Source organism: Agelaius tricolor, unplaced genomic scaffold, assembly GCF_023055355.1.
Source record: "Agelaius tricolor isolate 1412-34295 unplaced genomic scaffold, bAgeTri1.0.p SCAF_19, whole genome shotgun sequence".
Classification (NCBI taxonomy): domain Eukaryota; kingdom Metazoa; phylum Chordata; class Aves; order Passeriformes; family Icteridae; genus Agelaius; species Agelaius tricolor.
Window position 1 is genome coordinate 10,991,109 of NW_027269279.1, and position 72,089 is coordinate 11,063,197.

Sequence of the window (72,089 nt, forward strand, 5' to 3'; positions counted from 1 at the left end):
CAGGAACAACAGCTCCCTCCACAGAGAGCCCTGCTGGATGTGGCCCCTGACAAAGGTAAAGGGCTGCTATTGAATATCCCAGAGCTCACTGGAAGCAGTGTTCCACAGAGCTCTCTCACCTACTCACAGATTCCCTCTCCTCTGGACACAATCTGCACCCAAACACCAAGCCAACATGGCTTGGGACTTCATTACTCTTTCATGGGAGAAGAGAGGAGAAACACAAAACAAAAGTTTGAAAGAGTTAAATGGAGTGGTTAAATAGGTTAAATCTTCAAAGATTTTCAGAAAATTGATTGCAGCTGTACCTGGAACTGGACATTCTGTAGTTATGCTTTCACAAATATATCATATACCCATATTTACAGCTAAAATCCTCATATAGCCAAAAGAAACACTGCACTGCAGTGTAGGAGCACCAGCCCCCAGTGTGCCACATTTCACTGCAGGCTCTGAGACAAATCATGGCAAGCAGCAAAGGCTGTGCAGTGGGACAAAGCTCACACCATGGAACCAGAGCTTCCCAGCAATGCTGGGAGAGAGAGCTGCTCAGAAAAGCAATAATTGATTCCTTCTAGAAAGCTGCATATTGATACCATTTCCTTTGGATTCAGCAGAAACAGCACAAGAAAAATAGATACATATTAAAATACACCAGAGGTTTGCTGAGGAGAGGTGGTGAGGCCCTGCCCTGGGGTGCTGATGGCACCCACACAGATCCAGAGGAAGTGTTGCCATCTTACTGCAAAGCCCCCATACCTTCTTGGTGATTTCTCATGGGCATCTCCTCACAGCTCTGACTCCTTCTTCACAGCACAGCCAACAAACGCCAACTCCCTCCTCACCCAGTCACCCCACCCTTTTATAGCACTCACCCTCATTGGGCACAGCTGTGGCTGTTTAGGGCAGGCCTGTTCCTAATCTTTGGTGATCAGTACAGCTGCAGCTGAACCAGGCCACAGGGTAAAGACAGGCAGCCCAAAGTGAGCCCTGCTTCTGGCCACTTATTGCTCAGTCACACACACAGGAACACTCTGTGACCTGCCCAGCCCTGAAAGCAGAACCTTGGCAAAATCATCCTCCAGCAGAGACCCAGCAGGATCCCACAAACACACAATGCCAAGATTCACAGTTTTAAAAGGACAGCAGGGATCCCATCCCAGACCCACACCACCTCCCCAGGGAATCAGACACTTTGCACCACCCAGGAAAACCTGCAGAACTACACTGCTGACACACTTTGCTGCATTGAAAGAGAATTGCAAATGTTGTTATTTGCTCCACCACAATATGAAAGAGGAAACACAGCCAGAGCTCCAGTGAGAAACAGATCCATACCTTGGCAGTTGTCCAGCAGGGGTGCAGCTTGGATTCATTCACAGGGAGGCAACGATGGAAAAGTTCAAGCACAAATTCTTTTTCCAATATTCATAAACCATTAAAGTGATATTCAGGGAAAAAAAAAAAAAAACCAAGAAGTTTTCAGTTTTCTTCTGCAAACAGTTCTTCTGCCCCAGCATGGCTGGCACCACATAACTCATAAAGGATGAATATTGAGTCTGCCTCCTCTGCCAAGCCCACACAGCAGCTCCCAGAAGCACGAAGAGAGTAATTAGCAGCAAACGATGACAACATGAAGGCAACAGGTCAGAAAGAAACGCTCCAGAGCAGATCTAGGGGCTGGATTGCTTCCCCCAGCCAGCCTGGGGGAGTGCTCCCACCTGAGCACATGGTAATGAGCCAAGCTTCCATCCACCAGCCTTCCTTAAATACACTACAGAGCCTTCACCAGCAACAGCTTCTCCCACCTGTTAGGGAGAACTCACATTTCTGAGTCCCCTAAACAGCAGAGTGCCCTGATTCCCTCCCTTAGGAGCCCCACATGAGCTCAGTCCTGCTCCTGTCAGGGAGAACTGACATTTCTGAGTCCACTACACAGCAGAGTGCCCTGATTGCTCCCTAAGGAGCTCCACATGAGCTCAGTCCTGCTCCTGTGGCCCCTCCCCATCCTTCCCTCCTCACCTGGGACACATCACCACAGCCAGCTTGAGACATTCATGGCTCTAGAGGGTGATTTTGACCTCCTTGATCATAAAGTGATGCCACCTGAGCTGATGATCAAACCTGAAGTGCTTTTAGTGAAGTGAAAGAAATATTTGTGTATTGCTGGTCTAGTTTAGGGGCTGGCAATAATGATATAAGGTAACAAAAAAAAAAAAAAAATCTACAGACAGCTACAAATGGTGGTGGGCTCAATGAACTCCTAAAAATCTGGGGGATGGATTTGTCCCTAGTGGGAGTAGAAGGAGGAAATAACCTGTCCTATCCAGCATCCTTGATGTCTATACTAATGCAAGAGTCAATAACCACAATTCTGATTCATTACACCAGGCAAATGGAGGGGGCTGATTCCAATGGAAAGGTGAAGTGCTCACAGGTGTGTGTGAGCCCTGCTGACAGACAGGCTGAACAAACATCAGGAGCATCAGTGATTTCTTTGGAGGAGGATGACCCGGATGGCCTCTCCCCTGCCCTGTCTGTGAACTGGGTGGGTTTATGTGGGGCCTGGACTTGTTGGTGATCAGCCATCTGAAAAAGAAATAGTATTAAACCCACACAGCTTTGGGGCATTTTGGTCTTTATGGCATTTGCACACACAGAGGTTTATCTCATTCCTTTCCATTTGGGAACATTTGCTCTCCAGACTTGCAGATGTTCAGTGCCACCTTTGTCACTTCTCTCTTGTCTTGCAAATCATGGAATAGTGTCAAATCTTGTAAAATTCCCCTTCCCTTTTATGAGTTTGAACTTGTCATTTTAATAACAAATATCTGTCCACCCTTGTATAAAACCACAATTACAGATTTCTGAGATGTTTAGATAAAGCAGTCATTATTTTTATCATGACCCCTCCTTTCCCAAACAAGCATGGCTAATCTTTTCAAAGCAAGCATGCCTAATCTTTCCAGGCTCTCTTCAAGGCACTGCATTATCATGACCCAATTATTCCTGGAAAAGATAGCTGGGAAATTTCTATCAGGATGATTTGCTCACAGAAAATGCAGTTACCACAAATACAGGGATGCCTTCATATCAGTTAGAATGGTTTTCTGTGGAGAAAATTCAGATCAAATCTTTCCTGGCCTATCAGCTTGATGAGATCTTGTTTGTTGCCCCATTCTTTCCTAATTGGATAAGCACAGAGCTGCATTAACCCAAGGTGTGCTGGTGATGGCTGGGAATTGCAGGTCATGTATTTCATTTCAACAGGGCAGAACACTGTTTCAGTTTTCATTTTCTGACTTTCACTTTGAATTCCCAAAATAAACAAAAGTAAATTTTATTTAATTTCTTAATTTCTTGAAGTCAACTGAAGAGAAAAAGTGTAAGTGATCTGTGGCACTCATTTCTGCACTTCTGCACCATTGTGAATGCTCTCAGCAGAGGCTGGGATCCCCTCTCACTGGTCTGTCCCAGGAAAACAAGGTCTCACCCACTGACAGGACAGGATTTACAAGAGCTCAACAGGGCTTTGAGAAATTCCAGCTGCTTGGAGGTGTCTGAAAGGTTTTCAAAGTGCAGTGAGTATATTTGGGACTATTTCTGTTTCTCAGTGTTCTGACTTTAAACCAGGCATATTACAAACAAATAGACACTCTCCATTAGTCGTGTCACCCCTATCAGATTGCTGTGGCATTAATGAAACTGCCTTCTGGAGAGACTAGGAAGTTTGACATGAACCTGTCCAACCTCAAAGCAACACCAGGGTATGTTGAAGGTAATTTTTCCCATTTTCAAGGCAGCAGCACAGCCTTCTGCCAGAGACTCAGCCCCAGGGACTGCAGTGGTCACTGTCTGTCCCTGAAAAAGGAATGTACATTTTATCCTGAGCACTGAATGGCCATTCACTTTGCTGAAATGTTATTTCTTTTTATAACAGCTTAAAGGAAGGAAAAAAGGAGAAGAAACCCAGTGCTGCCACTTTGGAAAGCTTTTATTGTAATCAACCTTACAACGCTTTTTGCTGTACAATACAAAGAACATTTAATCTCTCCTGGCTGGCACATTCCCTCCAGGGTTTTGCTGCTGATAATGGGAGCTTTCTCTTTGACCGTGGCAAAAATAGTGTCAAACCCACTGCAAGGCATTGCTTTTACTCTGGACACATTTGGGAAATTCTAAAGAATCAATGACTTTGTGACATGAGGGAAAAAATAGGGGCTACAGTTGGAGAGACTTCATATGTTTCCTATAGGTTGTGCTGCCCATGAATATCACCATCCCTAAAATGTGGTTAACTTTGGTGTTGCAAATGCATGTATGGTTTGTTTTAACTGTTTGATTGATTTAAAGAAATAAACCAAACCAAAATAATGAGATAAGATTTCCACAGCACTTGTTCTTCCTAAATTTTCCCAAAATCTCTGAATGTGTGGTCTCAAGGCACTCCAGGTAGAAAGGGAAGAGGCAACAGAGGAGTGGAGTGGAGCCACTGAGCCAGCACTGAACTGTTTGTAGAACTGAAACTCAGCTTTTCCTTCTTTTTTTCATGTTGCTTTAAAGGAAACAGCTTGCACCTAACAAGTTTTTGCCAGGATATTTTCTAAAGCTCAGGCCAAATTCAACCTGTGAGTTTTGGAAAATGTTGTTAGAAAGTTGTAATTCAAGAAATTCCTCTGTACTTCCAAATTTGTGCCAAGCTTTTAGATGGCTGGATGGAAACTCCCCAGAAGGATTTGGTTTTGTTCACAGAGAGCCAAACAAGTGATTTCCATCTGGGTGACTTCTTTGCAGCTGGGAGAAGCTAAGAACAAAGTGCAGGTGTGGATTGAGGCCAGCTGAGAGTGAAGGCACAGGCAGTGAGCAGTGTGCAGGTCCAGCCCCAGGAGCCACAAACACCTTTTCTGTCCAGAGGAGCCTCTTCAAACTCCACAAACTCACTCAGCTGGTAACATCATTTCCTCTGCTCACAGCAGCTGTGTTTTCCACACTAAAGGACATTTCAGATCAGCATCCAGACTGAATCTGCAAACCAGCAAAGCCAAACAAAGCTAAGCTGATATTTCCATTCTCTGCCAGAGTGGCATAAAAAAGGATATTAGAGATAGAAGAGCAAATTTGTTGAGATGTGTGTGAAGCTCCTGGTGAGGCTCATGGAGAGGGTCCCAACAGATCCTAAGGCCCCTCCCCAACGTTGTCCTGCAGGTCAGAGTGACTGTGGCACTTGTCTGCCTTGTGTGGGACAGTCCTGCTCTGAGAGCAGCAAATAATCAGAATGAGCACCGAGTTAGACAGCCCAGGGACTGACTGGTTCTGGCATAAACTGCTCAGGAAACATTTCTGTATGTGGCACACACAGCATGTCAAAACCAGGCATGCAACTTCCTGGCAGCATACAAATAAAAAATAGGTCACAAAACAGGGAAAAAATAAAAAAATCCCTTCTGCTGGCTAGTGTCTCATTCAGTGTTTTGATGAACCTTGATTGGGATCCTTATGGAATAAAGAAGGCAGAATATGCAGACCTGGGAGAAACTGTGTTGGATAAGCTCTCATTGCTCTGAGAGGTGCTAGATAGTAAATAATCCATCTTGGAGAAGCTTTGAGAGGCTGGAGAGTTTTCCCATCTGCTAGAGATGTTTCTTGGTCCTGACTTGGATATAAATGCAGAAGGCAGGTCACACTTAGGCTGCTGCTCTGTAACCTTCTAGATGATAGGTAATTACTCACAAATGTGTCCTACAGATGCTCCAGGGATCCATCTGCACATGCCTGCCTGAGAGCTGATGGTTCTGGTTGAGTTCAGAAGAGACCAGAGCTGTGTGAGGAGTGGCAGATTTAGGGGATGCTCAGTAATTCAATTTTGCAGGCTCTGAATGGAAAATAATAAAGCAATGATAAGGCAGCTGGTAATAAAATTACATTTATTTTTGGAAACCAAAGAATTGTACAACTATGGAAGAGCAGGTAGCTTGCCAAGTGGGCACAGCCAGCCCAGCCTTCAGCTCCAAGACTTATGGCCACCATGGGGCTGAGACTTGCTTGGCCAGCCTATAAAGAATCCCAGCACCCCTTAATGACATATCCCTGGGCTTCAGAGCATTCTTGAGTGGAAAGTGGATTTTTCTGGCCATCCAGGCTCAGTGTGCTCTGGTAGAACAGCAGTGCTTGCCCATCCCCTGGCACTGGTGAGCAGCCTGGTGGCTGCTGTAGCTCTGCTGGTCCCTGCTGAGGGCTGCAGCCCCCTCAGCAGATGGGCTGGGCTGGCACAGCCTGCAGGGACCAGGGTGGGTGAGATGCAGGAGGTGTGTGGAGGTGGGAGCACAGAGCATACAATCATCTATTTCGACTGACTGGAGACAAGCAGAGGAATAAAGGAGCTCCCAAATCACCCAGGAGAAGTTAGGACACTCTACTGCTTTCCCTGAAATTAGTAAGGAGGCTTGCAATTAATTCAACACAAAGAGACTTGTGCACTGACCATCATTTCTCTGCTGCTGGAGAGAACTGCTTGGCAGCTTTCTGGAGAAGGAAAACTCTGTAGCTGAGACAAAGCACACAGGTGGGCAGGCACTTGTGATAAAACCACAGGGAACAGGGAAAATGAGAACCATCTCATGCAGGACTTAGAAATGGAATAAACAGGTTATTTTTACAGGATGGAAATGAATATATAACTCCAGGGATGAGGAAAAATACAGCAAGCACCAGCATTTGCAGTTTAGCATATTCCATTGCTATTAAAAATAAAGGAAGAAAAAGGCAATGAAAGGAGTATTTTGAGAGGCAAACAGGACTGTGGTATGTGTAGTTATGTACTCTGCCTTCTGCATAGCCCACAGTAATGAGAGATGTGACCCTGTAACCTGCTGCAGAATTGCTGGGCATTTTCTACTGCCATTGTGATGCAGAATGGGAGCTGCTCTTGCTCTCACATGGACACTTGGACAATTTTTCTTTCTTTGCAGCTTCAGCCAACCCACACTAACAGTCTATTGGACTGGCATTTTCTTTGCCCCTCGGGATGGAAAAATGGAATTGATTCCTCTGAGAAGGAAGGGAGCAGGTATTCATTATCATAAGGTGAATTTATAAAGTTCTGGTTGGTTCAGCTCTTTCCCTTCATTTTTTCAGCTCACTCCAAGTCATTGAACCTCTTGCATCTTATCCCATTGGATGGACCAGCACATCACTCAACATTAACCACAGCCAAGATGATTCTTAATATTGAAAATTAGCAGCAAAAAGTGAACAATCACCTGAGAAAGCATTTCTCCACTTGAGCTTTATGACCTGCAACAGAAAGTTTTGCAATGCACAACAACTCTTTGTCACTTGGGGTAGTTCTAAAACTGTTGCTGCTGTACTTTTCCACCACAGTGAAATCAGAGGTATTAACCTCAAGGCACCCAGAGAGCTCAGGTCAGAGGACCAGACCTCCTGCCCTGGTAAAGCACAGTAACCACACCCATTTTAACACCCCCAGTGCACTGATCTGTTCTCATAATCAGCTTGTAGGAATAACTTCCCTGCAATGTGTAAGTAGCTACTGCTGGATAGTGAGTGGCCAGAGTGCTGGGGATGGCATTTGGTGCTGGCATGGGGCTCTAAATTAGAAACTTAGAGAACCACCTGGCTTTTCTCATCCCCATTTCTTTTGTTTTTCAGCGTGTGGAAGATCAGATGAGCACACAGCACCCTGAGAAGACCCAAGCTTTCTGCACAGAGCATTCTCTGAGGTCAGAAGCAGAGCAGCAAGCACAGGGCTGGGGCTGCTCTGAGCTCTCAGGGCTCTGAGCCTCTGGAATTCTTCTCTCCTGATAAGCAGAGGCTGCATGGTTGTACCCTATTCCAGCCATGCTCAAGTGTTGGCAATTGAAAATGACCATCCCAAAAATAAGACAAGATGTCATTAAGTCTCCTATGCACTTTCTTTTCAGATTCCTACCATCAATTATTCCACTTGTCTGTAATGGCTTCAGACTCTTTTATCTTCCCCTCAGTGGATTTCTCTGCTGCTTTGCATTTAAATTCACCTTGTCTTCCTAAATGCACAGACAAACTGTAAGCAATAAATGAGCCAGGCAAAAACAAACATGCTATTATTTTCTTGGCTTTCTCTGCCATCCTGAGCAAAGGATGTTTCTATATCCCTTTGAGAAAGCCATCCAATGATGAATAGTTATTTGAAAACAAATGGGTAGGATTGTACCAGCCACCTACTTCTCAGCCTTAGGAAGAGTAGGAAAATCCACCCATCCATAAATATTTTTTAGGATAATAGTTGTGAAAATAAAGTAGGCTGGAACATTCCCTATCAGGCCAGGCTGCAGCATTCAGCTTATATCAATTACTGTCTATTTGACATGCTTCATGCTCCCTTCATTAACAGGATGAAAGGTTTTATGGGATAATAACCCAGTTCCAGTGAGCAAATGTATTTGTGAGACCAAAGGCTGAGTCCTTTGTCCTTGCAGAAGGAGCCTTGAGACTGCAGCAATTGGCAATGGTTTAGGATGATAAATCACAGGAGGAAAACTTCTGTCCCACAGAACACTGTCCCATCCATGAATCACTGGGGACAAAGGATCCTCACTGCAGGAAAGCTGAGGGAGCAGAGATCATCCTGGTGAGGATGCTGCTACAGGAGGGAAATAGAAGTGCCATTGGCTTCAGCTGGATATTGGTGCTGCTGTAATTGGAGTTACTGTCATGTTAAATGGTCCCTCATGGTTTCCTCATCTCAATCAAGGTTTGATTGAAAACCTGTGACCTAAATTTGTGGTCATTACCTTACCAGAACTTATTGGTTTTCTTGCTCTTCAGGCAGTAGGCAGATGGTAATTGTTTCCTAAAACATTTCTCAGCTGAACAGCAGTGACAAACACTCTTCTCACCTCAGAAAATCCCAGAGCACATTACAAACTGCCTGGACAAAGAGGACAGATGTGTTTTCCTTGGATCTGGCAGGAGCCATGCAATAGCCACTCTCATCAGGGAAGAGGAATGCTTGGCTAATGGAAAATAATCATACCTGGCTTTCCACCCCAGCTGTCCCACACTGTTAATCTCATTGTAGCTGCACTCAAATTACCAGTAGGCATCCTCTTCTCCTTCTGCCTCAGCTAATTACACAGAAAATCTCCTGTCCCAACACAACCAGAGCAGACTGTGAGTAAGGATGGAGCAGGGTGTGCACTAAGGGATTGCTAACAAGAGGCAAACACTCTTTAATGTTCTCCAAGTTCTCCATTGCTCCACTGGGGCCAGCTGAGTTAGGACCCAATGTGTGTCCCTTCTTGCAGCCTGATTTTGCTGGGTGCAAAGAGCACAATTTTCCCCCTGGCTGTGGCTTCTGGCTGTGTGGGACAGGACTGCAAGTCAGGTTCCTGCTGCAAGGCTCTATTCCAGTTCACACAATGCATGCACCATAAAAGGAACAAAAATATCCACATAGATCAAATATTATCACACAGTGGCATCAACATATGTACAGTCATTGTACAACTCATTGTACAGTCCTAATCTATGTTCTGTATAAAAATGTAGTATTCAAACCCCCCCCCCCATGTGAGATATAACCTGAGAGAAATTACAGTAAGGACTTAGGAGAGGTCTGTACTCATGGCACATGAAATCAAATTAATAGTACAGAAATTACTTGCTTTAAGCTCAGACCATGGACTGAATTTAGAGCTCTAAATCAGTGTTTACCTTGTTGAACAGTGGGTTCTTGCAGGAGAGCATTTACTACAAAACCAAAGCTTTTTATCCAAATCAGTGAGTGTCAGAGTTTGAATTATGGCTGTAAGAGAAAATCTTTTGTTTCTGTCACCTCCTTAGTCAATGCTAATTTGACCAAGGTGTGAATGAGTTAGTGCTGCTCCCAAAAATCCTGTGACGTGCACAGAGCCACCTTCCCCCAGCACACAGAACCTTTGGAACTCCTTTTAGACATCCCCAGAGGGTCTAGATGAAAAATCTGCCTTCAGATGGTGGAAGACAGGTTAGTAACTTGCAGGATATTTATGTCAAGAAGCAAAATCATGGCTACAACAAAACAACTGAAGGAAGGAGAGATGCACAGTGGACACACACTGAAAGTTTCTACTAATCTGCTCCAAGGTGGGACTGAAGGGCAACAACCATGGCCAGCACAGCCGAGGAACAGCATGCCAGGAGATGGGGACAGAAGATTTGGGAGACACAAGGGCATTCTGTACAGGGGTGGTGTGAATTGCAGAGCCACCTCAGGTGGGGTGAATGTTAGCTCACTGCAGCACTTGGTCCATGCAGCATTATTTACTAAAATACATATTTTTTCAATTGTTCTGGTCTGCGGTTATTTTCTGCAGACCCCACGGTCTCACTGGAAGCTTCTGCTTGAAAGGTCTCCTTTAGCATCTCTCAGAATTGGGGAGATGCTAAACTGGCATGGCAAAAAAAAATAACAATCATTTGGGAGCAATTTATATCCTGCTGTTATAGACTCACAAACACTCATTTCCATACCACCTACAGTTATGTGTGCATCTCTTTGTTCTGATATTGAGAAAAAACCCATTTGTATTCTCTCAATGCAAGCAATCCTTGGCTTGAATTTTTAGTTGGTCAAATAATGCTAAAGAAGGAAATATTGGAATTTCTGCCTGTGCCATGGGACTATTCAGGCAGGCAAACTCTATTACAGCCATGGTCTTATCAAAGGAAAGCTAAATCTCCTCATTAAATCTTGGTTGTTGTTATTTTCAAGAAGAGAGCCTCTCTACTGCAGGCAAAATGATGGAGAATGTGAAAAGCAGAGGTGGCAGCCTGCAGAGGAGCTGTGTGTGGGGCCATGCCAGGGGAAGGGGACAGCCACCACTGCTGCTCAGCTTCCAGATGTGGGCACAGCCACCACTGCTGCTCAGCATCCAGATGTGGGCACAGCCACCACTGCTGCTCAGCATCCAGATGTGGGCACAGCCACCACTGCTGCTCAGCTTCCAGATGTGGGGACAGCCACAGCTGCTGGGCCCCAGCTCCCACCTGCATCCCCTCTGGATTCTTGGGATTAGACACCAAATCCAGTGTTTGGCTCATGGACACAGTCTGGCTCTGTCTCACCTGCACAGAAACCAATCAAGCAAAAAGCCACACATATACTTTTACTCCTGCCTGTGAGTGACCTCTGGACATCACAAATTCAGCCAGGAAAGCTTCATTTGACAAGGACCATGCCAAAGCTCACCTATCCAGAAGGATATCCAAATTCTGAACCAATAGTTAAAAGTAAAGCAATTAAGAGCACACTCCAATGGAAGTGGCATTGAACCCGATTTTGTGTAATGATTTTTAATTATTCTTTGCATCCTTGGGCAAAATACTTTAGCCTGAATGCAGCAGAATATCCAACCACAAGATTTGAGGTGCAATCTAGAACAGAGCCCCAGAGCCCCCACAGAATCTCCACCAGATTTTACTAGTCTGTCATCTGTTAAAATGGATATAAAATTTGCCCTGCTTTCATACTGTCTCACCTGTTTGGGGAGAAGGGGAAAAGCAGGAAATACAGAGAGAGGATGAGGTCCAAATCTTGTGACATAAGGATAATTCTGCTTATTAAAAAAAAAATCTTAGAATATTGTGAGGGATGCAGTTTGAAAGCAGTCTAAGAGGTTTTCAACAATTATGGTTAATGTATCTAGAAATAATCTAAATGGTTAGTAAAATGTTGACTGGAAGATAAACATATTTATATGAAACTAGATATTAAAATTGCTTTATTGCTTTTTTGACACTTCAAATGCAGGAAGCTGTCTAGTCCTTTCACTAACACCCTTCAGAAATGTTAATAAGACTTTTTCCTGCTATATTTTAAATGGAAGAGGTGGTGTAAACAACACTGCAGATGGGTTTCTTTGCTCTGCTGGGGTATCCAGCTATCCTTCAACCCACCAGACAGACTTTTGTTTACACGTTCCACATAAAATTGTTCAAGAACCTTTAACTCATGCCAGGATCCAAAGCTCTGTGCATTCAGGGGACCAAGAGCACATTCCCTGACACCTCCTCCCCCTGCTCTAAGCCAGCTGGGGGACATGAATCCTGTTATAGGGGAGTGAAGGATTTAGGAGTCTAGGAAGTTATACTGAAATATATGTTTTCAACTTTGTTGGCAATACCAGAGGCTCTGTTTCTATGCCAATCCAGCTGGAATGAACCTAACTCTGCTTCCCTTCTCTGGAGGCACCAGCCTCTGCCTGGGGACCTGTGGCACTGCTTGGCCAGGCTGGGAGGGACAAACCTGCTGCTCCACAAACCCTGGGGCAAAGGCCTGGCTTTGGCTTTTGGTACTCTGCTAAGCAAGGGAAACCTGGAATCAGGCAGGCCTTACTGAAAGCTCATGTCAAAGTAAGCTTTTAATTTATCCTGAATGATTTCAAATACCCCTCCCCTCCAAAACAGCTGTAGTGCCCATTGTACCTACACAGGTTCAGTTGCCAGAATAACTACATGTACAACAGAAGACACAACCTTCACTATTCATTTAATTCTGAAAATAAACTACTGAGAAAACATTTAAGTCTTTGCAAAGTGAGTTGGATTGTTTTCCTTTTGCTTGTTGCTCCTGTTTGGTTGCTTTTTTCTGAGAGCAGACTGGATTGACTACAAAAGAGGAAGACAAGGTAAAAGTACAAAATCTATAAAAAACTAGTGTTCCAAGGAGCAAGCACTTGCACCTAAGAAATCTTTGTTGATTGTTGCTAATATCTATGATAATTAAGCTAAAAATACCCACAAAGCAATAGAATTTGCAGAGATAAGTCTATTGTCTTAAGCAAATAATGAAGCCAGGAACAGTTAAATTGATCTCATGACTCTCATTTCAATAATAAAGCAGCAACAACTGTTAATCTATAGCACTCAGTTTAAATTACAAACCCAGCGCTGAATGGGCAATTTCATTAGAGAGAACACAGCTAAGAGAGAAACAGCTGGCAGGGAAAAAGAGTCATCCCCATTGAAATCCAACCTTCCTGAGAATTTCCTGTTGCTCTGTACCAGACCCATCATCAGGGAACAGTTCTCACAAATACCAGGTGCACCTGATGGAAGCTTTTGGTGTCCAAGCAATTCCCTTTTATTTCAGCCCCAAGGATCCAGGGGGCTCCAAGGGTGGCCTGGGCACTGCTCCAGGATGGACACAGGGATACCAGGAAGGGCAGGGAGAGGGAGGGGAGCAATCACCCCACATCTGCCTGGAACCACCCCACAGCACTGTCAGAGAGCTCCAGGACACGAGCTGTGTGTCCCCAAGGATAGGAGCAGCTCAGTGAGCAGATGGGAACTGGCTTTTTCCTCTTTTTATTCTTGTCCCCAAAATTAACACATGGTCTGCAAGCCAATCAAACTCACCCACGGATACCAGCACTGCCTAGAAGAGACAGTTATCTTTTTAAATTAGATCCTTTCAAACACTTACACAGATCCTTGGGTATTGCAGGGGCTGTGGAACTGAAACCAATGAACATCCACAGTAGGTGAGGGGAGGAAAGGCTTCCACCATCTCTCCTGGCAGCTGTACAGAGCTCATGGGAGGAAGAACGTCCTGTTCTCACTGAAGGGAGCAGGCAGGACTATAAATATCCACATGGAACATATTTACTGAAGGATGGAGTGCCATACTAACAACCAGTTTTTCATGGTAGGACCAAATTTCACAGGTATTAGCAGCTTCCTGAAATAAATTCAGAGAATCAGAGGATAACTGAGGTGAGAAGGGACCTATGAAAGCTTCCAGTTCAGCCTTCTGTTTAAAGCTTGGACTACTTCTATGCTAAGGGAGGTTGTTGAGGGCCTTTCCTGTTCTCTTCTGATAAATCTCAGGGATGGAGAGCCCACAGCCTCCCCAATATGGTTCCTGTGCTGCATAACCCTTATTCTGAAGAGTTTTCCCATATACAAACAGAAGGAATTTCCCTTGCTGCAGTGCATGATCACTGCCTTGTCTTTGTGCAGCACACTGTGACAGTCTGAATCCATCCTGTCCCTTTCCATTAATGGTAGACAGTGATTAGATGCCCCCTTATCTCCTCCAGGATACACAAACCCAGCTCTCAGAGCCTCTCCTGAAACACCACGTGCTGCACTCTCCTGAGCACCCATTGACTTTCTGCTGGACTTGCTCCCCTTGGTGACCTCTCTGTGGCCCAGGGACACATCAAACCCATGGTGTCCACCTTTGGTCACCTCTCTGTGGCCCAGGGACACACCAAACCCACTGTGTCCACCTTTGGTCACCTCTCTGTGGCCCAGGGACACACCAAACCCACTGTGTCCACTTTGGTCACCTCTCTGTGGCCCAGGGACACACCAAACCCATGGTGTCCAACTTTGGTCACCTCTCTGTGGCCCAGGGACACACCAAACCCACTGTGTCCACTTTGGTCACCTCTCTGTGGCCCTGGGACACACCAAACCCACTGTGTCCACTTTGGTCACCTCTCTGTGGCCCTGGGACACACCAAACCCATGGTATCCACTTTGGTCACCTCTCTGTGGCCCAGGGACACACCAAACCCATGGTGTCCACTTTGGTCACCTCTCTGTGGCCCAGGGACACACCAAACCCATGGTATCCACTTTGGTCACCTCTCTGTGGCCCTGGGACACACCAAACCCATGGTATCCACTTTGGTCACCTCTCTGTGGCCCAGGGACACACCAAACCCGTGGTATCTACTTTGGTCACCTCTCTGTGGCCCAGGGACACACCAAACCCATGGTGTCCACCTGGAGCTTCAACCTCACAGTGCTGAGTGCAGTGTCTGACCTGTGGCCACACCTGAACAGCCCAAAACAAGTGACAGGCAGGTGTCACCACCTCAAATACACCTGCAGTGCCCCAGGTCCTCTCTGCAGAGCTCCCTGAGCTGTCAGTCCCCAGGGCTGATGTGTCCCCAGGGCAGGACTGGCTGTGTTTTACCTCACTGAATGTCATGAGGTTCTCATTATCCTGCTCCTGAGGATTCCCAAGGTTTTTGCCTGTCACTGGAAATGGACCTAGAAGGTTTGGTGCCATATTTTGTGTGCCTTCACAAAAAAGAGCAAGGGCATATCCTGTGCATTCAGCCTGTCTCCCTCGTGCCATGGTGGTTCACAGCAGCATCACATTCTCAGCCCCCAAATGCCAACTGACATCACCAAGAGTTTTTAGAGACTACAGTGACCTTGAGAATGCTCCTGCACAGCAGCAGGATCAGGATGTCAGCATCACTGCTGGAATGGGGTTGTTTTGAGAGGACTTTGCTGAAAAGGAAGGAAGATTTAGTTGCTGCTGGAGCGGAGGTGGGGGTGGTGTTGGAATCCATAACCACTATCCCTGTTCAGGATTCTGTTAGCTAAATTTATGACACACATTGAAGCCTCATTTTTCCCCTAGTAAGAATATTTCTTTCAGCTATTTATTTTGCATTTCATGAGACCTTCTGCAGATGCAGTGAGCTATATCACTCTATTCTGCTCATAGGGCATCCTGAGATCTAGATGCTTCAAAACTTGGGTGTATTGTAATGACTGTATAGAATATCTCAATGAAATTCTACATCTGCACCCTTGATAATTCCTTTGATTTCAAGGGGAAATATTCATTGCAGCTTTTGCAAATGCTGATATAAGCCATGGAGTGAATGTTCACAAATCTCAACCTCCTGTGCCCAGATTCTTCATAGAGTTCATCCCATACATGGGCTCACCTTTTTCACAGGAATTGTGTAAAACATTGCCTCTCCCTAGTGAAATTTTTATTTTTCCCCTTTCTTGCTGCACTTACAAATGCATTGTACAAATCCACCATGGTTGTGCTTCTTTAATTTTGTTATAACACCCAGGGAATAATTCTGTATCTTCTAACAACAATCATATTCATTCAAAAATTAAATATTTACTTGCCAAAGAGCGATTACAAGTTGTCATGAGTGCTTGTCTTCATTATGTGTGGGAAATTAAATGGACTTTGTACCATAATCTGCTGGTATAATAAAGGATTATGCTCAACAAAGGAAAAGTGACCCCATTTGGTTGGAAAGTAACACTTCCTTCTCATTAAATTTTACTTCATATTGCAACAAGCTCAGGTCTTATCAAATATGACAAGTTCAGACTTTACTGTGCTGAGACAGCCTGTCTGCTCAGGAGGTACAGGACTAACCTAGTTTAGATTTGGAGAAAACCTTGGGTGGTACCAAATATCCACTGTTAGGTGAAACATATGCAGCCAGAAGAATTCTCATTCCTTTCCCATCTGCCAACACAGAACTGATGAAGGGGGAATGCTCAAAAAAAAAAAACAAAAACAAAAAAAAAAACAAAAAAAACCAAAACAAACAAAAAAAAACAACAAAAAAAACAAACAAACAAAAAAAAAAACAAGTTTTTTTTAAAAAGCCCCAGAATCAACATATTGAAAGCTAAAGGTACACAGGTTGCCCAAATGTCTGCACCCAACTGCAGCTGCTTTGCCCTTTCCAGCCTGGTGGGGATAGATCAGAAAGCATCAAAGATCCTGCTTTGAGTCTTAACAGATCATAATTGTGCACAACCCATTGTCTACAGCTGAAAACAGCATTGGGACTGATTTTGTAACAGAGATGCATTAGGTAAATACATTTCCTTAGCATTTACTGGACCCAAAACATAGAAGTCCCCTAATTTCTCTTTCTTGGACACATCAGTTGTAAGTAAAACCCTCTGCCCTGTAGCTGGGGCACAGAATTTCCACTCCCACACAGCACATTCTGTTATCCTCCACATTTGTTTGCTGGCACTGGGGAATCTGATTTTTCCCCATCTCCTTTGGAACAACATAAATGCTGGAGGTTTTGCATTTTGACCCTTGTCTTTGGGCTATTAAACACTTCTTCCAGTTCCTTTAGATTAGATATCCCAACTTCCAACTGGCTTTAGGAGGTTAAAACACACAGAGAAGACCTTTAGCTTTTTACATCAACTAATCTATTGCTAAACCAGCAGCAGTCTCCCTCTCTCTGCGGATATGCTAACCTCCTGCCCCTACATGAAAAGGTTTAACAGTTTCTAGGGCACAGGATACACTCAAGCACAGAATTTTGAACTGCTTTTCACCATGGATTTCATGTACAATTTGAGGCTTGCAATGCATTGCCCAAATGAGACACGACAGTTCTGCTTTTCCAACAGAAGTAGCAACAGCCATAAACACATGGCCTGGTGCCCCCTGCATGGTCAGATAAATCAGGTGTACCCCAGTGCCACAAAGAGCCAGAGCTTTGTGCCCACACCTGGGGCTCTGCATGGGCACCCCTGGACTCAAGGGCACAGGCACAGCTCCCTGTGGGCACAGGCACCACCCAAGAGCTCTGTGTCCCTCCCCACTTCCCTGCACTGCAGCCATGATATTTTATGAAAAATCCTCTTGCCAGGATTTTTTCCTGAGAAGCTGAGAGGCTTCAGGAACAAAATGTAAGCAATGATTATCTGCTGCTGTGGAATGCAACAGGTGGATCTGTGATTGGGCTCATGTGGTTGTTTCTAATTAATGGCCAATCACAGTCCAGCTGTCTTGGACTGTCTGGTCAGTCACAAGATTTTATTATCATTCTATTCCTTTCCTTTCAAGCCTTCTGATGAAATCCTTTCTTCTATTCTTTTAGTATAGTTTTAGTATATAATTTTCTTTTAATATAATATATATATCATAAAATAATAAATCAGCCTTCTGAAACATGGAGTCAAGATTCTCATCTCTTCCCTCGTCCTGGGACCCCTGTAAACACTACCACACTGCACTGCAGGCTCTGCAGCCTCTCCAAACCTCTTCCACACCTTCCAGGGAGGATGCTATGCCAAGCTGCAGAGCTGATCTGGGCCCAGCCAGTGCCCCATGCTCCTGCAGCCCCCCAGCCCTGACTGGTGACTGGGCACAGCCTGGGCCAGGTAACTGCCCAGGGCATTGCCAGTGTGTGAAAAACCTTCCTAGGCCACTTTTAACCACGTTTAGGATAGAGGTTTATGCCCAGGCTTTAGACAAAAAACATGTTGTGTGTTTCTAGGCATGTTCCCAATGCTGAAACAGAGGAAATCTCACCTTGGTGATCCATGGCCAGGTGATGAGTTAAGGTCTGCATGTGGCTGGACACACAGGGAGCTTTTCCAGGAGCAGCAAACAGCCACACTGTCAGATTTTGCTCTTTGGGAAGATATCTGGGAACACTTTTCCAGCACTGCCTCAGTCTTCCAGAGTTGCCTCTTCTTCTCCTTGCCTCCCCCTGCCCAGCTCTGGATTCAGTGAAGTTTAAAAGCAAGCACATGTAAAAGTTCTTTGATCTCACCAGTTACACAGATAGCTAGAAGCTAGGCCCTCCTCAAATGTACTCCAGCAGTGATTTTCTGGAAAAACAGGAGAATTTTGAAAGTGAGACTTGAAACAAACAGCTGAAAAGCAGTAATTTCACCAAAGAACTGCCTGTGCTCAGACAACTCACAAAAACAAACCTGACAGAGTTTGTGCTGATGTCACTTTGGCCCTGAACAGATAGAAACCTGCAAACCCAGGGCAGTGTGGAGCAGTCTTTCTCCTTCTTCCAGAATGAATAGGAAAAACTAGGTTTGCTGATGTGCTGAATACTGAGCAGTAGATACTCTCAAATAGCTTTCCTGGCCAGGACCCTTCAGCAGGGAGTTGAAATCTGCCTCTTGGTCCTGCAGAGGAGATGTCATGAAGGAACAGAGCTGCTCACTCACCTTCTCATATGTCATCTCCAGCAGCTCTCTGACTGTCCAAAACATTTCTATTATCCACCTGTCAGTGCTAAAATGGAGAAAAGGAAAAATATGGTGTGTTCTGTAGACTACATTTTACTGAAAGGGTAAGGAATGGTTTCAATAGTGTTTTGATAAGCATGGTACATTTTCTGTATCAGGATAATTTTTTTTTTATCTCAGGGCCTTCTTTTAGGGAAATAAGCTATCATTGGAAAGTCTTAATTTATTGAATATTTGTAATTAGATATTTGATTATGCTCAGTATACAGTATCTTTTGATGTGCTAGCAGCCAAATGCTGCTACAACCAACACACTGATGATGACTAGTCTGCCTTCCCAACAGCAGTGTCAGCTCAACTTAGAGGCTCTACAGCCACACTTAAATTCCTTCTCAGCAGATGGACACAGGTTTACACATGCTCATCACCTCCATGTGCTGTGTCAGGACTGCAGAATACACTCTGGGGTGGGCTGTGCTCCAAAGGGATGCATTGACACCCCCTGGACAGCACCCACTGGGCTGGTTCATGCAGCCCTACACATGCACATGTGAATTATCTGAGGTCTGTACAGCCCCAGAACTGGTCTGGAAAGATGTTCAAATAAATCAGAATTGTCATTAGCAGGCAGCTTCTTGCAATGCCTTGTAGTGAGCTAGAGCCTGGGCTGCCACCCAGCAGGGGTGACAGCCCCCTCTCAAACAGCCCTACCCCAGAAACACCCTCACATCTCAGGATCTGGCCCTTGGGAACCCATAATAACTGTGGATTTTCCAGCTCTGCAGAGGGATTTAAGCATCTTGCTGGGGAGCAGACTCTCCTGAAATCCTGCATCTCAATGCTGACATCCCCTGGGGGGAGAATAAGTAGGAGTTAAGACTTAACCTTTTGGGATGACAGTATGTGGCATATGCTTGAGATAATCAGTGCAATTGCTGAGTGAAAAGCTGTATTATCTTGAAATAAATATGGTTCACCCAGAAAGGTATTAAAACTCAGCCTCATGCAATATGAACAATTGTTCACATCCTGGAGCATGCAGCCCTGAGCAGTTACTACAACAAAAAGGGATTAAGTGCCTCTAATTATTATTACTGTTATCCAAACATTTTGCTATCAGTGAGCCTGTAATAAATAACCACGACATCTCATGGGTACAGCTATTAAATTTACTGTCACTAGCTGAGCTGTTCTGATTAAGAGCCAGAGTTTTTCCAGTAAACACACAGATCCCTCTCTAAGGACTGAAGAATAAATGAGAACTGAAAATCTAAGGGGGAGAAAGAAAGGGCTCCCACGTGAGCCTCATTCTTTGCTCAGAATGTCATGTTTCTGTAAATATAAAAGACAGTGGTAACAGAGTCCTTGGCTCACTCACAGGGACTCCTCTCTTGTGTTATCCATCAGTTATTGCACAGGCTGGAAGCAGCAGGGTGCTGTGGTGCTCATGGCACATCCCTGCACAGGAGAGAGACAGTGTGTCCTGTCCAAGGGACCTTCAGCAACATGAGCAATCCTCCTGTTCTTTTCCAGGCTGCTTTAAAACACCTGTAAAATAGGTGAGTTACTTAAAGCTACCCTGATGCTTAAACTTACAGCTGAGCTTTCAAAGTGGATTTTATGACCCTTCAGAGACAGACACTTAACACAGTTAGTTTATGTTTACTCAGCTTCCCCCATTTTTATTTTGGTTCACCAGCAGTTTCTGGTCAAGTTTCCAGCCCAAGTCTGTAAAGATTTTATCTTTGGTAGTGAGCAGGACTAGAAGCAATCAAGGGAGAGCCACTCTCTTAGATAAGGTTTTGTAAATTCTAGACATTCAAGATGCAAGTAGGTGAAATAGATCAGTTTTCATCTGATAGTCTTTCTTTTCGTGTTTTGGAGACAATAAATGCTTTTCCAACTTCCTCTGAGGATTTCAGCATTACCTTAACCTCTGTTTTTTCCTGAGAAATATGATGAAACAGAAAAAGTATTCCCATTCTCTTCTGACATGTCCTGCTGGGATATAAACCCCCTGCTGCACCTCAGAGCCTTGAGCCACCTCACTGGGATCCCAGCCATTCATTAGTGCTCTTCCCTATCAATGTTAAATGTTCCATTGCCATGTTCCAGTGCTGCCCTCACTCCTGTTCAAAGTCTCCCTTCTTGCTGCTGAGCTGGCATCTCCCTCCCATCCATTCCCTCCATGGATCCTCTGCACTGGCCAGTGAAGCCTCATGGCAATTTTTACTGATTTCACTGACACTGTGCAGTCTTTGGGAACTTACACTAGAACACAGAATAGCCCTGTCATCCATATCTGGAGCTCTACAAAATTCCCTCAGGTCTGGGAAGGCACAAACTTCAGTGGGAGCTTTCTCTGTGCCTGGGGCACTCCCAAAATCCAGCTGGACCCTCCAGCATCAAGGGAGACCTGGCCCTATGGCATCTTCTCCTCCCCTCAGGCAGCAGAGATTTCCCTGCCCATCTGTGGCTGTGAATCTGACAGGAACCAGGTCTGTAAGCCACCATCCCTCTATCCAACTGCTGAAACTGTCTGACAGTGCCAGAAGCTTTCAGGAGGGATGGACAGACACACAGAGTGTGGAGAAGCAAAGTCCAGATCTGTCCTTTGAACCTGAACTCATCAAAGTGTGCTCTGCCTGAGGTATAGAGAGGGGTCTCAGGGGTTTCAGCAGCCCTGAGGTGGTTTGCAAAGTGGTTGTTTACTGTTTGCTCCTCAGATAAACTTTTCCTTCCTTGCTATACTGTAGTAATTTCCCCTCAGCAGATAAAGTGGCTCCTGCTGATCTCTCCACAGGGCCATTGTTTGTTGCTGTAACAATCAGAGCAGCAGCAGGAGGGGTTTAAAAAGCACACACAGCTCAGAGAAGATGGGAAGAGAAAAGGACAGGGCAGAGGAAGAGGTAAAGCAGAGCACAGAGAAAAAAAGAAGGAGAAAAAGAAGATGAACAGGCTTGCTTCTCCTCAAGGTCCACAGTTTCCCAGGAAGGATAAAAACATTATCCCAGCTGCCCCTGCTAAACACAGCACAGGACAGACACAGGGATGCCAGACCCCTTTCCTGCTCCAGGCAGCTGAGTAGAAGTAGCTATTCCCTGAAGAGCCTTAGGAACTTGTGGGGCTGTTCCCCCTAACAGCTGAAAAGGACTCTCACAGATCAGAAAGTGTTTCCAGTCCCATCTCCCTGATTTTCCAAGAAGTTCTCTGAAGCATCCACCAGCAGTACCCAGAAAATCATTCCTTGGAGCCAGAGCAGAGCAAAGAGAACACAGAGAGGCAGGAGAAAGTCAAGGGGGAGAAAGGCTTGGCAGAAAGTAAAGGAGCTTCTTTTCTTGCTGGAGTTCTCTATCCTGTAATTTACCTACAGCAGAACAGTGCAAATTTGCAATAACAGCTGGGAGACCCATTGTGAGCTACTGAACCTTATGAATTACAAAGTAATTGGAAAAACACAATGAAAACAATGTTTTGCTCCATAAAGCATTCCTAGTTCCTTTACTGGGATGGCTACAGGTCTAGTTATTTAAAAGCACTGCCATACTTAAGAGGGGATGGTTAGCAAAGCAACAAACAAATGCTGAAGTCCTAATAAAGAGAGATTTCACTGTGAGCAAGCAGATCAAAACTATTACAGCAGTAAAATTTAGGTCTAGGAACAAATATCCAGAACCAAATGAGCTGTACTGGATTTTACAAGAGTGCAGGTTGATGAAATGACATTTGGGGCTGTTGTGCAAACCCTCAGTCCTCTCTGTTTCAGGGGAGCCCCTTTGTCCACGTGCAGGTGGCACAAGGCAGAGCTCAAACCCCTGTGTTCTGAGCAAGGAGCCTCCTCCCAGCCTCTCCTCTCCTGCAGCCCTTGGGGCACTCTGGGACAGGCTGGGCCTCTGGGAGCTGGCTGCTGCTGGGGTGCATCGTACAAAGTCATGCAGAGAGGACAAAATCCTCTGCCAGAACACTGGCAGACCTCAAAATTAGTCTGGGAGTGGACAGCAAGAGATAGAGCTCACCCCACGAGCTCTGGCTGGAGCACTGAGGGGCTGCACGGGCCAGGCTGCACCTTCAGGCCCATCCTGAGCCCCTGACAAGCTTCAGAACTGTTGCAAAATGAGGAAAATGTTGCTCTCTGCTTTGTCATTTCTCTCTATTTCCAACTATAATACTGAAACTCATCTTTATGTGCACAGCAATAAATTAGGAACACATACAAGATGATAAAGATGGTTGTTTTCCCTCCCTTTTTTTTTCCTCTGGATTTGCTACAGATGTGCTAGTTAGTGATGAATGAGTTTAATCCTTGCTCTTTTTCTTTGTTGATTATTTACTGTTATTTGATTAAATCTACAAAAGGGAATTTTCCAATATGTAAGGTCTGTGTTAATGGGATTTGGGGCATGTATAAATCATTTGACCCTGATACCCATTGTTGAATAAGTATTTCTGAGGTGGATAACTGCCCACAGCCCCCTTCAAAATCCACCATGGTGCTCTTTAATGCTCTTATTTTGTTGAACCCTCTATGAGGTTCCTCCCTTCTCCCATTAAAAAACCTGTGAATGCTTTTAGAATTTGAAGAAACCAAATCCTTCTAATGGTTTTGCAGATGATTTGCTTAGGGTTGCAGTTCAGCTGCCTGAATTTTAAATCTTGATGTTATTTGCATTTGTTAATCAGAACAACAGGCTGGCCTTACCCCCACAGATGTCTGATTCCCACAAGGGTGGGGGTTTGCTTTGAAATTGTTAAAAATTCCCATAAATCTCTATCATTGAGTATGTGACTACTAAATTTCCCTTTTTTAATAAGATTATAAGCACAAGAGGTTCAGTTTTTGCAGTGTTAGGATACACCTTCCCCAACCTTTTTCAATCAGCATTATCAGTATTTGGCCACAAGCCTGGTCCACATAAATCACATGAGGCAGGCAGTCACCCCCAGTGCTGCCATACAAATCTAGCAGGCTGACCTTTAAAATAACACTGCAGTGATCCCATTTTACATGTCCAGAGATGTGTTTGTCCTAAAGGGATCCCAGTCCAGCACTGACTGCCTCTGGGAAGCCAGGATCTCCAGTGCCCAGCTAACAGGCACACAGCCTGCACAGCTCAGACTGAAGCAAAATTTGGGGCATGGAAACAGCACAACCCAAAGATGCCTGTGAGCCTCTGATTCAGTCTGAGCAGAATCAAATCCTCAAAGTTTCCCTGGGTAGCTCCCAGTAAACTCAGCTCTGTGGAGCACAGAGGGGGTGAAGAAAAAGAGGTGAAAATGTTGGGCACAAGAGGAAAACAGTGGCAGTTCCTTGAGCTGAGGTAGGAAAGGAGGAGGGAATGTAGGTCTTTGAGATAAGTCTTAAGAATGGGTGCAAGGAGAGAAGAGAAATCAGCTTGGCAAGTCGACACAGCTCTCCTACAAGTTACATTGTCCCCTGAGAAACTCTTGTGCACCCAAAAGTTTGCCTATTCTTTCTAAATGTGACAATTAGAGATATTCCCTCTTCCCACACATCTTACTCCAAATAGAAATTAACTGAAATTGAGTGACAAGGGATTTAGTTCTCTTACAAGATCAGGTTTTCTATATGACACATGAAATGGCAATACATCTTGGATAAAAGTTTGGGAAGGACCAGTTTCTGCCAGATGGAGAAAATTCCAGCTCAGGAGTCTGTGATGCTTCTGTAAAAGCCCTTTTAACTTTTAGCAAATTATTAATGTTTAAGCACATTTTGAGCGAGGATGACCTTGGAGATAACAAGATATTTCTTCTGCTATGTTTTGCTGCCTTCTCAGAAAGTCCCCTGGACATGCAGACTCCTGATTTACACAGAGAAGACATTGCCCTTCAGGCAGAGGCACAAAGGATGCTGTGAGGGTAAGGAAACCTCATTGCTAGGCACCCACAGGGAGGTGACTCAAGACACCCACACCGGAAAGCAAATGCAGGGCTCCCATGTTGGTATTGATGGTGCATCTGAGGGAAGGCACAGGGAAAGCTGTGATGGGGACAGGCTACAATAAACACCTCCTCAGGAAGCCCCTGCAGCATGGGCTTGTACAGAGCTCTGACAGAATTAGCCTTCTTTAAAAAAACAAATATCAAACAAACAAACCAACCAGGAGTGGCACCTTCTCCTTCACCACTGACATTTTGATCCATGAGACTGTAAGCACCATCCCATCAAACTCACTCAATATGTGTGTTTTGGGTGCTCCAGGTGTTCCCAAAGTTCCCTCCAAACCTCTTTATGTCCCCTGGTGAACCAGGTTTGGTCCTATCACAGCAGTGCAAAATGCAGCTGACAGCACCATCACGCAGATCAGATTCTTAGAATTTATCCAAGCTGTATAAAATAAATAGCATAAATAGTGCTGCTTGATGTGTGCTGTTTGGGTGGAAAACATATCAGCATCAAGCACAGAAAATTTTGATTTTGTCTGACTGGAAAACAGCATTCATAATAGAAGATTAATTTTAAAAAACCATGGCAAAGCTGGATATATTTTGAAACATCTCCCAGGTGTTAAAAACTGTTTGAGGGTTGTTATTTCCACAGATCTAGACTCTAACATAAAACACAATGTTTTTCTGCCCCAAGAGAACAGGGTGGCTGGATGAGACAGCTGCACCCTTTTCCATAGAATATTACAGGTGGGAATGCACTGGTTTTTCACCAGAGTAACACTGGTAGCACACATCCTTATTACCTAATGAATATAAGGAGAAAATAAACATTATTAAAGGGTTTCAGTCTACACTGCAAACATTACTGGTCTTAAAAGTGTTTTGAATGTTTGTACATGGAGCTTTGTTCATGTAAATAGGCAGCAGAACTGTGGTAGTCAGTACCTGTACATAAACACACATGCAGAAAGCTTTGCAAGGTCTGGGTCTGTTCTGCCCAGCTCTTTTCAATTCATGTTAGTAGAAGGCAAAGGGTATTTTTGACCCAACAGCAAGAAAACAATTCTTAACTCTGACTGAACCAATCACATACACTTTTGGTGAGAAATAAGTTTCACTGGTAACAGAACCACTTGTAATTTTTTCAGTTCTGGTGTCCTCTCATGAAACTTCAGCTAAAACTTCATTTTTTAGGCTGTACTACCAGAGAAGACACAGAAATTACAATAACTCCTGTTTGTTAAGCTCACAACTGCTTTCAAGATGCACAACTGAACAAAATGAAAGCTGCCTGCCTTTACCACCCAAGATGCTGCTGCATTTCAAAGGGGTGATAGCCAAATGCATTCAGATGATAAGAACAAACTGTTCAAGGAATGATTCTCAGCAATGACTAATATTCGATAATAACAGCCATGAAATGAAAGCAGCCCTAAGTTTTATTAAATGATTTTCCACTGCCTCCACACTGAAGCATTAGCCTGTGCAGCAGAGAGCTCAACCAAATTAACAGTTGAGAAAGAAGTGTCAGGAGCTATTACAAAACATATTCCCAGTAATGAAATTCAAAGTCCATTGAGAGCAGTTGTTTTATAGATGTGGAAGGGAGAAAGGCAATCCTTGTCAGTAGCCCATGAGAAGTGGAAGTATCAAACTCCCCCACTTCACCCTCCTCTGCAGAGTCCCTTGACCATGTCTGTGCTGACTGTGCTGGGAATGAGCACAGGACAAGCTGGGGCTGAAAGGCCAGGAGGATCCAGGTTATGTCCCACTGCCATCAAACCAGAGTCCCTCCAGTGCTCATTCCCACAGAGGTGTAAGTGCTGATTGCTTATTCTGCAGGTGTGGCCTCAGCAGGGGCAGACCTTGCAGCTGAAAGGTGCTTCTCCACCCAGACTGTGGCCTAAGTGCAAGTATTTCACAGCCAAATGGACTCACTGCAGATGGGAGGGGACGCCTGGTGTCCCCGTGGTGCAGGGGTGTTGCCAGCCAGCTCCAACCACAGAATGGGCCACCAGCATGTGCTGTGGCCCCTGGTTCTCAGCTCAGCTCACAGAGACCCCAGAGACTCCAGCCCCCCTTTCCAAACAGGAAGGGAAGTGTTCCCAAAGCACCTGCTCTAGGTAAAACACCCAGAGGTTTGGCCTGCCCAGATGTCATCGCCCACAGACAGAGGTTTGGCCATCCTGCCCCATGCCTGGGAGTGTCCCAGGCCAGGCTGGACAGGGCTTGGAGCAGCCTGGGACAGTGGAAGGTGTCCCTGCCCATGGCAGGGCTGGAATGAGTGACCTTTAAGGTCCCTTCCAACCCAAACCATTCCATGATGCTCTGTTCCTGCTGGTACAGCCCTGTAGTGGGGCGAGTGTCTCACCCACAAGAAACCCAGCAGAGCTACGAGGACTGAACTACTGCAAACAGTTTAGAGTTCTCCCAGTTCAGACAAACAAATCACATTAATTACCATGTTGCAAACAGAGTGACCCAACTCCTCCTGTTCCTTGCTGTTGGGCCAGTGCTGGTACCTCTGATGTGCTCCAGCTCCCACTGTTCAGCCATCTCAGAGCTAATTATACATCTACTCCTAAGTTTCTTCTATCCATTATTTTTACAAGGAACTGAAAGAATTCAGTCTAGAAAGATATTCAAAGGAAGATACCTTGTTCATGAGCTATAATTATCAGCCTAGAGAAGGTATTTCTGAGACTAGAAAATTTCAGGGGAAAAATCAGAAAATTGAAACCAAGATGCCATGACTGAAAAATGACACTGGGTAGACCACTCATGGGTATTGTGGAATTATCAGCAATTGAGCATCTAAATTAGAAAGCAAAATTTTCAACCACAGGTTCTCAGACTCCATGTAGGAAACACTGGATGAAACTTGTGGTCTATTAATGAGGAGGTCACACAAACTCCTGATCTTAGTACTTTTAAAATGTTGACAGCATTGCCTACCCAATGCTGCCATCCTTACTGAAACCTCAGCAGCTGATCAGATGAAAAAAACAATCCTTGCATGATAAAAAGTGAATTTACTACCCAAAAAGATCAATTACAAAGGCTGGTAGGTCAGAGACACTACAAAAGATATGCAATTTGAAATACAGACACACTTTACTAAAATTTGAAAAGCTAATTACTTTTTTTTAGCTGTTCAGCTTAGTCATTAATACCTGCTCTGAGATCACTTTATGCCAGAGCAAATAAAGGAAAGATGACAAGGGAGCTCCAGTCATTGTGGCTGTAGGATTTGCATCACCAGCTTTCTTGCCCTTCCTCCTCTGCCTCCAGGGATCTGAACTCCCAAACCTCATTCTGATTAAACTCCATGAGTAAACTCCATCAGAAATATCAGTTTACTTATATTTTCTTAGTGAAAGAAGGGGAAGACAAACCAAGATGTGCCCTAATTCATGTGAGGCTCCTGCTGTGGCAGATGTGATGAGACAGAGAACTCCCAGATGTGAACATTTCTGCCCAGCTCCCATGGCTGGGCACACAGCCCAGGTGACTCCCTGAGCTCCCCACAGAAAGGATGGATCATTCTGCTGCCTCACCCCTCTCTCTTGCATCCTTGCCTCATCTGAGCCATGACTCTGCCTCGTACAGTTATGGGGCAAATTGTCTCTGCAGTGCTGCCCACAGAGCCTGCACAGTCACTGGTGACAGGGAGAGAGCATTAACCAGCCTTGGTCCCAATAAAGAAAGCAGCAGCTGCCCAAGTGTGTTTCTGTAACAGGCCTAGGGATGCCTCCATGGTGTTAAGAACATTTGTAAACCTTCTTCATGACTATTAATTACTTGGAAATACAAAACCTAATCAGCTTTCAGGCCCAGGCTGCCCTGGCCTATTTACACAACACGTTGTTTTGCTGTCAGTTGTGTGCCTGAGCTGTCAGAGCACATTTCCTTCCCCAGCCAAGTCTGGATGTGCAGTGATGGGCATGTTTGTGCTGGAGCATTACTTATGCAGGCCAGAAGGTCTCCATGTCCCCTCCACTTCTTCAAGGGCATCTTCCAGCTATAGCTGTGCTATAAATACTCCAGCCTGGGCTCTCTTTCCAGCCCAGGCTGTCAGGATACAATAAGAGCACACAAAGGTATGGAATGCACTCAGACTAGAACAGACCCCCAGCTCCCAGAATGGCCACAGACCACTTGAGAAATTGTTTCATGGTATTAAAACTTTGCATCTCATTCCCCTCAACTCCAAAGCATCACAGCTTTTTTTCCAGTATTGTACAGCTGGTACCATACTGTTCCAAACACCATCACCACCTGACCTGATCCCAGATAAGTGTGCAGTCCTGCTGGGTGATAACACTGGACTAGACCCCTCCTGATTCCCACTACCTCCATTTAGCTCCAAATCCAAAATATAAACAAGAAATCCAAGCTAAGAGAAGAGTCAAGATCTAAATCTATTAATAAGGACTGGCAATGTTGGTTATGCTTGGCATTAAGAAATCTAGAGCTTGGAGATTTAGGTGTGATCTTGGATTAAACCTGGTCCTGGTTTGATTCTTGAGATACACTAGAGATTAACTGTGAAAGAAGTGACATAAATAAAATGGCTTGGCTTTAGATGGAGGACAACTCCAAGATTTAGATGAACTCTACAGAAATAATGGGACTCTGGGTTTTTCTTTTGTCTGGCAGCTCTCCAGTCCGTTTTTCTTGCACTCTGATTCTGTTGCTATTTTCAGTAGTTCCTTGGAGGGGTACAGAGGTCTCTAACTAAGGTACATGAGGCTTTTTCAAGCACCTAGGTGAGCCAAAACATTGCCAAAATAATGTACTCTGATTTGCCTTTCTGACATCTCCCAAGCAGCTACTTTCCTTCTTTGAGCACATAGGAGGATTGCAGTGCTTAAATTCACTGTTTAAAGTGAAGGCACAAAATTCTTCCTATCCCCCTCCATGCCTGGGAGCAGTGAAGGTTAAGTATGGATCAGGATGTCTCAGCACAACTGCGTTCTTATTTCCACCAAGCCTGGTTTTCCTTTCGAGGAAAGATGCATTGACAAAATTACAACCACACAGAGCCATTCATGAGAATCAACAAGGAGTGGTTTCCTCCCTTTGCCTTGGTGTCCTTGCTCTTTCCAGGGCACTAACACACATGCCCAGACAGACTGCATGGTCCCTTCCCTCACACACCCAGCTCAGCAGCCACCCATTGCCCCCCAGTGCTGGCTTCAGCTTTGCTCTCTCTTCATTTTATGACTCTCCCTCTTTTCTTGCCTTCTTTGTGCCTTATGAAAACAGCATGCAAATTTCTTCAAATCTATGTCCCAGTTCTATCTGAACTCATCAGCAGGCTTTATTCTGTTAGTTTGTTTTTCCCTTTTGGAGAATGGCCTCATCATACCCCTCATTCATGAAACAGATCTCATCTCCAGTCCCAGAATGTCTTGACAAACACATCCTGTCTCCTGCAGAGCTCAAACATCAGGAGCCTTCTCAGGGAGGTTTGGAGTGGAGCTACCCAGCTCACCCCACTCCTGCTGTGTTCTGGGCCCTCACCCTGTTCTGAGCTGGGGCTGGCACATGCTGAGCCTCTCCTGTGTGATGGAGGTGTTTGGTGCCATGTGTGTCAGCTGATTCCCAGGTACCTTTTACAGGCAGAAAACATCACCCCTGAGAAAGGGGGAAATGAAAGGCTGACACAGATAAAGCAGTTCCCAAAGTGCTCTGGAGAATCTGTGAGTTACATAAATGTACTGGCCTGATCATTTGGCTCCTAGACAGCTGTGGACTCAAACTTCTCTGAAATCCAGTAATAGCAGATGTTAGTTCTTATGAGAACCTTGAAACCACTACCTAAAACCAATGTAAATCTTGTGAACTGACAAATTGATGGAATATTTTGAAACATTTCGATATCTTGTGCATCTTCTAACTCTTCCATCCTGTATCTAGCAGAGTGCAGCTGATCCCCCATCTACTCTCAACAGGCAAATGTCTGCAGCAACTTTAAGTTGACTTCTACAAGAGATGGCACTCTGAGTCTGCCTACATCCTTCATCTACTCTGACCAGCTGCATCTTTCCACACTGCACCAACAAGAAAAGTTCCCCAAAAAGTAAATTCAGCACATCTGAGAGATTAAAAGAGCCTCACATCTAAAAGCTGCTGGAGGTTGGTACAACCTGTGGCTGGGAGATGTTCCATGAGTTCAAATATCTGAACTCCACTCCTAGCTTTACTACAGATCCTCATAACCCTGAGTAAGTAATTTTGCTTTTCTTTTTCTGCTCTCCTGGTTTGTTTTTCAGGTAAGAGATCCCTTGGGAATGGCTGTGTCTCACACAGTGTGCTGAGATAGCAGAGCCCTTAGATGTAGGACTGCAGACTTGGCTGGGTAGTACACCTGATTAACAAAGGAAATAGCTGCAAGGAATGGTTCCTATCAGGACTTACTTATCAATTAAAATTCTATTACACATGCTTTTTACATAAGAAATGTCTTTTTCACTTGAAACTAGACATAAGAAAGAGCTGTCCTGAAGCTCAAGAGATTTGGATTGATTTGTCATTAACATCCACAGGGACAAGGTCTGGTTCCTGTGCTGCCTATCATCTTCTGGCTGCTGTCCATTTACAACAGATGGGCTGGATTCCCTTGAGACTCACAGCTACCTATCAGGCCCTGATATAGCTGTGGAAATTGTTCTTGATCCTCTAGCACAGCTCTGCCTCTTGTTTTCTAATGTCTTCTGAGAGAACTCTGTCCCTGCAGTGCCCTTTCTGATCTGACAATTCAGAGCAGCAGTCCATGTCCTCCCTCCTGTTTGCAGAGACTTTGCTCCGAGGTCAATGTTCTGTCTGGCAATTTGCTCCCATCAATGCTTTTTTGTTTACTGCCTAGGAAAAGTGTCTCTGGCAAACCCCTGGTATTTCACAAAAATCCAGGGAGCATTAGACAGAAAAGGGCACAGTCATTAAGCAAAATTATTGGAAGTGTGTTCATCTCTCCCAGATGCACTGTAATATTTTCTTACTGTGACTTACACATTGCAACAGTGGCACACAGAACAGGTTCACACTTACATATTTTAAGGCATATCCTCTTCTAGGTCACTGCAGGTGACTTCTAAAGCTCCTAAGAGAGAAAGAAATTAGATTTCAAGGACACTTTTTGAAGGTACCCTGTGTGATCTAAAAGGCCTCCTGTGGATTCCCATCCTGACACCAGAGACTGCAGGTTCATGGCATCATGCTCTCCATGAACACACATTGGTTGCAGCCTGACCAGAAACAAGCAAAACTCTGCATAGGAACATGCTTTATTGAACATGAAACGAGCAGTTCAATGCATAGGACAATCAACATCTAAGATTGAAACTCTTCTTCAAACAAGATCTTTCCTTTCACAGATAGGGCAAAGTGCTGGTGCTTTAAAGGACTTTCCATTGTATTTCACCTCCAGCTCCCAGTACAGCCCCAGCAGTGACTTTGAAGGTGACTGCTCTTTCTTCCTTTTTCTTTCTATGAGGATCCCAATGACCTTTAGAATTTTAGTATAAAAATCAGGTCTTTTTCCAAGATGTAACCTATAAGAGCTTGTATCTACTCATAAGGAACACTTACACAAAACTAAAATAATTAGCAAGCACATCACTGGGACTTAATAAAACCATCAGCATTAACCACAAACACAAACTCTAGACTTGCCTGCAGAAGCAGGTGTTATCTCACTGAGCAAGTCTCTCAGACATATCCACATACATCCCCAAAGCTTGTACTGCACCAAGGGGACAGCAATAACCAGTTTTGGTTATGTGCTTTGGTTATTTTTATTATTGCATTATCTCTGAGGTGTGTGGAGCATAAACAGCTACATGAAGCAATTACCTGTATGTGGGCCAGTAGAGCAGCAGCTTTGATGAAACCCTGAATTCAAGATGTGGGATCACACCTCTGCAAAAAATTCTTTGATCATACACATGCCAAGGAATAACCACTTCAAGTTCTTTCCTGCAGCTGGTAAATGAGGAAAACCCATGTTTAGATCCTCAGGGACTTTCTTAACTAAAAACAGAAAAGCTGCAACAGCAGCATGGCTGCACAGAGTGTGTAATCTGCTTAAGCACTGCACAGGCGGTGTCTCTGATTCCAAGAAAAAAACTCTTGACATAACCTACAGGTGCTTTTAAGAGCAGTGGCAATGTTCTTGAAAGGATTATAAACCATTGCTGCTACAGCCCAGCATTTACCCCAGCCACATGGGAAATCTTTTTTAACTGTCTGAAGATTAGGAAAGAATTAGGAGCAACTCAGCTGAAACATCCAAAGCTTGTGCAAACTGGAGTCAAGTGAATTCAGGAGAGCAAAGAGAGCCCCCAGCAGGTTCTGAGCACTCACTGCTGTGCTCTCAGTGCACCCACCCTCCTTCAGAGTGACCCAACATCACAACAGTGCAGCTCCTTCTCCTCACCCCTGCCTTTCCTGGGCACATTGCAGAGGCTGCTGAGTCCACTTTAGTTCTGTCTTACCCCACCAGGTACCTCACCTGTCTGGGGCCCATCTCCCTGAGCCATTTTCAGCCATGCCCATGCACACATAGATCCATCAGCTCAGCAAGCAGGCAAACACCCAGGCCTGGCTCACCACAGCCCTCGCTAGGAGACAAAAATGTGCACAAGGGACTAGGAGATCCTTCACCTCCCAAATCCCCTCAGAGCACATCTTCTGCCATCTAACATCACAAGCAGTCATTCTGTGCCCTGCTGATGGCAGCTGAAGGTGTCCTGCAGGAGCTCTTCCCTTTGTCTGACTGGAAGGCTGCATTTTCCCAGCACCTTGGAACAAGTCAAAAACCATTACCTCAGTCCCAGTGCAATTACACCTGCATGGAATGAGAGCTGGAGGAGCTGAGAGTGAAGTGGTTCTGTTCCAGGGGACAGCCTTCAGCAGCTTTTCCATACAGGGATGTTCTGCACAGAAAATTGCCCAGTGGCCACAGAGACTGGAAACTCCATTTCTGCCTTACTGCATAGAAGAGATGAATATCATAAGTCTGGACTATTAAAATAAGCAAAGCCCTAAATTGTTCAATTAACATGAAGTAGTCAAGGTGAGAGTTCTCTGGAAAAAGCACTGAGGCACAGCTGGAGTTCCTAGCAAGGATATGATGGAGTGAAGGTATATGCCCCATTTGGGGGGAAAACAAAACATGGAGTGACTTCCCAGAGTGTGCAAAAGACATTTTGCTCAGGCTCCAGAGCTAAATACAATACATAAGATTGGTTAGTTCAGTCTTTAACAGTAATTCTGGATAGATGAAGCCTTAGTACCTACATTCTTGAGAAAAAAAAGCTTTTACTACAGTCTAGATCTTAAAAAATTATTTTACTTCAGATTCTTAAAATTCCAGTTGAATTTCAGACATTTGGAAAGTTGAGTAAAATTATATTGGTGCACTTTCAGGTTGAGAACAAAGGCTCAGTTACAAAGAGAAATGCTGCAGCAAAATTGACTTGATGTCTTCTCTTGTATACCTGCTTTTAATGTAATAAACAGCAGCATCATGAATGCATTTTACTGAGAACCATAGAGATGAACTGTGCTGGGGTGATACAGAATCCCAAATTTCTGCAAAGGCAAAGCAATAAATATCATCACTTATTCTACAGAAATACACAAGAATTCCAAGTGTGAGAGCAACGAATATCTGTAACCAGCTTCCTTACTCTAGTCTGCTCTTTAAGGTAAAACAATAAGAGAAGGTTCTTTACTTGCAGTATCCCCAAAATGTGCATCCACATTTCTCCAGAGAAGGTGGATGGGGGATGGAAAGAAGACAAGGAGATGCAGATGGCAAAGTGTTCCCACTGTTGTTCTTTATTTGAGCTGCTCGTGCCTGACACAAACAGGTCTGGCAGCTGCCCAAACACTCACCTGAGCCCAGGTACAGCCTCACAAGGTGTTCCAGCAAAGCAAACCCTGAGTTTTACCTGCTCCCAAACCCAATTCCCACTGGCACAGCCAGCAATAACACCTCAGTCTCAGAGAACTCCCTTATACATCTGGCTGCCTCCAGAAGGGAGGGGCAGCTCATTCACCTGCATGCTCAGACTTCAAAAAAGGGATATAAATTTACATTTTAGTCCTAAAGACACAACATTTTCCTTGAACTACTGAATGCTTCAGTGGCTTCACTTGAAATCCTGAGCATTCAGCAGCATTCCTCTTCCCAGGGTCATGCAAAGTTTATCTTTCCAAATCACTCAGTGCATCTGTAATCAAGCTGTATCTTGGCTGTAGTCCTTAGGTTTACATCTTGCTGTCTGTCACTTCCTTCACAGGTTCACAGGAGGTCAGAGCCCCCTGTCCTTCACATCTTCTCTCACTGAAAACACATCCAGTTAAAGCCAAAAGACAACTGATGGAGCTTCTCACGCATGACTGGAAGATTTAAGATCATTTCCATAGTGGAATGTTTTCCATAGTGTGTTTTTTTCAGCTGCCAAGTGGTTACTCATGCAAATTAGCTGTCTCATAAGTGAAAGCACTTCAAGGGATGCTCTCAGTATCCCTCCAGAACATTATATTTAAAGTTGTTTTGATATTTCTGATTTAATTCAGTTCTTACTGTGAAAGATACTAGGTTAATCAAAATATGAGGGAGCCCACCATCTATTTTTAATTAATAAATTACAAGCTATTATGTAATCAGTAAGATTTCATCAAGATTAAAATGAAGTGCTCATCATCCATGAACACAATTTTCAGCTGAGGATCATGCAACAATGCCAGAAGATGAAGAATGGAATTCCAAGAACAAATGTGACTGTCCCTGCAGCACTGAAATAAGGTGGCCTTGAGCTCACCAAAAGCTTTCAAGCAGTAAGGTTGCACTTTTTCCTTAAGTATTTTAAAGTGTGTTTAAAATTCAGCACATCTTTCAGTTCCATTAATAAAAAGAATTAATTTTAAACATATCCATAAATCTAAATACAGACAACAATTTTTCCTGACTAGATGATTTAATTAAACATTCATTTTTCTGAGCAGGGGTCTGAGCACCTCAGGAAAGCAGCGGCACGGGCAGTAGCACCCAGAGACACCCACAGTGCAAACCTGCTCTTTGGCCATGTCCAGGTCCAGCCCAAACCTTTGCCCAATCCTGGAAATGCCTCCTCAGGATCTTGTTTTGTTTACATCAGCCTCCTCACCAGCCTGAAGAGAGCTGCTGCTTTCTGTGAAGTGAATGACAAGCCTGTAGGCTGGAGTCTGATGTTTATATCAAACAGGGACAATTAAACATTCTGGCCTACCATGGCTTCACCTCTTTGAATCCCAGTGTCAGGACAGGGCTCTGCATCAGCCATTCCCTGCAGGCACTCCTCAGGATCCAGGGTGGCTCTGGACAGGTCTGAAGTGACTGGATTTCTTTCAAATAACTCCTAGCTAAGGAAAAGCTTGTGGTTACTCACACTGAAAATGTGAGGCTGTGATCTGCACACAGGGAGCAGGACAACATCAGGATGCTCTGCAGGATGATCAGTTTTGCTGAATAACTGGATCTTGTTGTGACTCCATTTTAGATAACCAAAATACTTGTTCAGTGTGAGAACTGGAGCCCTGACATCCATAATGTGACAAAGCAGCCTCGTGGTGCATCCTCACAGCACTGGCTGGTTGGGCTGTACAGCCCCCTGAGCCCAGCAGAGCAAGTTCTCCACCACAGAATGTGGTACTCCAAGAACCAGCCTTAAAAAGAAACTTGCACAGAACTCCCATTCACTACAAAAGGTGTTCACACATCATAAGTGCATTTATGGAGTGTGCTGAAGAAGAGAAAAAAATCTTATATTTAAAAAAAAAATTGAGTTTGAAAAATTTAAATTGCTTTGAAAAGTAAATCAGGTTCTGAGTCCTGATACTGAAGGATATTTAAAAATTAAAGCCAACAGATAAATATTGCAATTGATTTCAGTCATGGGCTAAAATCTCTCTGATGTCTGGGGGAACTTAAAACTCACCAAGTCTTTTGGAATAAACGCTGATACTTTTCCCCCAGGTTCAAAGCAATTGGAGAATGATTCCAATTCTGTATTCAAATCAGCCCATGAGGATTAGGCAAAGGTAGCTATTATCTCTGCAAAGCATGTGCATAACAATGAACATTTAAAGAGAAAAATCTTCCATTTCAGTAAAATTTTATGAGAACACAAAAAATAGTAAAACCTTTATCTCAGACACCTTATGCAACATCCTCCTCCTAGCAGCACTTTTCTCTCTGATGGCTTTTATAATATTCTTATTCAAGAAACCATTTTTCCCAAAATGCTAAATTTGCAGAGGTACATTCTCATTTCACTGTGTTTTAAAAAACAATAATTCTGTTTGAGAGACACTAATGCTTTTTGATACTCAAAATGTAGATAAGGTAAGATTCAGCATGTTTTATTGACTCAGTTTTAAAAGTCTTGAAAATCAACAATTCTCACTGATTACAGCTTGGTTTGGGAAAATGTGATTTTTATTTAAGGCAATGGGTAATTCTCCAGCTACTTTGCAGTGCAATATTGGGATTTAGCTCTGACAGTGGGTCCTTATTATTAGGAAGTTATTTGGACAATATGGATTATTCTTAAGCTAAATCCAAACAAGTGCCAGGAACAAGTCCAATTAATTTGTAAATATAAACAAACCCATACTGCAACAGCTCCCAGGAGCTTCCAGGACAGTATCATGCATTGCTTCCATGTCTCAGCACTGGGAAAAGTATTCTGTCACCTGTGATTGCAAAGATAACCTTGAAAATACCCCACAGCAGAGCAGTAAGTGGGTTTAAACCCAGAAAACTGCTTTTATTTCTAAATTTGAATTGTTTTCAGTCAGTTACATAATTCCAGTGTCTCACTTAGAACAGGTCAAAGGTTTTAAAGCAAAAGTTTCTCTCCAAACAGTTTAAAAAAGCCCAGATGTGGCACTCAGAGCCATGGTTTAGCTGATGAGGTGGTGTTAGGTCATAGGTTGGATTTGATCACAAAGGTCTTTTCCAACCCAGTTCATTTTGTTACATTGAGAGTTCTTGCACCACACTTGACATTTTTTATATTCCAATTCTGAAAAAACCGTAGCATCAATTCAGAAAAAAAAAAAATTACTGAAATCCAATCAAATTTCCCGCAATTTAAAACAAAGTGGGAATTTTCCAAATCCCAAACTTCCAAAGAGTTTCCCTGTGGCACTGAGTGAGGCTGACACTTCTTAGCCCACCCCCCAGTAACACCAGGCCACAAACACCTCCCCACCAGCCCTGCAGTGAGTGCCCTCGTGCTCACCTGCACTTCCCAGCTGCTCTGATGCTGACAGAAAGGACAGCCCTGCCAACCCTCTGTGAAAAACAGCATCAAATTATGGACACATGAGGAAAGCTTCATTTTTTTTACTGTTAAAACTTAACCTGTTCCTTCTTTTACATTGATTTTTCCATTTTCTCTAGGTAAAGTGATCAATCTTGGCTGCCCAACAGCATGTAGAGCAAATAAAAACCCATTTGATCTACTCTGCTCTGGATCTGCTTGTTAGAGTACCTTTGGAGAATGTTTATTTCTCTGGAAATATAAACATACTTGAGAAGATGTTTTTCTGCAGAATCTTCTGCTGAAAGGTCAAAATCCTGCCATTTCTTCATTTCCTGGATTCTCTATCCCATACCCCAGGAGTGCAGATTACCATTGGTACACCCTGGTGTTGGCAATTAGAGGCATGGGATGGGTCTGAGTGGGTTTGATTGCTTTAAAACAGATTTCCCTCTCAGCTATTGAATTCAGGATTCAAATTTTTAATCCTCTCCTGAAAATTGCCTTTTTTGGGTTCTGCTTTCCAAAAGCAATAGAGAATATTCCTAAACTGTCCTTCCCTTCCCTACAGCAGGGATTGCTCCTTTTTTGAGGAATTTGGTCTGAAGTTCAAAGGAAAATTGTCATGGGGATGGTACCTGCAGGAGTTTGCTCTGAGCTGGACCCTGCCAGCTCCAAAGATTCCCCACAGGATTTCCTGAAGGATGATAAATGTTTGCTCTCTCCAGACAGGATGCAGAAGTTCTGCAAGGAAACTGTGGAAATTGATTTCCCCTTTACAAAAAAGGCTAATTACAGAGCCTTGGGAACATGTTTGTTATTTACTACAAGCAATAAAGAGACCACCTTTGACTTGGGTAGCAGTTTAGCCCAGACATTAAGCTTCCTACTATTCCAATTTTGCAGCTGAATAAACTTAGATGTGGAGAGGGGACAGGGCCATCCCACCTGCCCCCAGTGACCTGCGTGAGGAAGGTGGTGTTCCCAACACCCATCCTGTCTGTCACAGATATGTTTTATGAAAAATCCTTTCTTTAGGATTTTTTCTCTTGAGAAGCTGAGAGGCTTCAAGAACAAAATGTAAATAATTATCTACTGCTGTGGAATGCAACAGGTGGATCTGTGATTAGTTTCATGTAGTTGTTGTTAATTAATGGTCAATCACAATCCAGCTGTCTCAGACTCTCTGAGAGACACAAGCTTTTGTTATCATTCCATTCTCTGCTTTCTTTGCTTGCCTTCTGATGAAATCTTTTCTTCTATTCTTTTAGTATAGTTTTAATATAATATATATAATAAAATAATAAATTAACCTTCTGAAACTTAGAGTCAGACCCTCATCTCTTCCCTCATCCTGGGACCCCTGTGAACATCACCACACCATCCTGCCCACCATTCCTGATAATGCACACAAGGGGATGCAGCCAGCCCAAGGCATGAAGCCAGCTGAGGGCACAGCCCACCTGGAAATCAGCAGCAACAAGCACAGCTTGTCCCTGGAGGAGCCACTTGGGCACAAAGGACCATTCCTGGTGCCAAACACAGCCTTGGCTTTTGCCAGAGCGTGTAGGGCTGGCTTGGTGGCACTGCAGCATCCCCAAAGGCAGCCAGGGCCCTTTGGCATGCACCCTGCAGAGTTCAGGACCAGGCTTTGGGCCAGCTGAGCAGCAGGAGGCACTTGAACCCTCCAGCCAACATGTTTGACCAAACACCACCCTTCTCTTTCTCCCTGCTCTGTGCTCGCATTGCTTCCCAGTGTGGCTGAGTTTCATGGGGAGAAGATTTGATTTGTTTGGCTTTGTTTTTTTTCACAACAATCTTTAGGAGCTGTTGAATACAACACTTCCCTTTGTGGCTGTGCTGACACCCATGGACAGGAACCCTGAGGGCAGATGGGCTGCAGGGACCTCCACAGCCTGAGTGTGGGTTGTTCATGCTCTGGGGAGGGAAGGGTGAGAAGTCCTGCCTCCACTCCTGCAGCTGCTGTTTCCATCCTTGGAAAGGTCAAAACCTCCTAACAGGAGTGTTAGGAAGTGGGCAGCACTCTGCAGAGCCCAGCTCTGTGCCCTCACAGCCCTGCTGCCCTGGGGAACCTCTGCACAGCTTTGGGCCTCCTTGCCCTGCCACTGCAAGGATGAAACCCCACACCCACAAAATCAATCCATTCCTTTGATGAGGGCAATAACCAGAAGAGAAAATGGGAAAAAACAAACCTGACCTCATGGCATTTGTGACATTCTGACAAGAACACAAAATGGCAAGAGGTCCTATTTTTAAAGGCCATCATCCTGCTGCTGTTGGACAGAAAGCTGCCTCCACAACATGCCCTCAGAAATAAAAGCTGGGCTACCACCAAAAATTGCTGCAGCATGCCTCTGTTTTAAGGTCTCTCTCAGGGAAACTGAAGTCTGTGGGGAAAAGAAAACTATCCAGTATTTATTTTATAGCTGTGTGCTTAAATTTAGCCATGACTGATCCTGCAGAGAGACTCTGGATCTGTCCAGGAGAGAAACAGAAGGCAGAACCAAGATGGCAATAAACAGACAAGGTGTAAATAGGACTAACACACTCACAGAAACGTGGAAAGAGTAAAAACAATTTTTCTATGAGTAGCTTCATGGTCTTACATTGCAAGTGAACAATTATAAGAAAACTAGTGGGTTTTTAGGCTCTCCAGGTAAAGGATATATTTTTAAGACTTCAGATTAATGAGACCTAGTGCACTCACTTAGAGCAGGAAAAATTCTTTAATTATTCAAAAGAAAAACCCAATCATTAATATCTACCAGAAATTATAAATCAGCCAGGGTAATCTCATTTTCACTATGTTTATTAGCTCAAGAGGTTGGTCAAATCAAACCCAATTTCATTTTGCAGAAATAAATACACTATTATTTTTAGCTCATTTCCCAAGACCGTGCAGTCATTGTCCTTGGGCTGCCTGCCTGTCTGTCCACTCTGATAAGTCTGGAGCCTGCTGGCCAAGTTCAACTTGAATTAATGACAACATAGCAGTCTCAGAGATGTTCTTGTCAGGCCTGTTTTGTGACCAATCTCTGGCCAGGAAGGACTCAAACAAATGCCCCTGCTCTGGCAGGCAGAGGCAACATGGTGTGAAACCTCCTTACCTGATTGCACAGGAAAGGGTGGGCACAGGGAGAGAGAGGGAATGCAGAACCACACATGAAGATACAGACAGGTCATAGAGACACTGCAAGGAAAGCCCACACAGTCACCAATAGCCACTAAATCTATCTGTGATTTCAAACAGAATCCCTTATCACACCATATTTATTTATCCTCAAAAAAAATCAGATTTTAATACTAAAATATTCCATTACCTTTACAGCAAAAAATATGGTAGAAAATTTCCTGACATTGACCCCAAATTCCCACAAACTGGGGGGGATAATCCTTAGCAAGCTGATGAGCAGGCTGTGTTCTATGAAGGAAGTTCCTAACCTGTTGCTTATAACCTATTTCATGTTATTACTAAAATATTTACTGAACAGATATGATGCAATATCTCCTTCTCTTTGCAAAATTTTCCTAAGGCCAAAAATAGGTAATGACTTAAAAATAACATACACCACATTGGAAATCAATGAAATACTCTCTGACCAAGACCCAATAACCAAGTCATGAGTTGTCACACTTCTATTTTTAGGAATGGATTATGTTTTTTCCTGGGCATTGGCAATGACTGCTTTCCTTATGTATCAATTCTGTAATGTGACCATTTACTAACTGAGATGTTTGATACACAACCTTGTGACAGTGTTTATGACAAATACTGCAGAGTAAACACCCAGCATTACCCAGAGGCTGGGCTGGAACACCAAAGTGTGCCTTAGGAAAACACCAAACTCCTCCCAGGTGCCTTTTCAGCTGGAATGAACCAGCAAAAGGAGATGACACAGCAGATCACAGCCACAGGAACCTACAGCCCATCCATGTTCTCCCTGCCCAGAGCACTTGTGGATGAGAGTGCTGGACTCGTACCAGGAGAGAAAAGTCTTGGATCAGCAGGAAGGAGTGAGCAGAACCCACAGAACATCTCAAACCTGAGCATTTAGGGCAAAGACAGCACCCACCTTGAGCATTGCGTCCACTCCAAAGAAACAAATGGGGAACAGGAGCAGTGGAGCAGCCAAACCAACTCAACAGCAGAGTTGCTTGGCTCTTACCATTCAGCAGTAGAACAGAACTGGCACTGAAAGGGTATAAAAGGCCCTAACCAGCAGGAAAACTTAACAATCCCAGCATCAAGGGGATTCCCATCCTGCCTGGCAGGAGTGGTCTGGGAAGGGACCATGCTGGGGAGAGTGGCTGGCTGGATTTCCTGTGCCTTGGTTTGCCACAGGGAACAGAAAGCCACTGTGAACATGGAGTGAGAAACTGCAACAAGAAAGAAGAAAATCAGTATTTAAAAACTCACAGGGAAATTTTTCATGAGGTCCTGTTACATTTCTGCTCAAAGCCTGCTGCGCTATGCAATGGCCTTTTATGTTTGGTTTTTTTCCTTCATTAATTCTGATGTTGACCACTATCACATCCTCTTCTCTGTAGTAATTACAGCAGACAAGAGACACAAGCTTGAAACATCAATGGATGCAATGAACACTTGACTTTATGGTGTTCCAAATCAATTCTCTCTAGTGTGGGCTTTTCTTGAGCAAAACAAAAGAAATCTGTGAGAAACTAAGTGCAGCAGAGGGTGAGATGCAGGTTGGTAAGCACTGCAGATGAGGCCCCTGGTAGTATTTTGAGGAGGATGTGACACATTAAGGTGCAGATACCTGAACTCTTGCTGAATGCACTGGACTGTGTGAGCTCAGGGTGATTCTCAGCCCAGACCCAGCATGATCAATCCCACAACAGTTTAAATACATGCTAAAGGGATTACCTGGCCTACATGACATTTCATGTGGTGCCAGCTCACCTTCACACACATGGCAAAGTGTGGGCAGTAAATTCCAGGATGCTGGCACAACATCCTGAATGCCACCACAGCACTGAGCAGCTCCAGCTCTGTCAGTGTCACACACTGTGACAAATTCACACTCAACTCTGTTTGCCTTAAGGAGCAGCTGACAGCTAAACAGCAACGTGCTGAGATGCCCTAAAGCATCCTAGCCAGGACTGGGATGGGGCTGTGACTGAGAAGTCCTCCTTTCTGCAGGTTTTGGGATTTCTCATAGACCCTTACCAGCTCTGCTATCAGAGACCTGCCCACATGTGACAAAGCTGGGACCAGAAGCTCAGCAGTGCAGCACTGTGCTGAGGGAAGGGTTCATGGCTCTTGGTTCTGCTCTTCAGCACCTGAATCTACAACTTGCAGTTCAAGGCTCAAATCTAATGATTTCACTAGTGACTCACCAGCAAACAAGCATTTTCTGCACTCTTTAGTCCAGCAGGATATAGACTTTTCAAAAAAGTAAAAACTTGTCTTTCCTTGACACAAGGGAGTTACACAGTCACTTAAAAGTAGTTAAACTCTAAAATAGTGCCTTTTTTACAATTGCTGTGCTGGTTACTCTAGACTGATGTCCAATGCCTTTGCCAGCTGATTGCAAGTAAGATCTTGTCTAAATGGAGAGGAAGATGCATAAGTATTTGCCAGAAAAAATGCTTTTTGATTTGTCTTAAAACTCTCATTTATCAATATTTTAGTCAATGTTCAGCCTTATTCCACATAATCTTTATTAACATTTGCCACCATTTCATTATCTTTTACTACTATCACTATAGCTCACCAAAGCCTAAAGCAAAAGATGAACCTGGGAATGGAAAACACTTGTACATTTTTATCCCTTATGCAGCATGCATAGAAGCGTGGTTTCTCTTTCTCTGCCTCCCTGGAGGATTCACTGCTCCAAAGAACTCCACCACCTGGTGAAATTGCCTTATTTCCTACCTTTCTTATTTGCCTGTAACTCTGAGAATAAAAGCAACACACTTTAGCAGGACAGTCAAACTTCAAAGTGACCTGGTGGAGGGGGCAAACTCCTCTGCAGCACTTCTGCTCCCTGTGGGAGAGATTTTGACTGCATCCTCACCAGCAAAGCCTTGGAACAATTTCAGTGTAGCAGAGCTGTTATAAATTCATGAGAGCACAGCAGAGCTGAGTGTGGGGCCTGTCTCAGAGGGCAGTTTCACACAGCATCCTTGTATTGCTCCCTAAAGGCTGTGAACAAGAGCACACTGCCACTGCCCCCTCAGAGGCAGAGTGATCCCTTCTGCCTGCTGCCATTCCTCAGAAGTGCAGGAATTCCACCTGCCAGAGACTGCAGCTCCACCTGCCAAAGGTAACAGGGAGGGTACAAATTAAACTCAGCAGCTCTGGAAGTGCTTCAGCATCCACTTGCAGCAAGTCCTAATAGGATACTTGTAAATGGTTTGGAGTTATTTTAGGAGGAATGATCTAATAGTCAAATTGGTTTTGCACAGATCATTGTTATAATAGGTAGCATGAAAAGGAGGGAGAATTATGCTTCCTCCTGAGCCTCCTGTATTAAAGTTAATTTCATCAGGATAATCATTGCCTGGGAGTACCCAGCCCTGTGAAGACCCGTTCTTTTCATGCATTAGTGAATTATGTTTTAATTCCTCATTATCAGTGATGGAAATACTGTGCAGAAAACCCATCACACACAGATAATTTGGGACCATGCACCCATCTTTGCCAGCTGCCTCCAAGGAGGAGCTGCCATGCTCTACACTGTCCTCACACACCTCAATTAACAATTCTGTGTATCACTACCTGGACTGAATTTATTCTTGATCTTTGACTCCTTAATACAGAGAAATGCAATAATAAAGTGCCAGCCAGAAGGCTGGCTTTCCATAGATCATTCAGAATGTTTTTCTATTCCAAATTTGAAGCCTTTAAAAACACTCCTACTCCACTGCTTAGTGAGTCCTGTGGCTGTTTCTTATCTCATCTACTTCTCCTTGTCTTATTCTGTTAGACCCTCCCTGTTGGATAAAGTCATCAGGTCTTTGAATAAGGAGAAACAATTTCTTCCACTTGATTAACTGCATGACTTAATGCTATCAGCTCCATTAGGGGACAGGAGCATGAGACAGGCTATCAGGGAATCAAAGTCACTCACAGCAACACAAATCTCTGCAGCAACAGCATGAGGTTTGAATAATCAATTGCACATTCCCAGGGAGTTCGCATCCAATAATAAAAATATTTCTTGCAGCTTTCAAAGGTATTGTGCTGCACAGGAGATTGACAGTAAAAACAAAATTCCTACAGCATCACTACTTAGGTTATTTGCAGAGCTTGACATGGGTATGGTGCAAATCTGGGGCAATTCAGATATGAGAATATGACATTATGATAGAGATATCTGCAAGTAACTGCAATTATTAGAACAAGATAAATGGCTCTATCTGGGTGCTGCTGGTCAGGAGAGCACCTATGGCAGAGTGAGCTGCCAGCTGCCTGAAGGCTGAGAGAGTCTTGCCCAGGTTTTACTGACTAATACCTCAGTAAGGGCTTCTTGGGAAGTGTCAGGTCTGAGGCAGTGCTAACCTGCTCAGGGGCTGTTGAGCATTTGAAAGAGAGCTGCCCACTGCACCAGGTGAGTGCTTTCAAACGCCAGGGAGCCACACAGCTCTGCCACAGTAGAGGCACCACAGCTCCTGTTGGACATGGCACACAAACCCTGAGCTTTTCTGGAGCCCAAGGACAGCCAGTGCAGGTCCAGTGCAGCCCCAGTCCCTCCTGCCTTGGCCAAGAGTTCCTGTGCCTCCAGCCCATGAGCTGCAGGGAGGGTTGGAAGTTCTGCTGGGGAGGAGACAGAGTGCACCATGCTGGACAAGTCAGACAAGGCTTTTGCTTTTAAACCAAGCAGTTTGGTTCAATTGCTGATACACACAAGCTATTTTTATCTGATGGAATTCATCAGTCAGTCCTGGTTCATCAGTATCCACATCAAAACTGTCTCATGTGGTAGATGTCTCAGGAGAAGGAACTAGGACTGATAAAGTCTCATAAGGCCAACCAGGACTTGGAGAAACTCTGGAAATTTGGAGCCCAGGCCAAGAACCCAACTTGGTTCATTCCTGTCTGAAATTAAAACCTTTGTAGCACCTCAGTCCCAGAAGCTTCCCAGAATAAACATCACTACAGGTACCAAGAACATGGAGTGAACTGCAAAATAATTACACTCATCATGTGCCAAGGGAAACATGACTGATTGCTGCAATGCTGATTAGTTGCCTCCCCTGCTCTGGAGAGCATTAGCATGAGAGCAGAAGACACCTTTGATAGGCACTGAAATATCAAGGTTATCTCTTTGGCAGTGTGGCTGAGGTTATAGTCCCAGTTATGTTTCATAGTTATGTTTCATCTCACTGTCACAACCCCTTCCCCTCCTGCTGCCCATACCTCTGGGAGGGTGAGGCATGACCACCCCAGGCAAGAAACCAGCCCAGTCTTGGGCACTTCCAGGCAACCAGGATTCTTCCTGCCTGCTGAGGACACTGCTCTCACACAGCTAGATGGTACAACAACTTACTCCACTCTGCAGCAGCTGCTTGCCAGAGATTAGGACTTCCAGCACTTTTTTTTTTTAACTAAAAGAATTTACAACTTCAATTCCCAGACAATTTTCAGCCTTGCTGCAGTTCAGCCATCTGACAGGAGCACACCAAACCTCATGTTTGCAAAATTCACATATATATATATATATATGTATATGTGTAGGATATTAATATATCCGACTTGGGAACTTATATATATATATAAAAATATATATATAGATATTAGTTCCCAAGTAGGACATAGCAATTATCTGAAGCCCAGCCTCCAGGCCTTTTTCAAAGCTGCTCAGCTCCAGCCATCACAGTGCAGGAGGAAGCAATAGGTCTCATACCCAAGAAGATTAACTCTCCAGAGCTTTTCTAATTAGAGACACCAGCTCCTTGCCAAGGAGATGTGCTTGCTGCAGCTTATTTTAGCTCTGCAGTTCTGACAAACCAGACACTTTTCTTCTTATGATCTTGTGTAATTGGAAGACAAACTTTTTCTGAATAATGAATGCTCAGAGACACCACAGTTCATGAAGCAGGGTACTCTCATGATAAAAACAGACCTACAAAATGATAGCTTAACTGTAACAGAATTTGCCCCTGTAAATCCCAGAAGCAGTGAACAGTTGGGGTTGGCAGGAATCCCCACTCCTGCTCATGCTGGAGCCAACCTCAGAATCAGGTCAGGCTGCTCAGGGCTGTGCCCAGTGAAGCTCTGAGTGTCTCCAAGGCCTGAGGTCTCCCTGCCTCTCTGGGTCCCCATGGCAATGCCTGACCACACTCACAGACTGAACAATTTTCCTACCTAACAATTCCACTTGCTGCAAACAGCTCATCGTTGCCCATTGCTACACAGCTCAGAACAGAGTCCATCTCTAGTCTCTGCAATTTCCCACCAGATTACATTTTATTTATTATTTGAATTGATCTTTGGTGCTCTCCACATTCTAAGCTTTTCAAAAACAGGCCTTATTTAGTTGTGAGAACTACTGGGAAGAAAGGGGAAGAGATGCCTTTCTACAGGAGTTACTCTGGAGTGTGAGGGTCCCTTCTGCAGGGAAACAAGGTGAGCTAGGACTCCAGCCTGAGCAAAAACTCCTGCTAGGCAAAGGAATGTGCATTTTCCAACTTACCTTTCCTTTCTGCTTTACTCTGAGGGGTGTTTGTTAGAGGTCCCCAGGAGCAGAAGCACAGCTCCTGTCACCACGGAGCACCAGAAATTCAGTGTCTCATCCAGGCAGCAATGAGGATTAGCATGACTTCCTAACTCCTTTTGAGCTTCTTCCTTGTACTAGGACAGAATTCTCAGAAGTTTCTAGTCCTTTGTTCTTCCCCATAACAAAGGGGGGAAGAAAAACCAGGTCAAAAAACCATTTTTCTTCCTCTTCCATCAGCTGTGAGCAGCTCCAGGCTCCCTGATGTGCAGCATGAGCAAATGGCACCTTCAATGGAGGGCTGAGGAGCCAGCAGACACAGGTGAGGGGTGCACTGGCTTCACAAAGGAGCGGTCCAAGGGCAGGACAAAGCCAACACCGGGGTGTTGTGGAGAATCCCAGCACAGAAATGAGATTTCCATTTGCCCTGATGGCTCCACTCCATGTGTCACCTGTGTGCCTCAACCCTCTGAGCTGAAATCAAGAACAGGACCTGCAGTGCCCACCCTTTCCCACAGCTGATGTGTGTCACATCACAGAAAGCAGGAAAAGATGGGAGCAAACCAAAGGTCAATGCAATACAGAGGCCTTAATAGAGTTTTCTGTGCCTTTTCCCTTGGACAACACTGAGGGCTCAGCCCTTTGTCTTAACACAGCACTACAGGCTTTGGCAGGTATGTAATAGAAAAAATACCACTGGGACATTCTATTGTGCTTCCTTTTCTGCTTCTCTCCTCCCCCCCGTCTTGGGAACAAGCAGGTAGAGGAGTTTCAGCCATTGCCAACTGCTGCACTAAAACAATAGAATTTTGGGATGGCCCAAAGCATTATTTGTAGCCACAATAAGCACAGTTTATAACTAAGCCTTTCACATCAGCAGATCACAGCAGGGCACTGAAGAACTGATTGTGTACCTAAGCATGTTTGCATCCCACCTAAATATGAAGCATTAAAGTGTTAAATGCCCACAACCCACACACAGCACCCTTCAAACTGCAAAGGGAGAAAGAGCTGAGGTGAGCTGTATAATAACCCAGATGTTACCTTGGTCTCTGCTTCCTGCAAAGTGAGCCCACAGGGAATGCTGTCCCATCCCATGGAATAAATGTCAAAGCTCAGGTGAGATGAATCCAAATCCCCCTCCTACCAGCCACTACTGCCACCCACAGCTCCCCAGGAGTCAAACATCAAGGCTCTTCATCATTCTGCATTATTTAAAAATTCAGCTGTTGATTCTAGCAGTCTCTCACATCATGGCATATTGCTCTTCTCTCTTTAGAACAGACAGTGTGGGGTGTGTAAAATAACAGACACCCCCTCTTCTCCTCCATTCAAGATTTAACTCCACAGAAGAAGTCCTTGCTCCCCAAACCTTTGCGCTTTTCTGCTCCTACATGCAAGGGACAGGCTAACACACTGACCCTGAACGAGTTCCTTGTAGCACAAATCCAGTAGCAGCACCAATCCACACAGCAGCTCTTGTAATTGCTTTCTACTAATTTACATTATACATTAATCTAACATTATACATCAATCAATAGGTTTCACTGCTCACTGGTTTTGAGGAACCAATTAAAGGAGTGATAAAGAAGATTAATTTATTACAGGATCTGCTAGGAGGCTAAATGCTTGCAGGAGGAAAAGAATTATTGACTTAGATTTACCAGAGGAATAATTCCCATTCATATATGTGTACATATATAAAGAATAAGATGTAGGAATAGATGCACCAAACAGCTTTGGCACGTGCTGTGGAGTGGGTTTGCTGGGCACAGACTGGAGATGAAGGAGGGAGAGAAGCAGCACATGGAGCTTCCTTCTCTTGCAACCCTCTGCCCTGCTGGAAAAGCACTGCTGTGATTCTCTGAATGCAGAGACTCAGAAGCCTTTCGGTGTTAAAAGGTGATAAAATGCCCACCAGTGAGCCAGGCTGCCATCAATGCCACTGGCATGGCAGGGGACCAAAGTGCCCCTGTTTGGGTGGGTGGCAGCAGACAGGGCAGCACAGCAGGCACAGGGCACAGCCCCAGTGTGACCAGCAGCAGAGCCCATCCAGCACTGCACAGCTGGTGTCACCACCTCCAGCAGCCAGGGTGGCTGCTCAGTGTGCTGGGACACAGGTGTGCCCCAACAGCATCTGCATCATTTCTGCTCACAGTGCCAACACCCAGGACTCCCTTCTGCATCTACCAAGCCATGGTAGCCCAATTAAGGGCTTGCCCTTAATTCATCTACCTAAAAAAAAACAGTTTTCCATTGTGATTTAACTGCAGCCTCCCAAAACCCTGACACACACATGGTACAAGTGCCACTCATCACTGGGAGTTTGACCACACCAGCACAAGGAGGGACTTCCCCACCAGAGCAAGAATATTCACACACAGAGGCTGGGGGGCCACGCTGGGCAGTGAGCTGCCTGTGGCTGTGTCCCTGTGTGCCAGGCTGTGGGTGCCTGCAGATTGTGCACAGTGCTTGTGGCACAGCCAGGATGGAGTGAGAGCCACTGAGTGTGACAGGATTGGCATCCACCCAAGGGGCTCTGCTTAATGGACTGGTTTAGACACACACATCTGGGCAGGGAGCAATCAATACTGCCCAGAACAGCACATGCATTGTCTGCAGCCAATTGTGCTGCTCTCTCTGCTGTACCATATTCATTTTAATGTTAGCCTGAAAGGAGGGAGCACAGCAGGTCAGCCAGGGAAAGTGGCACTGCTGCTGTACAACCCAGCCCTCATTTCTTTGAAAACTCATGTCAATCCAGTGCAAATCCTGTCAGCCAGGCCCTTTCAGAGCATGGTTCAAGGAAATCCTTTGAGCCTTCACCCTGTTCACCATCCTGCCAATGCCACATGTGCCTTCTGGGCTCTGCTCCACACCCAGCACAGCATCTCCTTCCCATCAGCAACAGCTCCCCAGGGAAAAGCAGGGCAGAGTCCCAGGGACTCAGGTCACCCTCCCCTTCCTGACCAAGCACAGGTTGTTTAGAGCAATATAAATGCCCAAAGTGAGCCTGGATACCTGGGGGCCTTAGCCTGTGCCTCGGTATCTGACCATGGATTCACCCAGCACAAGGCAGCACCATAAGGAAAGTTGTATTGTGGGACCAAGGATGCTGCTCTGAGCCAAAGAGCCTGTCCTCAACACAGCACTGCAGTTGGGTCACAGCATCCTTCATCTCTTTGCACATCAAGTCAAAATCTGTGAAAGGCTGCAACAATCCCTTTCTCCCAACCTCCATCTGACTCCTCTTCAAGGCTGAATCTCCCCTTACAGTATCTTCAGTGCTTGAAACTGAGCCTCATACTACCTGGCCTCTGTTTGAAAGCCTCAAAATGACAAAAGGAAAAAAACACCAACACCTAAAAAAGCAATTATTTTAATTACTCATTTTGAGTGCAAAAAGACCCTCAGTTGTTTGGAGCCCTTGATTCAAAGGAATGGCTGTTATAGGCAGCTGACCAGCACAGCACACACTGCTGCCATGCCCTCTGCAGCACCCAGAGGTGCTTCTCTATCCCAAATTACAGGAAATTAACATTTCAAAAGCTTTTAAGTGTTCCCAGGCAGGAAGCATTACAGGAGGCAGCAGAATCAGTGTTATTTATATAGATCCCATTATTACAAACTTGAACTCCAAACTGTCACTGTAATAAAGCATTACCCAGGAGGCCACTGAAAAACCTGAATAAAATCCTGTAATACAGGATGAAATAAGAACAAAAAGGAGGTAGCCTTTCAGATGCCTTGATGTTATCCCTTTAAACAGAGCTGCCTTGACATATGCTGTGCATCACAGGGGACTGGCACGTCAGCAGAGTGCTCCACGACAGCCACAGGGCTCAAAAATCCACCTTTCCCTCCTCACCTGTATTTTCAGGTTTAATTCTTCATGTTTTGTTTTTCTACTGATGTGAATATGTCTCTTCTGTTGGGGGATTTGGCAGTAAGAAATCCCAGGGGATAGCCCTGGCAGGTACTGCCTGATTTGAAGGCAATACTGTACAATCTTCATGCAGAAGATCCCTAACAGGGACAGATTGAGGCAAATTCCTCCTGAAGAACCAGGCTACTGCTCTGCAGAGCCCCACAAGCTATGATGTGCCCTCTCTGTTTAAGCAACCAGCTACAGAAATGACAGCAGCAGCACGTGCTGCAGAAACACAGCCAGGTATTGCCTGGCTCTGGACCCTGCCCAGAGGATGAGCATCTCCTACCTGTGCAGCAGCCAGGGTCTGCACTGTGGCTCCAAGGTACCAGTGCTGCTGGCTTGGGCACAGCTGCAGGCTGGGCTAGGGGTGGGTTTACACCTATGGACCAGGTGGCTCTTTATTTTTAGGCACAGGCTTCTCAAATGTGGTGCTCCAGGAGGCCCAGAGACCCCTTCCCTCAGCTCCAAGTGAGCATTGCAGCACCTCTGCAACAGCCAAGGGACAGGGAAAGTCAATATTACTGGTGCTCTCACTGAGGGAGCTGCAGAGGGAAGCTTGTTAGTATTGATACAGAAACCCAAAACCAGGACACTCTGCCCCTCCTATTTGTGGAAGCAGTAATTCTCTGGAGGTGCTTAGAGAGCACAGAACAAACCACTCATAAAGTAACCTGATTTCAGATCTGGATCCATTCCAGGACAGTTGTGGCCAATTATCAACATCTGGTGATTTGCAGCAGAACTTTCAGTCAGCATCTCCATCCATGACCACGTGAGAGCCTAAGGAGCAGTGCCAGGGCTGGCCCAGTGAAAGGCTGAGCTGGAGCTCTGCAGCACCAACACAGCCCCAGCCCTGAGCAGGGTCTGCCAGCACTGCCCTCCTGCCTGGCAGACAGGCTGGGACAGGCACAGCCAAATTAAACCCATCCAGAAGCACTCACTGATTTGGGGCCAGCTAAAGCTGCTAGCTGCCACCAAGGGTCCTGCATTTTAACTCTGAGTGTGTTCCACAGCACTGCTGGGACCTGCACCCCTGGCCAGGACCCCTTTTCTTATGGCAAACTCTCATTAAACAAACTCCTAAACAAGCAGATTATGACTTCCCAGCAAGCGTGAGGAGACAAGGTGCCAAGGAGACTCCTGAGCAGTTCAAGCCAACTATTAATACATACAAAAAATATAGCAAGATCCACCTGAGGACACTGGATAAAGCTCACTATAAATCAATACCTATAAATAAATGGGGTATTGGGGAAAGATCAGCTAATCTGCATGTCATCAACCATAGAAAATAAAATGTCAAGTAAACCAGGTGTTTGGGTTGCATCAGTATTTAACAAATCTAAGCTTAAAGCAGACTTCCAGGTGCAGCAGCTTTTCAGTCTAAAAGTACTTTATAAAATAAAAAAGGCACTCAAATTATTTTAAAGTTAGTCAACCAATAGGTGTTGTCATCCTATTGCAGGGGTTCCACACTGTTGTCTCCTTATCACAAAAGTTCCAAACCTTCTTGGTGTTTCTCGTGGGCAGCTCCTCACAGCACTGACTCTTTCTTCTTCACAAAGCAACCACTGACTCCAGTTCCCCTCTCACCCACCCACCCCACTCTTTTATAGCATCTTCTTCTCATTGCTTACACCTGTGGCCTGTTAAAGTCAGGCCTGTTCCTGATCTTTGATAATTGGCCCAGCTGCAGCTCCTCAGGGGTGAGATTCCTTTCTATATCTTTATTTTTTTATATTCTATCCCCCCACAAATAGGTGCTACACAATACACAGCCACATAGCCAAATGGTTTCTGTCCTTGATCCAAGCCTGTTCAGGCCCTTACTCAGTGATGAGGGGAGCTCACAGAGCCACTGCTGATGCAGCACTGGCTGCCAGGAGCAGCATTAATGATGGGAACAGATCTGGGAAGCCAGGCAATATCCGTTCATTTGAGCAAAGAGCTCTCAATAGCTGCACATGGCACAGTGCCTGTCTAAGGACTGATACAGGATCATGCTAATCACACAGATAACAGCAATTAAGGAAAGGAAATGAGGAGGTTTGTACAGAACCAGCCGTACGTGAGCTCCTCATGTGATGCTGTTACTGAGGGGAAAAGCAATCCAGGGCTCCATAAAGAGGAGATTAACCAGCAAGCACAGGGAAAGGGTGTTATTTCAGCATCCAGTATCCAAGATACCACTGCTGAATGCTGAGAGCAGCTCTGGTGACCATATTGCAAGGATAGGCCTGGAAATATATGAAGGATTCAGACAAGACTCTGAAGTCATATTAGCTCTGGAAGTTGCCTCATTGTAAGAGGCTTTTGTGGCTCAGGCTATGCAGCTTTCCCAAGAGGTGGCAGGGATAATTCAGCTCCAGTCTGCAATTACCTCTGAGAGGAAGAAAACCTGATAGCGGGTGACTCCTGGCCCAGCCAAAATGGACACACTGCAGAAGCAGCTAATGCAGCAAACATTCTAAAGCAGAACCCTGGGCTGTGATCAGCTCCACTCCACTCAGTGAGAAGCATGAGTGATGTGTGGATAAAATGTCAGGCTGAAATCAGGAGCCCAAAGCAGAAGGTGCAGGTGGAGTTTGGATGTGCAAGCAGCACCTCCTAGGCTGGACACACAAGTGAGAAGGGTGTGGGGGTCCTTCAGGTGACAAACCCCTCCCAGTTGTGTCAATGGCCCTCTCTAGCTGCCCATCTCTGACCCATGTGTGACACATCCCCTAACAGCATCAAAAATGAGGTTAAGGGCAGTGGGAAAAATTCCAAGATGCTCCATGGAGCGTACCTGAGGAGCCCACAGCTCAAACTGCCTGCCAGGGCCATTTGCAGCACAGGACACTGACATCTTTGGGGTTTATTCCTCATGTTGATACATGAACAACCTGAGGATGGTTTGAGGCTGTGTTACTGTACCTTTCAACTGAGACCATTGCAGGATTCAATGAATTTAAAAATGACAGATCATACCCAGGACAGTGCCCCCAGCTGCCGCAGCAGAGCTGCCCAGCAGCCTCACAGCCTCCCCCCAGGTCCACATGGTTCACCCAAAACCCACAGAGGCTCAGCCAAGTCACCAGGAGCAGGAGCAGGACACCCCCCTCCCCACTGGCCCCTCACAGCTGCAGAACTGCAGATTCTGATGCCAGCCTGAAGGCAGAAATACTCATTTCTGCTCACTGAAGAGTGCACTGGGGTCAGGTTTCATGCACAAGAGGAGCACAGGAGGGCTCATCAAGCCTTTATGCCCAATTATACATAAATGAAGCACCCTCTGCAGTCACACCTCTGTTGTGCTTTCCAACCCACCACAAGCACTTCCACTCCAACCTGTGCATGGATTAGCTGCAGGGGGACTCTGCACATTATCCAATTAAAAGGAGGGGGAAAAACGTGACAAAGCTCCAGAGTGATTAGGCAACATTTCACACGTCAGAACAGCAGATTTAATTCAAGTCTGGAATTTGTTAGAATGCTGCAACTAAAAAGAAATACAAGCTGGCATTATGAAAGAATATGTTGTAATGGAATCTGCAGCATCAGATCTTTTCCAGGCAAAAACTACTTGTTACAATAAATGATCTAAAAAATCAGTATTCATGTCAGAATCTGTGTGCATCCACAAAATAGGAGTTGCAAATACATTAGGTTTAAAACAATCTCAGAAAAAACTCATTTTCAGTAAAGTTCCCCCATATCCTGCCCTCTCAAATGACTGCAAAGAGCATCCACAGTGTCTCAGAAATCCCATTATCTCCCTGTTCTTGTCATAAATTCAGCAGTGTTTCTTTGATAAATTACATTCCTTTCTATCACATTATTTTAGTTAAAAGTACACATCAGAGCTCTTAATTAAAGCCCACACCTGTCAATTGGATTTTTATCAATATAATTGGAATATATACATGTGTAGAATATAAATATAGTTCATGTACATAGAGATGGGATCAGGAAGTTCCATTACCAAAACAGCACTATCATTTCTACAGCTCTAAAAGAGCCTATTGTGATCTGTGATTTATGTGTTTGTGGGAGCTGTGCTTGTCACCCAGAGCTCCATGCCTCCTTCATTCCTCTGGTTAAAATAGATTATTTTTTTTAGTTTGTCTATGTGATAAGCTATTCTGGAAGAGTTATTCTTGTGTGAATGCCCTCAGTCTGAAATGAAATACTTTATCATTTTGATTTAGCTTTATCCATATGCTCAAAATTCCCCTATTCCACACGAGGAAACCAAAGAATAAACTGAGCATTGAGTCTGCTTCCAGTCCAAATGTCCTACCACTGGTGTTGGGGTGGAAAAGCTCCTCAGTGACAAAGTGCCCTCACACACTGGCTGTATGTGTGCACCCTCCTGGGGAGGGACTGCTCCAGCCGAGAGGAGAGGGGTGCAAGGGAAGAGAGAAGTGTGCACAAACACCATCAGGGGATACAGGCTGCACCATCACCTTGTGCTCATCACAGCTGTGAGGCAAGTGCTGCACTTGCACCTTTTGCAGAGCAGCTGAGGCACGTGTGGGAACACAGAGAATTGGTACCCAAGGGATTTGGGTGCTCTCATCACAGACTTCCATCAAAAGCCCACAGTAGTTGCAGTGACTTGCCCAGAGGCAGGAAATGAACCCAAAAGTGGTCTAGGTCCAGCTTTGGAACTGGCCTTTGCAATGTTCCCACTTAACACAAAATTGGCTTCTTTAGGAAAAGTGTCACTACAAGACTTTCATTTTATGTTACTTCTCTCAAAGTTAGCTTATGCCAGGCATGTAGGAAACAGGAAATTAAGGAAAAGCACAGAAAGGCCAGCCATGCAGTTTAGATTTACTTAGCAATAGATGATGGGAGGGCGAGTCCTGAGCCTGCAAAGCAGTGGAGCTGCAGTTCCCCAAGGTGTGGCTGGCACAGGGACCCCTGGCACACTGTGCTGCTGCATCCCCCTCCCCATGCCAGCCAGCAGCCAGGGCAAAGACTTTGCCACAGATGCCACAAAGCTGCCTTGCCCTGCCAGCAAGGCATAGATTCACCTCTTCTCCACCAACAGCAGGTTTAGCCAGGCTCAGTGCCAGGCCGGGGCAGCAGCACGGGAAGCAAAGCAAACCCAGTGACCCTGGGACAGAGCAGTACGGGTGACAGGGCTTGGGATGGGTGTCCCAGGGATGATCCAGCTCCAGAGGCAAAACAAACCCAATGGCCCCAGGACAGAGCAGCACAGGTGACAGGGCTGGGGATGGGTGTCCCAGGGATGGTCCAGCTCCAGAGGCAAAGCAAACCCAATGGCCCCAGGACAGAGCAGCACAGGGGACAGGGCTTTGCATGGGTATCCCAGGGATGATCCAGCTCTGAAAGCAAAGCAAACCTCGTGGCCCCAGGACAGAGTGACACGGGTGACAGGGTGTCATGCATGTGTTGTCCCAGGGATGATCCAGCCCCAGAGGCTGCAGGAGCCTCCCCACAGCCCCACCTGTCCCATGTCCCGGCCTAGGTAGGTCAGGCTGCAGCCCAGAGCCCCTGAAGCATCCCTGCAGGAGACAAGCAGCCCATTCACCTCTCTTTTCCCAGCCGGCAGGAATGAAAAACCCAGCCGGGAGCTTTACAGCCTCTTTATTTAAAAGATCAAATGGAAATAAACTTTAGAATGACGTTAGCTCAAACTTTCTAAAATAAAGCTTCCATTGAAAGGGGAGGCTGAAAGCAGATATTTCTGAAGCTGCCGCATCCTCCACAGCGCTCGCGCTCGGCGCATCCCGAGCCGCCCCCGGAGGAGCCGCTGCCTCCCACGGCTCCAGCTCGGGTGGAAGGGAAGGAGCCCTGCCTGCACACACAGGCTTGCCCGCAGCCCAGGCTCCCAACCAGCAAGTGGCTCTGTCAGGTTAATTAGCACATAAATTAAGAAACGCTCTGCTCGCAGTAGTGCCAGGCACAGCCAGGGCCCTCCTTGACACGGCACAGAAGGAAAGCTGTGGGCATGGAAATGAATGAAGCACCAGGGAGCCAGGACACAAATTTTTGTCATATCTATGGCCCGTGGTGCAGAGTCGCTCGATAACCAAAGCAAATTTAAAAAATCACCCTGTTTCTATCATAGCAGCTATTTCTTCCTTCATTACATTTCAACTTTTCTGCTTTAAAAGTTAGGACATATTTTCCAAATATTTCCAAAATGGACATCTAAACTCTACTTCAACCACACTCTTTCTGGAGCCAGACCATAGCTGGGAACTATCCTGAAGTTCCACCACCAGGTCAACCCCTCCATCTCAACCCCTGCCACCACACCAGAAGAAATTGGTACATCTACAACCACCTTCCATCCCACATTGCCCCCCTCACACCCAGGCAAGAACTTTGGACAATGAGTATATCTTATAAATACATTTTTTTAAATGATTTCTATTATTTTTATGAAGAACCATTACATACATCACTTAAAAGAAACCTAGAAAGCAAGGAGGTCAAAATGCCAGTGTTCACAATAGTGAGCAATTCCACTCAGCTGCCCAAAATTTTCTCAAGGTTCCTTCTTACCTGAGGATGGCACAGTCACAGAAAAGACTTGAAGAAACTTATTCTTCTGAATGGAGAAAAACATAAAAAACAACCTTACCAGTAATGCTGAGCCAGCCTGCCAGAAAATGGAAGACAAAAAATATGATTAATGATGCCTTAATCTTTTAATGCAATAATTTCTGCCTTCAAGGGGTTTCTGGTAAATAGCACAAAAAGTCTCACTAGGAAATTCCCAGACGCATCAATCTTGCTGCTGGGCCCTGGCAGGTTCTCTGTGCACTCAGAGGCTCCTCAGTGCAGAGAGGGTGCTGCTGGGCCAGCAGACAGACATGAAAACCTATTTCAGCTCTAAAAGCAGCACAGGTTCAAAGCCTGCTCTAACTCATACCATGGGGGACCCCATCTGGAGCTCTGCCACCCCCTTACACACAGTCAGGATCCTGGAATTCCTGTTGTCTCCACGTCAGCAGCTCCTCCATGGAGCCTGAGCTTATTTCTGGTGCTCCACCATGGCGTGCTCAGGCCACCTCTGAGTCACCACCCCTGTTTGCTCTGTGTCAGGACAGCACAGTCCCTCAAGTGACTCACATCCTGCGTGACCTGTGGTCCATCCTGGTCCACCCTGTGGTCCATCCAGTCACACCTCCCAGCCACCATGATGAGTGACAACCCAGCAGGAGTGTTTCCATCACTCTCCTGCCTTCATCCCTGTGGGACAAGTAGGCCTGAGGGTAGCAGATACAGCAGAATTTAAAGATGTCTAAAGCAGGGTCAAGCAGCTCTGAAGAAAGTGTGGGTTCATGTGAAAACACACCATGAATTATGAATTTCAGAGCACTTGTTAATTTTAGGAGGATCATCGAGTGATGCTGCTGAGGGTTGGAGCTGCAGGTCCAAGTGTCACACAAAACACAATGTTTTGTGGAAGGGACACTGGCCAGGGAAGGGAAGGACAGGGATAGGGAGAGGATGGACAAATGCATAGATAGATTTTCTTTTGACATATCTTTGGTCAATAGACACCAGAACATTATGTAACTTAATTTACTTAAATCTCCTAATTTGCACACATTTTATCTTCTTCTACCTTGCTTCAGATAGTAGGCCTTGAGGCCATGGATTTGAAGGACTGGGCAGCAGCTTTACAAAACCATTCCCCAGAGATCCTTAGCCCCAAACAGGCAACAATCAGGTGAACACTAAACAAAAAACGAGGCACACCTGAGTCTGGCAAACTGCACTCATGCACATGGACAAGAATCAGCTGTACAAGAGCTGCCCACAGAGGGGCAGAGATTAAAGGGTGGAACTTTAGGAAGTGCTTCCAGGCATGCAGGTAATCACCCAGACATGAGTAACAGCAGGGACAGGAAGCAGTGGGAGCTGGTACAGGAGCATGTGAGCTGTGCTCATACCATCACCCCAGGCAGCACACATGGGTTCCCAGGGCAGAACCACACCTGGAGACAATGGGCACTGGATTGGCAAACCCTGCTCTGAGAGCTGCCACCCAGCAAAGAGCTGCTCCTGGAAAACATCTAAGCAATGTGTGCTGGGCATTTGTACTGGCACAAGACCATGGCCAAGTGCCCCAGCACAGGGAAAGGAGGGTCCCTGCAGCAGCTTGGGGTGCTCCCCAAACATCCCATTTAAGCCAATAAACTCCATAATTTTACAATAAGCTATATAGGGAGTTGCACACACATCTTGTATATGTGCCCTGGGCATCTCCAGACATCTGAAAAGATTGAGGAACTTGACTGTCTCACATTCTGAAATCCATACCATGAACTCAGACATTGGAAAAATGGCACCAGTGGCACTCTGCTTCTGTTGGGGATGCTGCCATTTCAATGCAGTTTAAAAATGCATGTTGCTGTTCCCACCTCCTCCATCTCTCTTCATACTTCCTCACTGCACTTCCCCCAGTCATTTCAGCACATCCCCATACATTCATTCATCATCCTCCCCAAGCTGCCTTTATTGGATCCTGCTTTGTATTTGGTGCCCCCAGACATTTCTCTTCATGCCCAAAATGAACCAGAAAAATAAACCTGTAGAAGAACATAAAATTGCCCTTAAAAGTAAAAATGCATTACCCTGGGACAGCTCAGCAATATGTCAGTATATAACTAATGAGCATCCTTATTTTCTATACTTTGCTTTATTTGCAAGCCTTTGAAGGCCAGGCTGTGTGGCCTGGGGGACAGAAAGGGTGAACAAGCTCAGATGGGCCCAATATCCAGTACCAGAAGACTCAGAAGCACCTTCAAGGACAAGAAATATGCAGGTGAGAGGTAGAAGTGCTGAAGGAGAATACTCAGCACGAATTATCAGGTGAACTTTAAGGCACCAGCATCTGCTCCAGAAGAAAAGACTGTCCTAAGTTCCCAGAGCCCAAACTCTAAAAGGTTCTATGGATGTAATTTCTCTCCCCTCTCTCTCCTCCCTTCCCTTTCCCTTCCTGCCAATTCACAGAACCAGAGTTTGACAAAATTGCAGCTCGAGTTCCAGGCAGTGGCTGCTGAGCCCTCCCGTCCCTGCTGGTTTGCACAGGCTTTAGCAGACTGCAGAGTGCCATCTAGACGGAGGAAGGAGGATGTGCTGCGAGCCAGCCAGCTGGAGGCAATAAATCCTTCAGGGGTGCATCACAGAATGCCTACAAGATGCTTTGCAGAGCAGCTCTTTGCACACTGCAGATGTTTTGTGGCAATTTTTTTAAAGTACTAAAATCCTCCCGTGGCTGAATGAGCAATGGTCTCAAACGGTTTGTGGGATGAGATGAGAGCCCTTTTAGTTTAGCACTTGAATATTTATGCATTCTCATAGCATAGAATCATTTTAGCTCCTTATTTTTTCCAGGCTATTTAAGGTTCAGATGACCACGGAATCAGGACAGTTTTTAATGCTGGGCTTCAGACAGAGCCTCATTAAAGGACACATGGACCTGAATGGGGCGTTGTATGCAAATTCATGAATTTTTTATGTATGTACAAATATTTGCCTATGGAAAGGCATTGAAGGCATAGACTCCATGAGTTGTGGATTTTTAGCAGGATAGAAATCTTGCCTGTATCATAAATGGAAAAATATTAATCTGAGATGACCATAGAGCTGTGGTGGGCAGCAGCTGCTGCAGGGCCTGCGCCAAGGGACAGTGTTCCCACAAACCTGCAGTAAGAAACCAAATCACATCAACACCAAATTTCTGCTCTCCTGTGTCAAGGAAACAGCATTCTCATTTTTGTAATAGTACGAAAAGTGCAGCAAAGTCTCTCCTAAGCTCATACCTTTCCTTTATACCCAGCTGTGCACAATCACTGCCAATCCCAGCCACCCCACAGAACACCAGCAGCTCCATTGCCCTTCACAAACAATGCTGAAATGCAGAGACCTCCTAAACGTGTTTGTCCAAGACTGAAATGTGCCTTTGCTGCCCAGGACAGCCCTGCTGGTTCAGATGAGCCTGAGGATAAGCCAGTGCTTGTGAAGGTCATCAAGGAGGATGGAGTCCCCACTGACCTGCTTGGGCAGGAAAGCAGGTCCTGCTGCCCCATCACCTTTGCTAAATCCAGCATGGAAATCACTCCACTGCACCTTGCTGCCTGCCCTTGCCCAAGCTCACAAGATAACCTCAGGAAAAATCCAGCAGAAGGCTGAGCTGGGGACACAGCAAGCAGAATAAATGTGTTCACCTTTCTCCTGTCAAAATCTGACCTGACAGATTCCCCGTTTAAACTAAGCAGCACTGAAACAGACCCCTGGAATGGTTTGGGTTAGAGAGAACCTTAAAGATCGTCTTATTTCAACCCCCTGCCATGGGCAGGGACAGCTTCCAGGGTGCACCAAGCCCTTCCAGCCTGGCCTGGGACACTTCCAGGGATCCAGGGGCAGCCACAGCTCCTCTGGGCACCCTGAGCACCTCAGCTTCTCTCCCCACCCTCACAGCAACAGCAGCCAAAGGAAGCCTCCTATCAAGAGTCCATATTTAAAGGACAGCAGCACAAAGCTGCCCTCAGAAGCATGACCATTTCTTTGGGAGTTATAAAACCAGGCACTAGCACAGCAATGTAATAAATAATAGAACCTGGTGAATAATGCAAATAAAACATTTTTTCTTCCAATTTTTCATGTTTCTAAATATATTTCCTTCCGTTGCTGTCAGGCCTATTCTGCTTTGCCTTTCACAAACCTTCATGCGGAGCAGAAAAAAAAATTGCAAAGGACTTGGGAGAAAAGCAAAAGGGCTGCTGTCACCCCTGCCTTGTTCCCCCTTCCTCTGCCTTGTTCCCCCTCCTCTGGCACACTCTGTCAGGACCAGGAAGCTGGGGGCTGGATTTGGATTCAGCAGGAAAGCTCTCCCAGCCTGTAATTATGCTGACAGCACCACGAAAGCTTTACTTTGGGTCTAATTAAGACTTATCAGATTTGAAAACAAACAGAACTTGGTTCTTTCCAGTATGATAGACCCTTTACATGTGCAAAGCAAAAAGGTGAAAATTAAAAAAAGGATGGAAGTGCAAGGAGGAGAAAGAAAAAAGAAAAAAAGAGATGTGTCCAGCATTTTGAGTCAGGGCATGGATACCTTCATGAGCATCACCTCTGGAGATGGTGGGATGGTGGCCAGAGGGACAGAGCCTGACTCAGAGCTCCTCACCCACTGCTTAGGGGCCACTTGCACATTGCTCCCCAGTATCCTGTGGTTAATGCTGTGAAGCAGGAGGGAAATTCAGCTTTTCAGAGTGTCTGATGGCTGAGAGATGGGGCAGGAGGGGAGGCAGCACACACAGGGTCTTGGGCTGGAGGGCTGCACTTCCACAGCTGCAGGAGAGAATGCACAATCTGAGCTGGCCTTGGTCAGCATGAATGTCACCTTAGTTTGTGTACTGAATACCTAATGTCAGTGCAGAAAAAAGCTACACTACAGCAGAGTTTTTCAAAAAGACATTCACAGGAGCTGCACCAGACAACAGCAGATGAAGTTCTAAGGAAAGGGGCTGGTTCCCACCTGGTGCAAGTGGATTTCCCTGTCCCCAGAGAGACACAGAGAACAAATGCAGTTCATTCACTCTTCTCAAAGACTCTTTTCTCACATTAAGAGCAGAAGATGACGAGAGTGTGTGTGCTGAGCTGCAGTAAAAAGGCAGTGTGTGTGTGCGAGCCCAGCACAGCTGCTGGAGTGCCAGTGCCCTCTCCTGTTCAGTGTGCACCAGCTCATTCCACAGCCTGTCTGCACGCCTTTACAGGCTGGGGAAACATTCCCAGCCTGACATCCTGCTAACAGCCCATTAAAAATGGTGTTTATAAGGTTAAGGGAAATGTGAAAATGCTGCAGAACTTCTGTGGACGCTGTGTCCTCTTTGCTGCAGTCCAGAAGAGTTATCACTTGCATCGGGCCATTTAGAAAGAAATAATCCTCAGACTCGCCCATGTCATTATGTACAGCAGGTTTGCATCTTCTTTCCAGGGCACATCTTCAATGACATCCACTTTTACTCCATGTGGGTGTGACTTGAACTCCAGCCACTGCCAAATGTATTCACAAAGTCACAGAGGAGGAAAGCAAAGCCAAAGGGAGTCATCAGGGGCTGACATTGGGATTTATCCTCCCATCCTACCTGGACAGATTTCCAGACTTTTTACACTGTCATGTAATTACAACAGCACAGATTTATCCTCATTTTCCCACAGTACTAAAAGCAGTGGTGCTGCTACAAGGTGTTTTCCAAACAGTTCTCAGCCCAAGGATTTCTGAAGGGCAGCTGTGATGAAGTTCTCTGGTCTGATGTTATTAAGCATCCTAAAGCAACTGAAAGAATTAAAAGGATGAGTAGCAAACCTTTTCACTATTGGAAAGTGGGAATATTCCCAGGGACACTGTCCCCGGATGCCTTTAGAATTGTTATTGATGTGCCAACAGAGGGAACATCTTTTCCTCCTTCTGAATCACCACTGCCTGGAGCCATGCTGTAATGTGGGAATTCCAGCACCAGGCTACTGCAGTGAATGAAGGTCTCCAACTTCCATCCTTGAGAGAGTTGTCACTTAATGACACATGACAACACTTAATGGCTTAAAACTAAGACAAAAATAACCCGAGGCTCCTCAAAACAAACTCAGCTGAGCAAGGTTTCTGGCAAGGGCACTGCAAACTGAGCAGTGAAGGCCCCCCCCATTAAAACAGGATTTCCTAGTTCCTGACCTGTCCTTGTAACCCCAGCAGTGACCTTTCCTCCTGCCTCCCCTCACAGGGCTCACACCATCCCATGTCCTCAGGGGCCAGGGCCACCCAAAGCTCAGGGAGGAGAGGGGTGACACACAAACTGCTGAGACCATCTCAGCCCTAACCAGGCTGACAGAAACAGGCCTGATCAGCTGATGGAGAGTTAACCCAAGTTAAGCAGAGCAGGAACATCTTTAGCATCTCTCAGCTTTGGGAAGCTGACAAGCACCCTTGAGCAGGAAGGAGGAGCTCCAGGAGACCCTCCTGGGCAGAGCATGGCTTTGGTGGCACTGCTGTCACCAGCACCAAGAGAAATTGCCCTGCAGGGAGCCAGGGGTGGACTCCTGGCAAAGTCAGGCTCTCCTCCTGGGGATGCTGGGCCATCTGAAGGTAAATTGCTCTATCTGGAGCAATACCAGTTTGCCCAACAGAAAACCAGGACTCAGATGAGAGGGCAGAAACAGCTCACCCTGTAAAGTGGCTCTCATGCCCCTCTCACTGTCTGTTATTCTCACCAACACCAACCAGCAATGGATGACAAGAGCAGAGTCTCTGTGATCATAGATGGGCAACCTGACATGTGTTATTTCTTATATTTCCTTTATGTTTTTCTCCAAGTAAAATTAATAAGATCAGACAAAATTTCATACTAAAATATTGTCTAGGGTGTTGGTGGCACTATATTTATACAGTATCTCTCACCTTAAAAGATGTATTAACCTGTACAGTAGCTTCAATTAATTCTGCTTTGTGTTCTGGCAGCCAGAAACAACAAATACAGCTGCTCTGCTATCAGCTGCCAGGTCTCATGCCACTACCCTTCTATAAACCCATTTGCTGGCAGCTCCTGCTGGGAGCAGAGCCCTGGGGTGGTGCTCACAGGGGTCACAGAAGAGCAAGGCCCCACTGCAGCCACTGGGTGTAAGCAGGGTGACACCACAGAGCCCTGCTCCAGCCAAAGAGCAAAGCTCAGAGCTCCCAGCACCTGTGCAAGGCCCTTGGTGGTCACACCCAGGGGGTCCCCACAGCTCCTCACATGCAGATTTGGACATCTCTAACTTCTTTTTTCTGCAGCTTAGATCTATGAGAGAAAACTAATCTGTCCCAGTTTGGATGCTCACACAAAACCCTACCAGGGTTCTTCCAATAATTTTGAGTTTTGTCAGTTCTTTACACAACATATGCTCACACTGCAATAATTAGGACCACATCTGGAAGTTGCTGAAAGCCACCTGGGAAATGGGGATTTATCCAAAACCAAGTTTTGGGACTCTTACAAAACAAGGCAGATGTTGCACCCAAGTAAGCTGAAGTTTAGAAGACACTAAAGGTGTTTCCACACCATAAACTGTATTGGTTGGAGTCTAAAATGAGTTACAGGCAATGACTTGTGGCTGTTACTCCAAACTCCCAGTTTATAGGAGCCCTACTAGAGCACTTTGAGGAAAAGCCCATCAAGGCACATCCACATTCACCACCATGGATGCCAGACAGACGTGCAAGCAGGAGGCAATGCCCCACATTTCTGAGCAAATCAGTGCCAAAGTAAAATCTGAAGGGAAAGCCATAGATCCAGGAGCCTACCTTTACTGAAATGCACCTTCATCAGGCCAACTATGGCCAGTTTCAGGCCAATTTCATCAGTGAAATCACCTTTTTGTGTCAAAATCATCAGGTTTGGGGTCTCCTGGCCTGAAGCAGCAGCAGCTGAGCTGGAGCCAGAGCTGTTCATGTGCTGTAGGTGTGGGTGTCCCCTCCTATGCAGGGCACCAGCCAGGTTAGCCCTGGGGAGGATGGAGCCCTGGGGAGGATGGAGCCATCCTTCAGGAGGTGACACACACCATGACACTCCAGGTGGGCATATCCCCTGCACCTGAGGCTCCTGCTGTGGCTCCACATCACACAGGGCAGACCCAGCACAGGCTCTGGGGCAAATCCACCCCACAGCTCTGCCCCAGGCTCTGCAAGGTTGCTAAGGGAAGCTGCTGAAAGTTTCCTTTCTGTGGGACACAAATATTAATTATTGATGACTTTAAAGCCATTTGTGGCACTAAAGGTCTCTCCTGAAATTCCTAGTTATTGCTGATGCCTGTACCTAGCAAGCTGCTCTTCTCTCTGCTGATATTCAGTGTCACCACTGCAGGGACAGCACCATCCCTCACAGCCCCCAGCCAGAGAGCCTCCTCAGTGAAGCTCCACTTCTCTTGTTTTGTGGCCCAAAAGCATCACTTCAAGGTATGACAGAACTCTATAAATAAAGATACAATTTATAATACTTGTGATAACAAAATTGCTTCCCTAACACATTGCTAGCAACCTCTGAAATCTCTAAACACCCAAAAGTAGAAAGCATTTAATTGCACTCTGAGTCACTGATGGATTTCAGTCCATCTGTAATACTTAAACTGAGCAGCTATCTCCAATAGCTACATCCATATTAACAAATAAGAAAAAAAGTCAAGTCCCCAGCACACTGAGATCAATACAGCTTTAAATGCACTCATTTGAGATGGATCTAAAACCCTCACACATTAAAAAGTGCCAGCTCAACATTTTTCTAGGAACTGAATCACCTTTCCACCAGTCCCACAGGATTCCAAAGAGTGTTTCAGAGAGGGAGAAAATGTCCAAGAAGCTTCAAAAAATGGGGAAAAAAACTGAGGGGGGCAACAATGAGTAATTTCTGCCATATTCTTCCAAAGGTAAGGGAAAAACAGAGGCCACCCAAAAGAAAATTCAGGGTACTACCCATTGAAGGGCTCCTTGGTGTGCAGTCTTCTGCTTTCTTTCAAAGGGAAGAATATTTTCTTTCAACTTCACATGATTTTAAAACATGAAAAAGTAAAAAAAAAGAAACCAAAACAGTGCAGCAAGTCAGTCAAGTAAATACTGGCATTAACCAATATTTATTGAAGGTAAGTAAATGGTGAGTCTCAAAGCCTTGGTGTAACACCAAGTAGCTCTAAATCTGCCCCATCACAGCACTACAAGCCAGTTCAGATATGTTCAGCCCAGTATTATTTTGCATGTTTTAAATCATGTCTCCACTCCTGAGCACACTCTAAGGTTTGATCAATCCTGCACTTACATCAAAAGAGCAAAATGTTGTAGTAGTTGTGTAAAGAATTGATTTGTAGGAAATGGAGGAGGGAAAGTTACCTGCATGGATTAATAACTTTATAAGGCTTCCCAAAAGAACATGTCAAAGCATCTGAAACCATAGATCTTCTAAAATCTGATCCATACTTCATTCTACAGCCACAGCACATGAAAAATATGTTAGAATCTGTGCTCTAAGTTGCTGAAATTCATCAGAATCAAAAGGAAACCTGGAACAAAGCATAGCTCCCATTGAGATGAAAACACCAAATTTCTGCCAGCCCTTTGGTGGACTTTGTCTCACAGCTGGGCACTATGGACTAATCAGATAATTTCAACACTTACTCACTTAACTTCAAGACTTATTTAAAACAATGAAAAAATGAGAGGATGTGAGGAAAGGAAAGAATGACAGAAAAGGAAAGGGAACAATGACAGAAAAGATGAGATATTGCTGAGTGAAAGCAGAGTAAGGAGGTACCACAGGGGGGCACAAGGGGGAAACAATTTGCCAGAATAAGATGCAGCTCCACAGTTTTGGTTCTACTTATAGAAATGGTTAAAAATAAAAAAAAAACAGTTTAAAAAATGTACTTGCTTGTTTGTAGCAGCCGTGTCTCCTGTTCTGAAGTCCACAGGCATCTCCATGGCCATTCCTTCCATCAGGAGGGTCACAATAATACAGCAGAGCTATTGATCTGCACTACTCAGTGCCTGCTTCATCCATCCCAAGGGTGGCAAACAGCCCTGGCAGCCCCTCACCTGCCTCCAGGACAGATGAGAGGGATTTCACACCATACGTAAATTTATTTAACCAGGAATTTGAGCTCAGAGCTTTACCTCACCAAGGTAAGCTCAGGGAAAATCCACGTGGCATCAGCACACTCAGCCAGGCTCCAGTTTGCTGCAGAAAAGTGAGTCCTGTTTCCTGGGCTTCACAAACATGGAGTCTGTGGAAATAGTCTGTAAAATGGGATTTCAGTTACACCTGAGCTGGACCTATTAAAAAGAAAATTCCTTTTGCTTTGAAGTCCTTGATGCGGGGCCAGAGCCATTCGTGCAGATTCAAGCTCAGGAATGATTTTGGTTTGGAGTGAACATCTGTTCCCTCCCCGTGCCCCTCAGGCTGGGCAGCAGCCAGCCTGGCTTTGGCTCACAGTCTCTCTAAGTGTGTGTAAAATCTTCTTGGGTTGGCAGAGCAGGCCTGTTTGACACAAAAACAAAAGGTGGCACTATGTCCCAAGTCTGCTTCAGAGGGGCTTCAGCTCAGAGTCACCACAGCCATCTCTGAGCCCTTCCACACACCCTGGCAGTCTGCACAGGGACCTTTCAACAGCAATCCTTTAAACACCAGGCCTTTAAACAGCAGTCCTTTAAACACCAGGCCTTTAAACAGCAGCCAAGCCAACCTGCCCAGCCCGGGGCAAGACCTGGTGTGAGCCCAGGGCTCCTCACCAGCCCCAGCTGCCCCTGCAGCACCAGGGAGCTCATGGCCACGCCAGGAACCAAACCCTGTGTCCCCACACCTCACTGCCACCTCAGACCTCTGCTCCTCTGCATTTGCACAGCTTTTTTGTGGAATAACATCTCCTAGTAAGGTGCTATGACCACGTTTAACCCCAAACATGGCTCGGCCCTGGCAGCGGCAGTGGGCCCTGGCCTGGCTGCCATGAGCCCTTCAGAGCAAACCCTGCAGAGCAGGCTGGCCACAGTTGATAAGGCCATGGGACAGTGTGATAAGGCCATGGGACAGTGTGATAAGGCCGTGGACAGTGTGATAAGGCCATGGGACAGTGTGATAAGGCTGTGGGACAGTGTGATAAGGCCGTGGACAGTGTGATTAGGCCATGGACAGTGCGATTAGGCCGTGGCTGCCAGCACCAGGCTCTGCTGGCTCACACCCTAGATGGCAGCAGCACCCAAGGAATGGGCTGGGAAAACCAAATCTGCCCACACCTGATGGGGTTTCACATACATCCCATTAGGCTTCCATCTAAAAAGAAATTCCTCTGGAAACCTGAGCAAAAGGAGCATGATGTGAACACAGGGTGCTTCTGGAGGCTGGGAACCGAGGGCTCAGATCCCCTCACGGCAAGGACAGAGCCGGCTCTGCCAGGCAGCTGCAAAGATCACAGGCACACTCTGCTCTTTTCTCCCACCAAAACACTTTTCTGGCACAGAAATGGCAACAAACCTGCTGTGAAGGGGTAACTGGGAGGGCTGAACCACTGGGGAAGGAGGACACCCTCAGCATGGGGAAACCTTGGCTTGTTTCTCTGTGTAGTCCTTTCCAAGCCATACCCACACCTCACAATAACTGCACTCATTTCAGTACTGGTGCACTGTTCCCAGCTCCCTGGTGGTTCCTCAGTGCCCAGCCAAGAGGACAATCCCAGGGCAGGAGCACAGTCTGGCCAGGGCACACAGGGGGACATGGCTGTGTGGGACAGTGCTGGGCCATTCCTGCTGCATCCACCCAGGAGCAGTCACACCCTGTTGGGATTTTTGTAGGAGCACAGGGTAGCAGGCAATGCTGGGTGCCATTCCCCCCTGGCACACAGGACAGCACCCACCTCACTCTGCAAGGTGCCAGAGAATCCACAAAAGTCAGCTCACACCAGACTCTTCTTTCCCTGCCCATGCTGGCCCTGCCTCTGCTCTCCAATGCTCTTTGCAAACTCTGCAGTGCTGCAGTCAGGGCTGCAGTGAACTCCTGGGAGTTCACTCTATTCCACCCCTCATTCTGAAGAAACATTAATATTTTAGCATCAATGACTATTGATTTTCTTTTTCCATCTTGCATTTCTTGAGCACATCTTGTGTGGAAACAAGCTTGAGAGAGAAGAAAAGAGAGCAAATAATGTTTAACTTGCAATGTATTACCAGCTTCATGAAGTGAAATGCTAAGCCTTCACTTTTCCACATGGATTAAATGTCACTGTGGCAGATAATGGACAAAATATGTCTACAAATGAAAACCTGAATGAGATACAAGTAGCAGAAGTGGGAAAGCATCACTCCATCCACTGCCTCATGCATCTCCCTGCAGCAGCCAAGGCACCAGCCTGAGCCTCACCCTGCTGGCTGGGCAGTGCCACAGGTTTTACCACATCACCTGAAAAGCATCCTGGCCACCTTGTCAGCCATGTCACTGCTGTCTGAGAAGAGTTAACTTCGGGCTAGATATTCAAGAGTTACTCTTGTATAATAAAGTCATGGTTACGGAGATTACACCAGCTCTATTGATATATTTGAAAGTTTAAACACAAGAAACACACAGGATTAACAAAAAGTGACAGTTTCAGCTCCAAGGGCCTGCAAAGTTGCCTTCAGCCACAGAGAAAGTAGGCAAAACAGGCTGTCAGGATGGATTTTAATCTTTATAAAGGCAAGATGACAGCACACTGTGCTTCTAAGGATACAAATACAGCTAGTAAATTCAAGATTTTCTGTTGCACAATTCTGTTCATCTGATAATCTTAGGTGTTCTTCAGCTAAAAAAAGGAATTGATTCCCCACCAGTGAGAGGAGCAGGCAAAGGCACAGGGAAGCAAACCCACAAGGGAGGGATGCAGCCCTGCCATCACCCAGGGCAGAGCATCTCTTGGCACAACCTGCTGGATGCCACATTCCAGAAGAAAATCTGGGCTAAAACAAAAGAAGCAGAACTCCAGACCTGGGAGAGCCAGGACTCCTTCCCCACACCTCAGGCTGCCCATACCACTTTGCCTTTTCTCTGCCTGTTAATACAGGGACAAATACTGCTTTTTTAATATATTTACACAGTAGCTGGGTCACTGCCACATTATGGGTATGCTCTAGAGTTAGACTCCCAAAAAACCAGGGGCTCCACCACCACATGGGACTTACAGGACATGAGATCTCTGTAATCGTGCAGAGGATTCTCATCTCCTCCTCTCTACCTGCACCCTACAAAGATCAGTGAGCTGCCAGATCCACCACTGGCAGGTTCACCCCTCTCCTTTCCTGTGAGGCTCCAGCATGGGAAGAAGCTCCTGCAGTTCATTCCCAAGCAGTGGAAATTGGCAAGGCTCCATAAAGCAGCTGAAGATCTGGCTCCACTTGATAGTTTTATCTGAGATCATGATGAGCTTGACTAGAGGGTGCCAGCTGGATTGCTCTGGGGAACCCTATTTATAGATAACACTTGAAAGGGCGAGTTCAAGGTGATGGCCCCTGGTGGGGTGGTTTTGTATTCCTTCAGGAGATCCTTACTCACACCTACTCCAGTGCTTGCCAGGCAGGTTGGAAAGGCAGCAGAGGAGAGCTCCTGGTGCTTTGTGCTTTCTCCAGGCTCCTGGCAGGAGCTCTGCTGCCATCTTGCCCTGCACCACAGGCCCTGGACAGCTGACACGTGGCTGCACATTCTTCAGACCAAACCTTCATTTTTGTGGTCAGAGCAGTTTGGGGATTTTTTTTTTTCTCAGAGCAATGAGATTCTCAGAGCAGCAACAGCAGATCACCACTTTTTAGAGCCATCACCTGCTTGCCTGTGAGCACAGAACTTGTTACTTGACTCTGGGCATTTTGTTTCACAAAGAACATTGCAAAATCACTGGCAAGAATCACCAGAAGAATTATTTTTGTTTGCTGAAGGA

The 72,089-nt window shown here is 45.5% G+C and overlaps 1 long non-coding RNA gene across 3 annotated transcripts; it reads right to left on the bottom strand.

Annotated features, from left to right (window-relative positions):
- Positions 1–3,905: 3,905 nt before the first annotated feature.
- On the bottom strand, positions 3,906–36,520 carry LOC139598206 (uncharacterized). 3 transcript variants are annotated; one of them, XR_011681829.1, is made up of 9 exons: positions 35,976–36,520; positions 35,779–35,897; positions 33,523–33,687; positions 32,551–32,616; positions 31,747–31,798; positions 18,763–18,829; positions 18,107–18,408; positions 13,466–13,720; positions 3,906–5,872 (listed from the first exon to the last, which is right to left on the bottom strand). It is a non-coding gene; the product is annotated as an uncharacterized lncRNA (long non-coding RNA). The 3 variants fall into 3 exon arrangements; XR_011681828.1 differs by having other exon boundaries at positions 32,551–32,679; XR_011681830.1 differs by lacking the exon at positions 32,551–32,616.
- Positions 36,521–72,089: the final 35,569 nt, after the last annotated feature.